Source organism: Saccopteryx bilineata, unplaced genomic scaffold (assembly GCF_036850765.1).
Source record: "Saccopteryx bilineata isolate mSacBil1 unplaced genomic scaffold, mSacBil1_pri_phased_curated manual_scaffold_71, whole genome shotgun sequence".
Lineage (NCBI taxonomy): Eukaryota > Metazoa > Chordata > Mammalia > Chiroptera > Emballonuridae > Saccopteryx > Saccopteryx bilineata.
This window is the reverse complement of record NW_027095493.1, coordinates 12,717-84,805: the sequence shown is the minus strand read 5'-3', so window position 1 is coordinate 84,805 and position 72,089 is coordinate 12,717. Positions and strand designations below refer to the sequence as shown.

Here is a 72,089-nt window from a genome sequence, read left to right as displayed (position 1 = left end):
TTCAGTAGTTTCTTCTTCTTCAAAGACCTGTACGTCAACATAGGGCTCCATGTTTTATAGGACATATGTGTGATCACTCCATGCTCCCTGGAGCACAAGGAAATGCCCTTGTTGATCAAGCTACCCAAAATAAAATTATTTGGAGCAACCATGACAGATCGATCGAGCAATTCAGTCTCATATATTCATCACAAGAACACTGCAGCCCTACGTAAACAGTTTCAGCTTTCTCGGAAAGCAGCACAGCAGATTGGTAAATCCTGTCCAAGGGGTCCTATACTACAATCTGTCCCTTCATTTGGAGTTAACCCTTAAGGACTATTACCAGGACAATTTTGGCAAATGGATGTTACTCATATACTTTCATTTGGCAAACAGTCCTATGTCGATATTACAGTGGATACTAATTCTGGATTTATGGTAGTCTCTGCTAGGACAGCAGAGGCTGTTAAGCATGTTATATATCTCACTGTATGCATTTTCTATTATTGAACTTCTTGATGTGATTAAAACTGACAATGTTCCTGCATATGTAGCAGAAACATTTATTCTATTTTGTGAAAACTTTCGAAGTACGGGTATTTCTTACAATCCTTAAATTCAAGGTATTATTAAAGTGTTCCCAGCAAATATTTAAGGTCAATTTTAAAAACATAAAAAGGGGAGTCATATCCTGGAATTCCTGCAAATCTACCTCACCTTTTTTAAAAAAAATTTCTTTTGAATGTTGATCAGGAGACACCAAATCCTTTTCTCCTGCAAACTTCTACTCTCTTTTATTTGATCCAGCTGTTTTTTCTTTTTCCAAATAGCTCCAGATATACAGAAAAGGTTTATATAGGCAGATGGGGATCCTCAAACCCCTCAGCGAGATCTTCTGAGCATGGCTTTTAAGGTACCAAGAGGCAGAAAAAGCCCAAAAGAGATCAGGTGAAATACTAGCTCTTGGGATACAACCTCAAAGGTTCCAATTCCCCAATGGCATCTCATAGGCCTCCATCAGGGCCATGCTTCAATAGTGAAAAGGATGGTCATTTAAGCCAAAGCCTGCCAGGCTTACATGCCTTTGCTGTGAGGAAGAAGGGACACTGGAAGGTAGGCTTCCCCCTCGCTCCTCTAAGGGAGGGTTCAGCCTCTTCCAGCCCTGTTCCAGCCACCTGTGACCTAACTTTTCCCAGAATGCTGGGCTTTGGCACTAATGGCTGAAGGTGCCCAGGGCCATTGGCCCCATCTATGACACTGTGAATGAGCCTAGGGTATTTCTTCCAAGTAGCCGGTAGACTGGTCTCATTTACACAAGGCCACTTAACTATTTCTTGCCTGAATATTCAGGTTTTTTCTTCTTCCCTCGAAGATCTCTGTTGTGGATGATGATAGCCCTATTTTCTGCTGCTTTGTTTAATATATAGTTTTCCTTTATTTCTCCTGCCTCAATGCCCCATTCATATTTTAGGTTGGGACCTACTCCTAATTTAGAGCTCCTTTTTTCCTTTTTTGCCAACTTACAAATTTACCTCTGCCACCCAGCTTAGTGTATTCCAAGGTTCTCCTCACCACCCCATGGCTGTAAATCTCCAGTATAAGGCCCCCTGTGTTCATCTTTCCAGTTTAAAGAAAATGGAAGCTCCGTCTTCATGTGTGCTATGGATGGTTTTTCCAGTCTACTTAGGTCATCACCAGCTAGAAGCAGCGGTCATTGGACTTTGATACTAGCTGCAGAGTGTAGAAGTGTGACAGCAATTCCAGTGCCATGTGGATTTCTCCTGTATGTGTTTCCTGGACTCTTGTTCCTGTGACAGCTTTTGATGGACTAAACTGGGGTTCGGTTGCATTTATGGAAATTTGGAATGGTGTTGGTGCTAACTTGGACTTGGTGAACATGTTAAGGACACTACTCTTTTATGCAGGCATCCCCAAACTATGGCCTGCGTGCCACAATGAGGCCCCCTGAGGCCATTTATCCAGCCCCCACTGCACTTCTGGAAGGGGCACCTATTTCATTGGTGGTCAGTGAGAGGACCACTGTGTTTGGCAGCCCTCCAATGGTCTGAGGGACAGTGAACTGGCCACCTGTGTAAAAAGTTTGGAGACCCCTGTGTTTTATGGATTTTTGTTGTATTGGCCAAGAGTTTGCTTAAAGGCTTTAATCACTGTAATATTTTAGAATATTTGGGTATCTTGTTAGTATTGGCTATACTAATTTTGTGTTTGTTCTGTATTTTTTCAGTCTGCTTCCAAATTATAATCTGGGAAACTAAAAAATCAGATGAGTGGAAATCTCAGCACACAAATTAAACATAAAAAAAAGGAGAATATGTTGTAAACTGTAAATGGCAAAAAGCCTTTGTAGATTCGAGGCTTAGCACAGGGCTGAGTTCTCCCCTCTCCATCTCCATATTTGGCTGTGATGCTGAGTATTTGCACTTATTCTACTTGCTTCCTTGGGTTGCTAGAAGCAATATACATGCCCTTCCTCTGACTTTTTGTTTGTTTCAGATGTTGGTAGATTTCACTAATATATCCTGTTTTTGCCTTGAGAGAATTCCTGTCTTAGCCTTGGATGTGCAACTTTGTATCAAGGTCCTTGATTTGCACATGGCTATATAATAAAGCAAACTGGGGATATGGGGCACTTGGATACTGCCAGGTATGTTGAAGAGTCCTCCTGGTCCCATTGTTTTTGTTTTGATAAGTGTGTTTCCTTAATTCCACACCATTATTAGGAGCCACACTGGTTCATGACATGTCTTTTTTAAAAATTTGCCTGACTTGCAGTGGCACAGTAGATAAAGCAGTGACCTGGACACTGAAGTCACCAGTTTGTAACCCCAGGCTTGCCTTGTCAAGGCACATCCAAAAAGCAACTACTATAAGTTGATGCTTCCTGCTCCTGTCTGCCTCCACCTTCTCTCTCTCTCTCTCTCTCCTCTCTCTAAAATCAATAAAAAGTTTATTAAATTTTTTATTAATTTTAGAGAGATAAGAGGGAAGATAGTGAGTGAGAAACATTGATTTGCTGTTCCATTCATTTATGCATTTAGTGGTTGATTTTTTTTTAATTTTTTTTTTAGCTAGAAAGGCAGACAGGAAGGGAAAGGGATGAGAAGTATCAACTTATAGCAGCAGCACCTTGGTTATTCATTGATTGCTTTCACATAGGTGCCTAGACCAGGGGAATCTAGCTCAGTCAGTGACCTCTTGCTCAAACCAGCAACCTTGGGCTCATGCCAGCCACCTTGTGCTTCAAGCCAGTGACTATGGGGTCACATCTATGATTTCACACTCAAGCCAGCGTCTCTGCACTCAAGCCTGTGAACCCCCTCAAGCCTGCATCCTTGGGGTTTGGAACCTGAGTCTTCATCATCCCAGGTTGATGCTCTATCCTCTGTGCTACCACCTGGACAGGCTTCAATGGTTGATTCTTATATGGGCCCTGACTGGACATCAAACGCACAACTTAGGTATATGGGGACGACTCTCTAATGAATTATGCATCTTGGCCAGGGCTCCTTTCTGTCTTCTTGTTTCACAGTAGCCTTTTCTAGTCTAATGGTACAGTGATCACCTTGCCTCCTTTTCTTCTTATCCTTTCACCTTTACACATTTAACTGTCCTTGCTCTTCCTTAATTATCAGAGTCTGGTCAGCATCAAACAGTCTTGGGAACAGAGCCTCAGGTCTGTGGACCACAGAAACCATTTGGTTCAAGTTAGATATCACATCTGTACTTCAGCTGTGTTTCAGTGCTAGACCCATGAAAGTGGAAGGACCTTGCTGACCACATCCTCATAAAACCAGACATACTGAAGAGATGGCTGACACAGGGCCTAATACAATGGTCCCTGCCCTGGCCCACAACCCCAGCTGCCTTAATTGTCGGGAGCCAATCAATGACTGCTGGCTGACAAGGTCACAGCAGAAGAAAATGAAAAACTGCTAATTGACAAAGTCACCGCAGTGAAGATCAATGGCTGCGGGTTGACAAAGTCACCGCAAAGGAAAGGCACAACGATACTTCCCCCTTTGACTTATTGAATTAATCTGGCCTTATATCCCCCCTTTTCAGGGTGTGTGGTATTATTTATGGCACAGGGATAATAGTACCGCACTTTCCCTGTAGATTCGTAATAATTTCTTTGGAAATAAGACAGAGGGTGTGAGTTCCACAGAAAAGCCTGTAAGCCCCTTGAACTGGGCTCATAAACATAAGAGGCTGGCTATAATATCCCTCGTAAAGGGTTAAGTTTGTAGGAAAATTTCTACTTATTAATCATGTTAGAAAGAATAAAGTTAGAACTTAACTAGTGTATCAATATAGTAAATAAATAAAATTTGACTAAATAAAATCTGAGGTAAGGTGTAGTTGAATAACCCACTACATGACTTTGGATGGGAACACAGCCAACAAAAAAGAATGTTTTGTTCAGAAACTTGTTTTGTGACTGAAGGAAGTTTCTGGACTTTTCTCAGTAAAACATTCTCATGACATTTTTGTATTTTCCAAAAATAAGGAGAGGAATGTGGTGGGATCCATAGCAGCCATAAGTAATTAATGCCTTCTGATATTATTTTGTTACTAAGCTATCTTGCAGGTGCACTGTATGTATCTTTAAGCAAAAGTTACTCTTGATGTTATGCCAATTTCTTAATAAGCAAGTCTTTTGAAGTCTTGTGAGAAAAATTAGGATGCAGCATGAACTCAAAGCCATTTGCCTGAGCAAGCGGTGGTCCTTTGCTAGTCCTTGATGATTTCGTCTGCTAATCTCTCTCTGCGCCCTTGACTCATAACAACAGTAAAGTAGAATTATTAATTAGTACTAATCTTTTAGAAGTTTGTACTGATATTGTTATTGCTATTCAAGTTATTGTATATCTGTACTTTGAATGACTTACCACCTGATTTGTAGCTTATAGATATAAATTAACTGTTATCTGGAAATATGTAACCATAGTGAAACAAAATACCATGTGATTGTAACTTAGTGTGTGTGCATAAAAAGAAAGCTATACCAGCATTTGGCAGAGATGCCTGGCAGTAAATGCTAATGAGAGAATAAAGAGAAAATAAAGAATTCGGCTCTCTCACTGGACTTGCTCCGACGCTGTCTCTTCCTGTGGGACCCCTGGATTCCCCCCGGGGCTGGACCCTGGCACTTAATCATGATTAATCCTTTCCTGTCTGCAATGAGGCCAAGGCTGCCAGACAGCACTGTCCTGGAGCACTGCTCACCCGCCAGACCTTCCTCCTCCTTTTGTGATGACAAGTGCTCTGAATGAGTTATTTCTTATGTGGTTTTATACTTCTATACCGTTCCTGCTCATTAACACATCTATAAATATGTGTAATTATTTACACATGGAAGCAGTGTATCAAATCGCCCCTTACTGCACATTGCACTGTTTGCATCTCACTTGTTTGCTAAATGCAAGCTCTGTCCCCAGTTAGCTATTTAGAGGCTGGGTACCTGACTCCAGGTGAGTTTCAAATGGGCAGAGCATGCCTGCGACCCCTCGCCTCGCTGCCTTCATGTCCATTCTTCATGTGAGTCCTCAGTGTCCTCCGCCGGGGGCCTGGTGGCCTGTTGGCAGTGAACCATGAAAGCGGGGCTCGGGGCTCTGAGGCCTGGGGAGAAATAAGATTGTGGTCCCCAACACGAAGCTCTTGAAAAAGTAGCTTCAACACTCGCTGCCCCCTGTGCCGCCCCATGGTCCCTGCCCGGTTCCCACACCTCCATCCCCGCCCCATCACCTTTGCGCAGCAGCGTGTCCTGGTTCCTCTCCACTTCAGGGCAGCGCGCCTTCTCCCCGTCACCCATGGCGGCCACCCCTCCCAAGAGAAGTAGGCATGGATGTCCCTGAAAACGTCTGGTGCCTGAGGAAAGACGCGGCCTCGTCACCTCTCACCAGCTGGCAATCCGCCCCTCACCCTGATGGGTCCGAGCTGCTCCCAGTCCAACCCCCCTCCCCGCCCCCCTCACCTGCGGCGCTGCCTCCGCTGCCCTGCAAGCTCACGTCCACATCTCTTCCTGCCACCCGTCATGCCCAGCCCCTATATGCCTGTGCGGGAGACAGTGCTGAGGCTGACTGCTTGGCCTTCTGAGCGCATTTTTGCACATGCGTGGGTGCTCATGGTGGGGTATTCCTGAGAGGGGACACAAGGGACCAGCCCCAGGGATGCAAAGACAGGCCAGGGCGGGGACTCCAGCCAAGCCTGAGGCCCCCTTGCTCAAAACAGCGACTTGTACTTTAATCCACCCGCCTTTGGGCTCAACTAGTGACCATGGGGTCTTGTCTATGATCCTGCGCTCAAGCCTGTGAGTCCGCACTGAAGCCGGATGAGCTTATTACATTTTCTCATTGTTCAAGCGCTCTCTTGAGATCCTTTATTCTACTCTCAAGTTTATTGAACGTTGTGATGACTGTTTGCCTTGAATTCTTTATCTGTCCAGTTACCCATGTTCATTTTATTAGAATATTTCTCTGGAGTTTTTTCTTGTTCCTTCATTTGGGGTATATTCTTCTGTTTCCCCATTTTCTTTGTTGGTTTTTGTTCCTTTGAATTGAATGGAATTATTCATCTCGCCCAGTCTTAAACATGTTGTCTTTGTTACATTGTGTGTTGAATAGTTTCAGCCTGAGGGTTGTCGGCTTGTCATTGGGGGGAGGTGCATGAAGTGCCTGTCCTGTCACCTGGCCTGAAGGAGTGGGTTCTGAATGGGCTGCCTGGGGTGTGTGAGCCTCCCTGCCCTTTCAATCTGGGCAAGGCTGCCTGGTGTAAAAGGGGCTGCGTGGTGTGTGCTTTGTTTGAGTGTCCTGTTTTAATTATCTGTTGTCAGAGCACGTTCTGCGCTGGGTTACCTGATTACTTTCTTGTATCTCACCCCCCATTACATCCACCCTTTGTCCTGGTGGGGTAGCCTGGGTGTACACACAGCCTTACCTCACATTTTTCACCTTCTCGGGACTTGGCAGCCCTGTGCACAGCACAGCATTGACCCCCTCCCTCCACACTGGGCCACAAGGTTTTGCTTGCTTTGTGCTTTCTTTGCCCATCCAGTACAAGCAGCATTGCCCCTCAATCTCTGCACTTTCTCTGATCAGGGAGTCCAGTGTGCAGACCATTAGTCCATTTGATGGCTCCCCATTTTCCAGGAGGGGTAATGCCAGTAGTGACCCACTTTCTCTGGGTCAAATAGTCCTGCAGCTAGTACTGGAATGTTTTCCTAGCTCTGCACTCTCTCTAGGTGGGGGAGCCTCACATGTACAGGCAGCTCAGTGGGTGACGTGTCACCCTGCCATACCTACCTGCTGGGTCAATATCTGGGAAGAGAAGCTCCCTTTATACAAGCTACGCTGCCCTCATAATTATGTTGTATTTATCTCCACGTGTTATATAGTAGCACACCCCAGATTCTGAAAGGCACTGTACCTCACTTCATTGAGTTCACATAGAAACACCCGGTCCATATAAATTTTGAAGAGTTTTGTTAAAGGCGGAAATTTATTAAATATGCCGGCTTCATATGGCTGACACAGAGCAGCAGACCCAAATCGTGCAGTCCCCAAAAATAGTTCAGGGGCTGCTTATATACCCATGATCACACAGGGATGGAGGAGAGCCTGACATCATGAAACAAGCAGACAATATTTGTTTAGGGGTTGTTGGGCAGATAAAATATATTATGCTCACTTTGTTAAAGTGGCACTGCCCACGTGGAGGTTGTTGCCCAGGTGATATTAATGTGTGTCTCTGTGGGCAGGTAGAATCCTTGTAGCCTGGTGATTGGTTTTGGGATTAAGCCTTTCTTTCCCACCCATTTTGATGTGGGGCGGTACAATCCAATCATGCCTCAGGGAAGTGTCTTTGTATTAGAGACTTCCCTGTTTTGTATATTGGATTAAAGGTTTGGATTTCTACGCTATAAAATGGGGGCAGAACGAGAGCTTGCACTCTTGGTTCTTGGGATGATTTAGCATGAGAGAGCAGAGGGGAGCAGAACAGAGAGCAGAAAGAGGCCATGTGGCCAAGAGATGCAGCCAAGATGGTGGAGTGCTGAGTGAGATGCCAGTTTGTGCAGTTTATGCAGGGATAAGGAAGGAGATGGGGAACTGAGGAGAATAAGGCTGGTGAGCTAGAAACCTTTGATTCTAGGAAACTCGGATAAGTCAGTGGCTTTGTGAGCACTGAATGTGAGTGGGTTTTGGAGCCCAGTGTGTGTTTTTACTTGCCCACTGGGTGCAAGCTAGAATTAAAGAAAATGGCCTATCAGTTTGTGCTTCCGTTGTTTCTTTACTGACTGTCCAAATCCAATGCGAACCTGCATGAGCTGGGCTGCTCTGATGGTGGCCCTGGCCTTGGCTCCTGGCTTTACAGGGGTAATACAGAACATTAAGACTTTCAAGGTAATACAATCAATGATATTTACAACCTTTTAGGGTTCATCTTGCCTCACTAGCCTAGGGGTATTTTATTCTCAAGATTCCAGAAAGGGGGAGAAACTACAGTCAAGGCAAGGTGGTATGTAAATTCTGCCTCCTATTGAAAAAGAAGAAGTTTCTCGGTAAACCTTTATTTTAGATTTAAAACTAGGCTGCTAGCTGTTTCTCAGCTATCAGTCACCGGCTGGCTAATAAAGGCTCTTTAAATTAAAAACAACAACAACAACAACAACTAAATGTCCCATTGTTCTTGCCAGCAAGAAACCTTTACATTCTTCTCCCTCCCCTCCCCACAGGAAGGAAGGGACAGGAAAGCCTGATAAGAAAGCCTGATCTTTTTTTCCAGAACATCACTATTAATTTTTAGCTTTTTGGTACCTTACAATGCAGAAGGGGTGGCTGGGGATGTGCTGCAGTGTCCAGTGGTTGGCCATTGTTGGGCAGATAAAATATATTATGTTCACTTTGTTAAAGATGGTGCTGCCCACATAGAAGCCATAGCCCAGGTGATGTTAATTTGTGTTGGGGGTGGGCTGTGGGCAGGCAGGGTCCTTGTAGCCTGGGGCTTTGTTTTGGGATTAAGCCTTTCGCAACCTTTTTGATGTGGGGTGGTATAATCCCATCATGCCTCAAAAAGGTGACTTTGTGTTAGAGACTTTCCTATTTTGTATATTGGATTAAAGGTTTTGATTTCTGCACTATAAAATGGGGACAGAATGGGAGCTTGCGCTCTTGGTTCCTGAGATTATCATTAAAGGAGAGAGCAGAGAGGAGAGGGGAGAAAGGACACATGGAGGAGGCCAGGAGAAGCAGCCAAGATGGTGGAGTGTTGAGTGAGAAGCCAGTTTGTGCAGAGTTTGTGCAGGGAGAAGGAAGGAGATGGGGAACAGAGGTGAATAAAATCCAGTGAGCTAGAAATCTTTGATTCTAGGAAACTTGGATAAGTCAGTAGCTTTGTGAGCACTCAATGTGGGTGGGTTTTGGAGCCCAGTGTGTGTTTTTACTTGCCCGCCGGGTGCAAGGTAGAATTAAAGATGATGGCTCACTAGTTTTGGGCTCCATTGTTTCTTTACCGACTGTCCGAATCCAATGCAAACCTGCATGGGCCAGGCTGCTGTGATGATGGTTGCAGCTACTGGCTTTACAGCCATAAAGCCTGGATGTAGCTTCAGTATTCTATCCACATGTCCAGGAGCTGTAAACAGTGGTGTTCACTGGTCTCTTTGGTCCTGAGCTGATCTTTTACCTCCTGCAGAGCTCTCATGGTTCCTCAGCCTTTTCTATGCTTGCGCTCTCTCTCTCTCTCTCTCTCTCTCTCTCTCTCTCGCTTGTGCAGAAGCTGTTTAATTGTTTCTCACTTGTCTTTCAGGAGTAATTGTTCTAAATAAAGGGGTACATTGGATGAGTTTTGGGGAGGGTGCAAGCTCAGCGTCCACATGTACCACCATCTTGAACCCAATGGAGAGTTCTTAAATAAAGTCTGATATTGGCTGCAGCAACAGGCTTCTGCTCTGATATGCTCTTATTCCTCATATTCAAATGTCTATACAATTTTTGAGACATTGGTTTTTCCTCTGACTTCAATTCTTTGTTGGATCCAGGAGGAGTATACTTTCACCTTGTTTAGTCTTTTTCTCCTGTAAGGATGGGCATGATAACTGCCAAGCTTCTTACTTGTAGGACCAGAAACCAGAAGTCTTGCATTAGTCACTTTTTATCTCTTGGCTTGTGTTCCCTATTTGTAAAGTAAAGGGATCAGATTACTCCATGGTGCCTAAATTCTCCTCTAGCTCCAGCATTCTGTTCATTCCATAACCTCTGACTTGGGTGAATGACAGTGCCAATCTGTGACATTTGCTACCATTCTACAGGTAGACCTGTAGGTGGACAAAGAGAGGCACATTTTTTTGAGTCCTCCCTTGATTACGTTTATCAAATTCAGGAAGTTCAGGTGTCCAAGAAATTCAACAGTTTGAAGCCAGTAAGTTTCATGTATTCTTTAATGCTCTAAAACTATTTTCCGAATAGTTTCAAAAACTATTCAGAAGTTCAGAAGCGGAGGACTTTTATCATAAACTTAGGATCTTGAAAAATGTGAATGTGTATAATTATGATGAATCTCTCTCTTTCCTTCCCCATTTTTTCTCTCTAGCTATGATTTGTTTTTCTTTTTATTTCTTCCTCTCTTCCTCTTCCCCTCCCTGGATTTCTCTATCACTATTCTTTTCATCTTGTTTTCCTTCATTCCTTCCTGCCATGCTTTCATAAATCCTTTGAAAGTGCCCATCATATACCAGGCACTGTGCTAGGAACTCATGTCCCTGCACTCAATGACTTCCCGTTCTACTATTTTTACTGCTGTTTTTTAACTTTTTAAATTTAAATCTACTTAATTTATTGTAAAATATGATATGCTTTGATTTGACAAGTATATTGAATTTTAACAGCTCTTTTATTATAAAAAATGTACTTATTGAAGAAATGCTAGAAAAAATTATAAGAAAAACAAAACAACAAATTTTCCATACAGAAATATTTACTGTTAATATTATGACATTTTCTTCCCATATTCTCTGTGTACCTATTATATTTCTCTATCTATATGTACCCAGGTAGATTGGGTGTGTGTACATCTATGTGCATAGATATGCATTGCACATGAGCATATCTCTCTGTGTCCATATGTGTCTGTTATTTGTATATATCTGTATATGTATACAAAGGAGTATTTATTCACTCATTTAATAAACACTTATTGTACTTCTGTTATGTGCCGGGCACTGTGCTCAACACTGGTTGTCTAAAGTGAATGAGACAGACTCACTTTCTGTCTTTATAAATACTACAGTGTCATAGGGTAGACAGAGGGAAATAAAAATATACATAAATAAAATAATTATAAGTTGTGACAAGCACTGGATTTGGCAGTGCAATGCCTTTGGTCCCAGTTTTGATTGATCATGGCGAGGTCCAATATCTCAGCTTCTTGGAAGGCAGAGCTGAGGCCTAAGTCTTGGTCCTTCAGCAATGCGTGTTCTCAGCTATAAAACTGAGAAAATTTACATGTGAGGAAACAAAGACCCTGGGAGGTGATCTGTGACCAAAGGAACCCAGCTTGTAAGTGGTGACCCAGGTTCAGGTAAATTCTGGATGCCCAGAGCTTAGGTAGTTTCTCAGTCTGGACTGCAGCCATGGCACAAGAAAAAGTGCATGTTAGGAAAGGGGACACTTTGTGCTAAACAATTAGAGATAGTGTTTATGCCCCTAACTCTCAAGAGCAAAGGAAAGACTTCTGGTCTTGTCACCACAGCAGACAGATTCTTATTTTATTTTTTAATTACCTCAGGTTTTCTCTAGTATATGTTTCCCCTAAAAGACAATGGCTTGCTCTCACCAGAGAGCTCAGTAGGTTAGAGCATCACACCCATACACTAATGTCATAGGTTTGGTCCTGGGTCAGGGCACATACAGGAACAGATTGATGTTTCTGACTATCTGTCTCCCTCCCTTCCTCTAACATTAATAATTAAAATTAAAAAAAAAAATGATGATGGCTTTTTGTTGTTGTTGCAGCTTAAATTGTACAGAGGAATAAATTATTTTTTTAAAGTCTCACCCCAAGGAAAAAAACTGATAAGGTTGTAAAGTACCATATTTCCCCATGTATAAGATGCCTATGTATAAGACGCACCTTAATTTGGGGGCCCAAAATTTGAAAAAAAGTTAACAAACGTGAATAAGCAGGAAATGCAAGAGTAAAAACTACAACCAATGTATAAGACGCACCCAGTTTTTTGGACCCGAAATTTTTCAAAAACTGACGAGTCTTATACATGGGGAAGTACGGTATACAGTGTCCAGATGTCTCTGGGAACATTTCTTTCTTTTACTTTCTCTGGATTTAATTTACTATCCTGGTTCTTAGTATGGGTGGAAAGGTGTGTACTTTAAGGTTTTTCCCTCTAAAATGTATTCGTCACTATATTATGCCATAGGTTTCCTTTTTTATTTTTTTTTGTACTTTTCTGAAGCTGGAAACAGGGAAAGACAGTCAGACAGACTCCCGCATGCGCCCTACTGTGATCCACCCCGCATGCCCACCAGGGGGTGACGCTCTGCCCATCAGGGAGCAATGCTTTGCCCCTCTGAGGCGTCGCTCTGCTGTGACCAGAGCCACTCTAGTGCCTGGAGCAGAGGCCAAGGAGCCATCCCCAGTGCCTGGGCCATCTTTGCTCCAGTGGAGCCTCGCTGCGGGAGGGGAAGAGAGAGACAGTGAGGAAGGAGAGGGGGAGGGGTGGAGAGGCAGATGGGCGCCTCTCCTGTGTGCCCTGGCCGGGAATCGAACCCAGGACCTCCGCACGCCAGGCTGACGCTCTACCACTGAGCAAACCGGCCAGGGCCAACCCATAGGTTTTCTTATGTAGTATTTATTTCCATTAATTTTAAAGTATTTTGTAACTTGAATTGTGATTTTTGAGGGAGGTTATTTAGGAGTGAATTTCTTTAAAATGTAAGGGTTTTCTAGTTAGTTTCTGTTACTGATTTCTAGATTAAGTGTAATGACAACAAGAAACATGCTTTATATCATTTCAAAGGTTTGAAGTTTGTTAAAACTTACTTCAAAGAACATACAGGACTATCTGTGGTAAATGTGTTCCAAGTACGCTTCTCTGCTGCCACCTCGTGTGCATCTTGAGAATCACAGCTAGGTAAGAGTTAGCAGAAAGTTGTGTCCTCTGCTGCTGTCTGGTGTACAATCTGAAATGAAAAGCTGAGTGCATGTAACCAAAACTGTCAACTTACTTCTGCACCACCGATGTGTCTGTTTCCATTTTTTCACTTTGAATTATTTTGCACACTTCTGTTTTAGGCATGGCCTGAGATGGAAACTATGAGAGGCCAGAGGCAGACGGCACGGGGCAGGGCGGGCGGCTCAGGGCAGGGATGGCGCGGTACAGTGATGGCCGGGGGCGGGGACTATGGGGGGGCAGCGAGGCGCGTGGAGGGCCTGAGGGGCAGACACCTTGAAGCTGCGTGCACAGCGTAGTTTGGCTCCCCGCAGGAAGCAAGGCGTGGGGCATGGCTGCGAGGGGCAGGGATGGCATGGGGCGGGGCGCGGGGTGGGACTTGCAGATCTATCATCAGGGCAGGGCACAGGATAACCACGCCCACTTTTCTCCACCCTCGTTCTTCCCTTGGAAAGTGCTCTTTTCTTTGTTTCTGTGAGCTTTGTCATTTGAAGAACGATCCTCTCAAAGTGGCTTTTTCACAGCATAATTCTTCCGTTATTCAAATTGTTGAAAGTATCAAGACTTTGTTCCTTTTTATTTCTGAGTAGAGTTCCAGAGCGTGGGTGGACCACTGCTGAACCCCTCACCAAATGAAAAATATCCGAGTTGCTTCTAGTGTTTGTCTGAGAAAAATAAAGGTGCTGTAACAGTTGTGTTTTGTTGTGTCCAAGTGTTAGTGCGGCTATAATGTTGCTATGGGGGGAATGCGTAAGCGTGCAATGCGTTAATCCCTGGGTGTGTGGTGGGTGCGTGTCTAGTTGTGTAATAGCTCCTGTGTAATAGCTCTCTACCTCTTTCATTGGATACATTGTCTCCTAGTCTGCAGCTGGTCTTTCCTCCTCTCACCAGGGTGTTCTCAGGAGAAGTTTTCAGTTTTGATGTGGTCCAGTTTCTTACCTTTCCTTGGATGGTTTGTGCTTTTGGTGTTAAGTCTGAGAACTCTTTGCTGAGCTCTGAGCCCCAAACAGCATCTCCTAGGTTTGTTCTAAATGATTTATAGTTTTACATTTTACAGTTATGTCCATGATCCATTTTGAGTTGATTTTGTATTATGTGTTAGGTTTGCATCAGGCTCAATTTTAGCCTGTGGATGTCCATCTGCTTCATACCATTTGTTGAAAATACAATTGTCCATTTTTTTCCTTTTCTTTTTTATTTATTTATTTTAGTGAGAGAGACAGACAGAGGGACAGACAGAAAGGAAGGAAGAGAAATTAGAAGCATCAATTCTTTGTTGCAGCACCTTAGCTGTTCATTGATTGCTTTCTCACATGTGCCTTGACAGGGGGAGGGAACTCCAGCAGAGCCAGTGAGCCCTTGCTCAAGCCAGTGACATTGGGCTCAATCTGGTAATTCCACAATCAAGCTGGCGACCTCGGGGTTTTGAAGTTGGGTCCTCTGTGTCCCAAAGCAATGCTTTATCCACTGCACCACCGCCTGGTCAGTCAAGGCCATTGTCCACTAAAATGCTTTTGAAACTTTGTGAAAAATACATTCAACATATTTGTGTGTCTGTTTCTGGGTTTTCTGTTCTGTTCTGTTGAGCAAGCGTGTCTCTCCTCCACCAGCACCATCTTCTCTGAATGGCTGTCACCATTTGGTAAGGCTCGGCATCAGGTACAGCCAATCCCTCACCACATTCTTCTTTTTTGAGATGACTTAGGTGTCTGACTGCTACGCCTTTCTAGCTAAATGTTAGAATAAGTTGTTGACTTTGGGATTTTGATAGAAATGACATGAAGCCTATACATCTCTTTGGGGAAAATTGACATCATCAGTGTGTTACGCCTGACCGTCCAGGATCCTATTTTAATTTGTTCTCGAGAACTCATCACGACTCATTCAAGCAGCTTCGTGAGAGCCGCTCCTCAGTTTCCTCCCGACCTTCCCCGCCACTGACCCCTCTCAGGGCTGATGTCCATCGATTATCTTCCCTCCGTCCAGCAAACATTTTCTTGTGTCTTGATTCTACTTGTATTCACTGATTTGGAGAGTCGCCTTGCTTGGTTTCCTGTACAGCTTCTGGCCTACTTCTGTGAGCTGTGGTTCAGTGACAAGTTTATGTTCTGAGCCATCATGTTCATCCCTGCTCAGATTGTCTGGTTCCCATCTGCGTCTCTCCTGCTGCTGCCCAGGGTTGGTGGCCTCGAGGGGGCACGGTCCTGTGCCATCTGGTGCTGCTCGGTGGGTCTTGGGGTTTTCTGGACCTGAAAGACAGCGTGTTTCCCTGCTCGGTAGGTCCTGGGGGTTTCCGGACCTGCAGGACAGCGTGTTTCCCTGCTCGGTGGGTCCTGGGGGTTTCGGGACCTGCAGGAGAGTGTATTTCCCTGCTCGGTGGGTTCTGGGGGTTTCTGGACCTGCAGGACAGCGTGTTTCCCTGCTCAGTGGGTCCTGGGGGTTTCTGGACCTGCAGAACAGTGTGTTTCCCTGCTCTGTTCTTTGGCGCCCGCTGCAGGTGGGCTCCTCTCTTCATCTGTGCTGGTGCCTCTGCTAACCCTCTGCAGCTGCAGGGCTGAGTCAGGGTGAAGAGTTGGGGCCTGGTCCCCCTGTGCTTCTGTGGGCACCTCCTGTGTGGGGTGCCTAGAAATGCCACCTGTTTGGGGTAGTCAGGGGTGGGCTGTGGGCTGGGGTGTGGTCCCACCCACCCAGGTTTGGAGTTGTTGGAGAGCTGAGGAGATGAGAAAGGGGCGTGCTGATGCGGAAGGCAGGTCAGGTCACCATTGTCCCTGGATAAGGCCGTCCTTCCAAGTCCCTGGGGACTTTGTCCAGAGTGGGACAGCTCGGTGTTGTGTTCTGGTCAGTGCCCGTTGCAGGTTCCAGGTTGCAGGCTCTCAGGAGCCCTGTCTGGACAGGTGGGAGACAGAATGAAAACCCAGGGTCTTTCCTGCCATTTCATTTCTCAGGCGCTGTGGTCCCTTCCTCTCACTACCTCTGCTGGTCATCTGCTAGATGGTGTCCAGGGCACTTTGCAGCACTGAGAAACATGTGTGGGGAAGAGGGAGTTTACACCACCTGTCTTCCCCCACCTGCGCTTAGTCTCTGCCCAGGTCCCAAGCGCTAGTGTCCCACCTCCCCACGCCAGGCACACAGCTGAGCCCAGGGTCAAAGAGAGGAGCAAGGTATCCTGACCGTGCGGGGCGGACACTGCTGAGAGACATACACAGAGTCTGAGCTTTGGGGATGAGGAACTAAGCCATCTTTTCTAACTACCTTGTTACCTTTTGAGTTAAATCTTTTTAGGGAGGTTGGTTTCTCTTGCTTGTAGGCAAAGCACCTCAGTGGTGATACTGGTCCATGTCCCACTGCTGGGGAAGAAGTGGGTTGGTCTGTGGGTTGTAAGTCTCATGGCATTGGGACCTGTCCCCCAGCTGTTGCTACATCCTCAGAAGGTCAGCGGAGTGGGTGTGACATCAGCCACCTGTGCTGGGAGGGGGGTTAGCATGATGCTACATCCTCAGAAGGTCAGCAGAGTGCGTGTGGTGTCATCCACCTGTGCTGGGAGGGGGGTCAGCACAATGCTATATCCTCAGAAGGTCAGTGGAGTGGGTGTGGTGTCAGCCAAATGTGCTGCGAGGGGGTGAGCACGATGCTACATCCTCAAAGGTCAGCAGAGTGGGTGTGGCATCATCCACCTGTGCTGGGAGGGGGGTCAGCACAATGCTACATCCTCAGAAGGTTAGTGGAGTGCGTGTGGTGTCATCCACCTGTGCTGGGAGGGGGGTCAGCACAATGCTATATCCTCAGAAGGTCAGTGGAGTGGGTGTGGTGTCAGCCAACTGTGCTGCGAGGGGGTGAGCACGATGCTACATCCTCAAAGGTCAGCAGAGTGGGTGTGGCATCATCCACCTGTGCTGGGAGGGGGGTCAGCACAATGCTACATCCTCAGAAGGTTAGTGGAGTGGGTGTGGTATCATCCACCTGTGCTGGGAGGGGGGTCAGCACGATGCTACATCCTCAGAATGTCTGCGGAGTGGGTGTGGTATCATCCACCTGTGCTGGGAGGGGTCAGCACGATGCAGTTTGTCTTCCCCGTAGGTCTCACCCCTGGTGTCTCTGAGCCTGAACTTGGAGCCAGAAGCCCCACATGGCCACGTTTCAATGACCAGAAACAGGGATTCTGGTGTGTTTTCCGCTTTACTGTGTATCGCAGCTGAGGGAGCTGCAGATAAGCCTGAACCTTCTGTTATGACAGCGCCACAGCCCCCGGGCACCCGTGCTGAGATGCCGATAGAAGCTGGTGAATCTGAGAAGCCTGCTGGCACACATGAAGCTCTCTGGCTCTTAGATCACTGGACCCAGAACACAGAAGGTTATAGAACTCGATATGACTGCTCAGGACCCCAGACGTGTATGTCACAGCTCTGTGGGAAATCACAACGAAGGAAGATGAGAGAGACGGACACCATTTTCTCCTGCACATGTGACCCCCCTGAAAGAGGCTGTGCCTGCCAGTCGGGCCCACGGCTACGGAATGTTTGCCGCGTCGTGGGGCCCAACACAGAGAGGCACTGGGTGTGTCTTCTATTATCTTTTTAAACTTTCACAGTAATGAAGGTGATATTGATATGAGTGCTAATAACCATAACCAACATTTATTTATACATTCGTGCAGCAAATATTTATATAAACTGAGGTCTTAATAACAACCTCAGAAGCAAGCGCTATGATGATTTCCACTTTACAGATGAGTAAACTGAGGCACAGAGCATTCATATAACTTGAACTCCATCTCCTGGCTAGCGAGGACTAGAGAGAAGTGCTCTCCTGGTACTCTGTGACTGCACACAGCCGTCCTCGGGAAGGAGAGGAGGACAGGCGACAGGGACGCACCCACCGCGTCCTCAGAAAGGAGAGGAGGACAGGCGACAGGGACGCGCCCACCGCGTCCTCGGGAAGGAGAGGAAGACAGGCGACAGGGACACACCCACTGCGCTCACGTTTTCAGGAAGGAGAGGAGGACAGGCGACAGGGACGTGCCCACCACGCTCACGTCCTCAGGAAGGAGAGGAGGACAGGCGACAGGGATGCGCCCACCGTGCTCACGTCCTCTGAAGGAGAGGAGGACAGGCGACAGGGACACGCCCACCGCGTCACGTCCTCAGGAAGAAGAGGAAGACAGGCGACAGGGACGCGCCCACCGCGCTCACGTCCTTTGGAAGGAGAGGAGGACAGGCGACAGGGACGCACCCACCGCGCTCACGGTGTCTCCCCAGCTGTTTCCCAGGCGGCTGTGATGTGTAAATAAGTCAAGTCCCAGAGGAGTCTATATTGTGGTTTGGCTCAACAGATCTTCCAAGTCGGGACTCCAGTAGGTCTCGGAGGAGCGGAGCCCCCCACCAGGTAAGTTCTGAATGCAGCCACCCTCAAAACCTGCAGGAAGCCCTGCTTTGAAAACCACGGGTCCATCTCTCACTAAATCCAATGTGCTAAGGTCTCCTGACTGGCGCTCCCAGGGGCTGCCTCAGCTGAAAGCCAGTTACGGCTCAGAGCCACGGGAGACCAGGAAGTCCGGTTCAGGTTCAGTCCCTGCAGGACCCCTGCCATGCTCCTCCCATGGCTGATGAGGGGGGGATGCAGGCACAGCGGCACAGCCATCTATCTGCCTGTGCTGTGGCACCTCCCATTAACACAAACAGCCCTCACCTGCCTTCTTTGCTGTCTCTACAACCTGAAACCCACCCTTCTCCTCCCCTTCCTGCAGTCAGGTAGGAGAGCCACTCCTAGCGGCCTTCGGTGGCTCTGACCCCCCCTCCCCAGGGCTACTGGTCTACCATTTCCCTCCTAACTTTTCCATTTTCTGCTTTAATGAGCTTCGCTCTCTTTTGGCTGGCTTCTTCCCAACGCTGCCCATAATTGAGATGCAAATAGTAAAATAGACATAAACAGCCATCTACCAAGTCACCACTTACGAATGCAGCTCAATTAATTTGTTTGGTCAGATGTAGAGGGCAGTAAAAAGTGATTGACTACAAGCAATAAAAAGAGTAAAAGTAAATTGTTTGTGTCCATTAAAACCTGCTGAGGCTGTCAGTTGAAAATTGGGGGCCTCAATGGGAAAATTAAAACTATTCATTCCCCCCCCATATGTATGTGAATATCAGTTGTAGTTTGTTTTGTTGTTACTGGCTGGAAGTGCTTGAAGTCAGAATAAAGGTAGGTCTTCAATAAGCTCTCTTGGTGGACTTAATAGAGATATGGAAAGACAAATAAGATTAGAAATGGCTGAGATGTTTTTGGAGAGATTTACTGTCTGATCGGCACTGTGCTGCATGCTAATACTTTGCAATATATTGCATTTGGGGCTGTAAATGGAAAATCTATTGAAGAATTTATGATATTCAGAGGTTAACATTTTAGGGCTTTGCCTTAATTTATGTGAGTGTGGAATATTATTTTATTAATGTCATTTTATTTTTTTATGTGCCACACTAAATCTTGTATTCCAGAATTTTCTGGGCAATCTTAAACTTTGGCATTTTAGATACTCCCATGATCTTAGAAAGACCTCCTCCCTTGGGCACAAAAGCTGTGTGGAGGTTTGTGTACACACCATGCCCCCACGTGAGGACAGGGCACCTGCAGCTGTGGTTCTGGTGGAAGCTGCGGAACGGGCGTTCGCAGCTAAGAGCCCAAGCTAGGTCGTGTGTCAGGGCAGCCGTGTTCTTCAAATGTGGTGCGGGCCATGCTCACGGGCACCATCCTCAAAGCGGGAGCTGATGCCGGCTCAGGTTTAGGAAGAAGAAGGCTCTGCTTCTCCACGAACCAGGCTGGCTGGGGGTGTGTCTGGCAAAGGAGGTGGGGCTTGCATACTTTTCCAGCCCTATTTGTTCACTTGTTAATTGAAAAGTTAGAAACCTGTGACTACCTGAAAAATGAATATATAAACCTCAGGTCATGAGGGGAGCCAATACACTGGGCATCATGGAAGCCATTGTGGGCTGCTTGTGTTTCTGTAGGTGAAATAACACTAGAAAAAACTGCATGCAAACATTTCTAGAACAGCAACAAGCTCTCTCCAAGACTTGAAAGAATGCTTGGCTGGAGTTTTCTCCCAGGAAGCTCTGGGCTTAGCACCCAGGACAGACCCACCCAGTCTGACACCAGCCCCTCTTGGGAAGTGCTCACAGCACACGTGTCCCGGTCCTGTTCTCACTTGGATTTTTTTAAACTGCAGTTTTGATTAATGACAAACATTGTTGATAGGTTCTGAGGTGTGGGTGCTTCCCTGTTTTTAGTGAAGTCTGGACCAAGGTGAAAAACAAAACCTAATTAGTCCTTTTGAAGTCTCAAACCCATTCTTCCGAGCACCCCCTTTCCCAACCTGCCATGAAGTTTGTGTGCTCTTGGGTGTGTGGAAGTTTTCATGCTTTATCTGCTCAAAAGCAGCTTGCATGCTATGCATGTGGAAATACTTAAGGGGAAGTACATTCATGTCTTTGATTTCTACACTATAATATGGGGGCAGACCGGGAGCTTGTTCTCTTGGTTCCTGAGGTTAACATTAGAGAAGAGAGCAGATAGGAGAGCAGAAAAAAGCCATGTGGAGGAGGCCAAGAGAGACAGCCAAGATGGCAGAGTGTTGAGTGAGAAGCCAGTTAGTGCAGAGTTTGTGCAGGGAGAAGAAAGGAGATGGGGAACAGAGGTGAATAAGTCTGGTGAGCTAGAAGCCTTTGATTCTAGGAAACTCAGATAAGTCATTAGCTTTGTAAGCACTGAATGTGAGTGGGTTTTGGGAACCAGAGTGTGTTTTTACTTGCCCGCTGGGTGCAAGCTAGGATTAAAGATGATGGCCCATCAGTTCTTGGCTCTGTTGTTTCTTTACTGACTATCCTAATCCAATGCAAACCTGCATGGGCCAGGCAGCTGTGACAGTAGCCCTGGCTACTGGCTTTACACATCTAGACACAGAAATGCTCCTCACACTAGAAGCCACCCTTTCTCCACACTGACAAAAGATTCCTTTGAGATTTACACAATTCCTTCCAAAGGGTACCTCCAGGAACACAAAAGCTTTGCCACACACCTCACAGCAGCCCCCAGACATGCATGACATATACATGTCTAATACTAACTGGAAAGAACCACAGTAACATTGCACTAGGACATGGCCACACCACTATATATGATAAAACTCATGGAAATATCAAAGTCTATGTATGTCTATCAGTCCTGACTTTTCCCAAGAAACATTTAACACACCTCCGTGACATTTTGGGGTTATCATAAGGCTAACTTTAAGGGAGGAGACAGGAGTAAGGGATGATGATCACTGAATACAGTGCAAACAATGACACCTGAATGACAGCACCTTCTGGGTGAAGAACAGCTGGAATGGAGTCCTTCAGAATACAAAGGAGGCATCATCACACACTCTGGATCAGAAACAGTACCTCCCCCTACAACAAATACCCTGCGTGCTGAGACCTCAGAAACAAGATCTAGACTACCCTGAAAATGATAAGGACTCCTTTTCTGGGCTGATGACCCACCTGATAGACTGGATGATATTGGATACACACAGCCACTTGGGACACTATGTAACACAATGGCAAACCACAGGACATATTGGAAAATCACCACCTCTTTTTGAACCTAACATATGGCTCTGTGACAGCTTTTCCACTATACACCTTTCCATTGGACCATTTCTGTTGTAAACCTCATTGACTAAAGGGTTGCTCCTCCAAAGCTAAAACCTTAACCATGTGGCCCACCCTTTAAGATTGTCCCCATGGGCTACATCCTCTGGAAATAAGCTTGCCATGACTTATGAAACACCACACAACCAATTTCTACCTCTCTTTGCATTGCAAGAAGGACACCACATTTTAACTTAGGCATGAAAGGACTCACAATAGCAACTTTCATTCTCAAGTCACCTCACTTCTTCCTGTTTCATTTAGACACTCTAACCTTCTTAAATCTCCCACAGTCAATAGAATGCTCTTCACTTCACCCGACCTTACTCCACAATGAGAGATACTCCTGTCCATGTCAGCAGCAGGAAATGAAGAGACTCATTATCGAGAAAGCATGAAAACCTACTTCACAACACCAGGTTTACGTTTGCCAGTAAAAACGGGAACACCTAGTACAGCCTCCTCTGCACTTCCTCACAAATGCTGGCAGCTAAAGATGGGCACTCAAGACCAAGGAAAACGAACCCTCACTATGGAATCACAGAGACCCTCACCATGACTGTACCTCACCATGCACTGTGACCTGTACATTAGAAATCTACCCCATGTCTTCTTGAAAAATTTCTCCCTCAACTCTTCTCCTGTACAGTCCCTGTCCTTCTTTCCCCTAATTGACTCACCAAGCACAAACAGAAAGAACGATAGGAAGATACTCTCAATTTTTTTTCCTAGCAGCGTATATGGCTAACCCAACGCTCCTTAGACTGCCTACAACTTCTCCTTCCCTCCCTACCTCACCAAACTGGAATACAAAAACTGCATAAAAAGAATGGGCAAGAGATCTAACTCAGGAGACATGCTGTTCTATCCTGAAATGTCTGCCTCCAGGTCCCACCACATTCACCCTACAGGAATCACGTGGTTGGAAGCACACACTCTGGCTCAGGGTCCCCAAACTTCAGATAGCTCCACTCTTGGCCTACTTTATCTGAGTCATCCATTATCCATTCAACTCAAAATCCTATGTGAACAAGCAAACGACTGAACACTTCAGTAAATTTCTATTTTAACTCTTGAAATCTTCCACCTACATTCATCCATAACAACAAGCTCAAAATCGCAATGCAAAGGCAAAAACACTGAACTCTTCAAGCCTTATTGAGTCACACACATCTCTATGTACCCTCCCTGCTCTCAGCACCACCTTCTGATGGTTGACAGGGGCAATCGCCCACACACTTCTGTCCTACAGAATCCAGTCTCCACAAAGTAGGGAAAGCCCACAGTCAGACACTCAATGGGGGTGATTATAAGTGGAGAGTACAGGAATGATACAAACATGGAGCTTGGGGTGAGGGTGTATTTATTCAATACACACAATGGGCTCTGACAGCAACTGCAGGACTCAAACATAAATATTGAAAACACAGAAATTCCTGTGTCACCACACTCCACAAGCTTTGCAGCACCAAACACTATGATCAAAAAGAGGAGGGGAGGGTGACACCAGGTGAGGACACACTGACAAATACCAAAAAAAAAGGCCCACAAAGGGGGCACAAATCATGGCTTTATTGTCTTCTCACATACACCTTGCCTCACGACAGGCCCCCTAACGCACACACATGGCAACAGAGATGTCAAAAGTAAATACATTACTACTCTGTGCTGCCTAAACACAAATCTTGAGAAAGCATAAACTTGCCTACAGCCAACCACGGTCACTTGAACAAAGACCATCCTGAAAGAAATGAAGTACCACAGGCAGGTGCCAGCAATGCTCCGCTGTGCACAAAGAAACAGTCTCAACAGCAAATAGTCTCTCATTCATGGGATGCCGACCTTCAAAATGTGTCAACAGATGTGGGTAGTAATGACCCAGACATACAATTTCCTAACTGAATTAACTATCCTCCCCCTAACTGATACCTGTCATCTCTGATGGGAATGCAGTAGAACACACCTTAGAGAATCCACCTCGTGGTCCCCAGCAATCCTCACTGCTGTGCACTCCACTTCAACACCTGCTCTCTCCCAGCCCCTTACAATCTCCTCCTTCCTTCATCCTCCATTCACACGACCTGAAATAACCTACATGGAAGACAATCTCTCACTTTGGAGATATAAATCCCAAATGGCCTACCCTCACCTTGGCTCCCAGGATCCATTTTAGACCTTGGGTGCAGCCTTCCCAAGTTCTCCCTTCTATGTGACTTACTAGGACACTCACTGCCATTAACAGTGACCCAGGAATCATGTCGTCATCTCAGCATCAGACATGGAGGCACCACTGCACAGCGAATAGAGCTGCAAACCTACTAAGAGTCACTATGTGGATATGGCCACGGAGCCAAAAACTGAAGATCCTGTCTTGACACGCAAACTGGGGAAACTTTGTGTAAGAGTTAAAAAAGGGAAAACCCGCAGTGGACACCGAGACGCACAATGCCCTATCCCGAAAGACAGTATCTAAGTCACTATTTCATAATCCCACCAAACAACCAGCTGAGAACAGCCTCCCGGTGTTACCTCATTTCAACATTCTATGAGGCTCCACCCTAGGAGCCTGCCCCCTGACCCAGGACCTTAATAACTCTCCCCACAGCGACAGCCCACTGCTGCCTCCCAGGAACACTGACTGACTGCACAGGCGCTTCTCCTCTCCTCCCCCCCACAGGACCCGCACCCAGGCCAGCAGCGGGCACGGGCACCATGCTCCGGACTCCCCCTGACCCAATCTCTGGGCTCCCCCTGACCCCTTCTCTGAGCTCCCTTCCCTGCGACTCCCCCACTTGGCCACGGCGGCCCCCACAGACTCCCCGGGACCTCCCCCGACCTGTCCAAAACCTTCCTTGGCTCTTTCTCCCCACAGGGACGCCCTGGGCACCCCCCTGACTCCACCACGAAGTTTCCACGACGGGTCTATGACGCCAGCTGGAACCGCAGGCCCCACTCAGAGGGACCTGCAAAAAAGCATCCCCCGTAGGCTAATGACTGAGGACACCCCGAAAAAGCGCCATTCCCCCCAAACAAAAATGAACGACCTCCCTGAACACTCCATAGCTTCATAATGGAAAGTAAGAGCCCCTATTTATGTATAAGGTTTTTTCAGAGCCCAATACACTCTCATCCTCATTCCCACAGAGCTATTTACCTCAATTTAGACTAAGAACCGGTTCTAAGAACACCAACTGGCACCTCCTGGGACATGACAAATCTCTGTCTTCATATGCACTGTGTGCGCCCTCACAGACAGGGGGCCATGGAAAGCGTCCACCTGGTGGGCTCCAACCAAACACAGACCAGAGCTGACAGAAAACATCAAACCCAAAACAGAAAAATAATGGAAATTAAATGACGCGATGCTTCTCTCCCCTCACAACCTACTCATCCAAATCCAGGGCATGTTTGTTGTTGTTTTTTAAAATAAGCTGTCTTTGCCACTGAAGGATTCTCTATTTCTACATTCCAATTTCACTGAGGGCAGAAACTCTACTTCTTCTTCACAACGGCCATGAGACATGAAATACATTTTCTGTCACAGAAAGGCCCGAAAAAGCTGTTCTCAAAACACTTCTTTCTAACATACCAAGCAGCCAGTCCACACACAACAAGAAATCTGTAAAAAGGAACCCTCGGCTCTGTCTCCAATCACTATTCCCTCTCCTTCACCTGATTACTTTCCTAACATCACCCTCACCTCCCTTCACTCCACTCTCTCTCCTCCTATCACCCAAGAAAATAAGGCTCCAAGACAGAGGCCACCCATCAGGAACTACATCACCTCCACTTAGACCTCCTCACAGCCAACCGTGCACCCAGAAGAATACACTCCGGAACTCTACAGACTGGCATCAGGTCAGTGTGGACCCAATGGCCCCTTCACTTCAAGATGACTCTGACCCTCTCCCTTCTTTGATGCTGATGCAGCCCAGCTCCCTGTTCGAGTGACCTCAGCTGCCCCATGTGCTGCTCTGTCCTCATCTCTCCAGAGATAACCACACTCAGCACACAAGCCAATAACCACCTTCCTTGCATTCGGGAAACCTGGTGCCTTGCTAGGCCAATGCAGCCCTACCTCCTGACCCTGTCTGGACAAAGCTGTGGGTCACCTCACTCCTCCCCATTTACAATGCCATTGCCATTGCAGGGCTCCTCTTCAGAGGCTCAGCCTCTCGGCCTGGGCATTATGCCTCCCCATGTCCCAAGCCTTCCCTCAGTGTTCACTCCTACATGGAATGAACACTGTCTCTGAATCTCTGGGATCCACACTACTAAGTATCTCCCACATGAACTCCACCAGACTCAGACACACCACACACCCGGAGCAGACCTAAACGGACAGGAAACCTAAATGTTAACACTTCCTGACACCACATGAAGATACTATTTTTTTAAGGGAGGCGACCAGGTGACTCACTAGCCATGAATTCCAATGGAGGAGGCCACGTGACACTCCTGAGCGGGCCGCACCTGGAAGTACTCAGCTTGAGTCTGTTCGCCCTGCACTGGCACAGAATCCTCACTACCCTTGCAATGGGGACCAGTGAAGTACCTTTCAGTTCCTGACTGACCTCCCTTCTGAAGGGTGAGATCATGCACCTTTCTCATGCCACACCTTAAAAGAAGTCACACATGGCCATGTCACTGAAATCTAGGACCTAAGCCCTCCTCCACCCCTCTTTTTCCCAAAACACCTACAGAAAAAACAAAATACTGTTCATAAGTACATCTGATTCCGTCCCCCTCACGCTTATTGACCTACGCTGGGGAAATGGTGAAGTACAAGTGCTCTTTGGCCCCTCCACACACGTGGGCTCACGCAGGACTCGACTTTGGGTGTGATGGGCAGGACATCGGGGAGCGCACGCCTCAACACAACTGAGTAAGAAGGAAAAGCTCTGGGATCTCTGCTCCCCTTCCTCTCACCGACCCCCCAGGCTAAATTCCAGCTGGAATTCCGGCTGCGACTAGGGGAGGTTGGTCCGCCACGGGGGAGGCCGAGGGAAAGGAAGTGCAGCCTCCAGCATGCTCGCTCGGGGACAGGCGTGCACGAGAGTGAGGGTCGTGGAGAGCACCTTTCCTGGGAGAGGCCATCTCTGCTCTGTACTTTCTGCACCCGCCATCCCGCTCCTGGGGAAACACACCCAAAGGTGAGCTGTCTCCTGGGCATCTGGTGGGCACCGGGCTGGCACCGGGGAGGGCGAGCTGGGACCGCAGGCGACTGAGACTTTCCCTGGTAGCCGGCCAGGACGCGGCTATGGTGACCTCAGCCCACACATGCTTCCGAAAGAAAGAAAACATCTCACCCTTTTTGCAGCACCCCCTCTACCGACAGTTCTGTCCACACGAATCTACAGCTGGTAAAATCTTCCACAAACGTTTTCAGCAAAACCACCTCGGTCCTTCCCACTCCCGGCCCCCCTTTCGCAGCTTGCAGTCCTCCCGCTGCATTCCCCAATGACTGTCCACACCCCCCATGGCTTTCGCTGGACTTCAACTTCTGGAAATGGGGGACCCATCCTTGTCACCAGGTCAGTGGCAGAGACGCCGTTCTTTCACAAGGACCTCGCAGACAAGGAGGCGGGACTCCAATGGGACCTCCTAACAAATGCTCTTTTGCCCACGGTGCTGCACAATCCCTCCCAAAATATGAGATGAAATTTGCGGTTCCTTTTTCTACACTTCTCTACTTAAGACCCTGGTAGGAATGTGGCCAGCTCCCTTCTGTTTCTGTACTGGAAGCCATAAAAACTGGACCTAGCCTGACCCGGTGGTGGTGCAGTGGATAGAGTGTCCCACTGGGATGTGGAAGACCCAGGTTCGAGGCCCCAAGGTTGCCAGCTTGAGCAAGGGATCATCTGGTTTGAACAAAATCTCACCAGCTTGAGCCCAAGGTCACTGGCTCGAGCAAGGGTTTGCTCAGTCTGCTGAAGGCCCGCGGTCAAGGCACATATGAGAAAGCAATCAATGAACAACTAAGGTGTTGCAATGCGCAACAAAAAACTAATGATTGATGCTTCTCATCTTTCCATGCCTGTCTGTCTCTCTGTGTCTGTAAGGTCGGTGGATGAAGGATGGTCACGTGGGTAACTCAGACCCGCCCACTTTGGCTAGGACCACCCACAATCAAGCCCGCCAAAGAAAGCTTCCCAGGAGCCATTTGGAAAGAAGTGATCATCTGCCAGCCAGTGAAATTTCACCACGTCATAGTAGCTCCACTTCCCTAGAGGGACCCTTTAAATATCTCCAATGTGGTTTAATCCGTGCAACTTCCCTAGGCTCCAACTTTCACCTACATCTCTCCTCCATCTTTCTTTCCTCGGGGCCAGGGAATCTTGCCGGGCGGGATATGTGCTCTGTACTCAATAAAGCCGTTTATTATTTCACACTTTGCAGCTCCGGCCCCGTTCCTTTCTTCTTGGTGGGGAAAATACCTTACATTTTTGGTGCCGAAAACCTGGAAGGAGTTAGAAGTCTGCAAGGACTACTCCTTTCTCCTCCCCTCTGAGAAAGAACCAGGAGAAAGAACCAGGATCTCCGATCTCCAACCCACTTCGGCGCACGGTAAGGTAAGTCCCCTGCCTCCGCCTTCCTCTCAGTTCTTTCTGATACTCCCTGTCCGAAACTGTAGCTATGTCAGGGAAGTCTTTTCTTTCTTTTTTTTTTAAATCTTTTATTCTCTGAAGCTGGAAACGGGGAGAGACAGCCAGTCAGACTCCCGCATGCGCCCGACTGGGATCCACCCAGCATGCCCACCAGGGGCAATGCTCTGCCCACCAGGGGCCGATGCTCTGCCCCTCCGGGGCATCGCTCTGCTGTGACCAGAGCCACTCCAGTGCCTGGGGCAGAGGCCAAGGAGCCCCAGCGCCCGGGCCATCTTTGCTCCAATGGAGCCTTGGCTGTGGGAGGGGAAGAGAGAGACAGAGAAAAAGGAGGGGGGGTGGAGAAGCAAATGGGCACTTCTCCTATGTGCCCTGGCCGGGAATTGAGCCTGGGTCCTCCGCACGCCAGGCCGATGCTCTACCACTGAGCCAACCGGCCAGGGCCCAGGGAAGTATTTTCCATCTGTCTGAGTGAGTGTGTGCTTGAGGTGACCTCCGCAAGCACATCCACTTTCATCCGTGGCTGGACATTGAGTTTTTAGGACGCTAATGCTCAGGTCTGACCACTACAAGAACTGAGTGTGGCTGTGAGGGCACAGGATTTTCTCTCCCTAAGGAAGAAGAAACTGTTCTTATCCACTGTAGCCAGGCCACAGAACCCATTCAATTAGCCTCCTGAAGGGACTTTCAGTGTTAACACCCTCACCAATTTAACTATCACCAAAAAAGCTGGGAACTGATTAGAGATCTCTTACATTCATGGCTTGTAATTATTTGTGCACCTGTTCTTAATCTCTGTGCTGCCTGTTCCACCGCGCAGGCCTTTTTCTGGCCAGAGAAACCTCACCTAAAACCTCTACTCCTAATCTTTCCTTCTCCATGGACCCCAAGCTCTCTTTTCCTCCTGCCTGACCCCGAGGGGCACCTCTCTCCCTCACTCTTTCTCTCTCTTTCTCCCTCTCTCAAGACTTTTCTCTGGTCCCTCTGCAGACATCTTTTGTGCTCGCATCTCTCTTTCCTCTGAGAGCCCCGTCCCCTCCCTTTGCAAAAACCTGTTCCTTATTTGCCATCTACTACCATCACTTTCTCCTCCCCTGCTGGCCAGGGGCCCCTCCCTTCACTGTGTTATCTAGTCCCACCTCCGTCAGGCCTTTCTCAGCCTGGCATTGAGAACCTGGCTCTTACACTGGTTTTCAGGAAGTCCAACCCCAATTTTCTTACAGGAAGTTCCTGCCCTGTCTTGCCTGTGGCTACAGCGTTTTTCCTGCAGGATCTGGATGCCAGGCTTCACATGAGCTCCCTCCTCTTATTCCCAAACCCTCAAACCCCTATTCGGAACCTGTGAACATGGCATTTAAAGTTTTTAACGGTCCCAACTAGTAGAAACAGGCCTGTTCGCCAGGCCCCCATGCAGCAGAAGGTAACGCTCCAAACCCCAGATCTTGTGGCAACCCTGAGACCAGCAGAGCCACCAGCATCTTGCTTTAAGTATGGCAAGCAGGACCACTGGCCCCGGCAGGGCCCCTGCCAGTGGCTGCCTACTGAGACTTGTCCTGACTGCAAGCAGCCCGGTCACTGGCAGAATGATTGCCCCTTTGGGCAACAGGTTTTTTCCTCAGTGCCTCTACATGGAGGACAAGCCGCCCAAATGAAAGGCCAATCCAGCCAGGTGGGTGCATCGCTCAAACTCCTAGGACATGGCCTGGACTCGGAGAACCCAGGGTTCTGCAACAAGTGGGTAGTCAGTCCATCTCGTTTCTTGTGGACCTGGGGGCTGTCTTCTTTGTTTTTGCCTTCATACTCTGAACCTCTAGTTCCCTCACAGGTTTCGGTTATGGGAATGGATGGGACCCTCTTCCTTTCCTCTAAATTCATCAGGGTTATTGGCCTATAATTTTCTTTCTTTGTTTTGTCTTTGCCTGGTTTTGGAATCAGAATTATGCTCACCTCATAAGAGAAACTTAGAAGTGTTTCTTCCTCCTGAATTTTTTTTAATAGCTTGAGGAGGATAGGAATTAGTTTTTCTTTGAATATTTGGTATAATTCACCAGTGAAGCCACCAGGCCCAGGAGTTTTGTTTTTTCAGAGCTGTTTGATAATTATTTTGATCTCTTTTGTTGTAATCAGTGTTTTTAGGTTTTCTGATTCTTCTAGAATAATTTTTGGAAGATTATATGTTTCAAGGAATTTGTCCATTTTACCTAGGTGGTTTAATATTTTGGTATACAGTTCTTCATAGTGGTCCCTTACAATATTTTATATTTCTGTTGTGTCAGTTGTTATTTCTCCACTCTCATTTCTAATTTTATTTATTTGAGTTTTGTCTCTTCCTTTCTTGTTGAGTCTTGTTAAAGGTTCATTGATCTTGTTTATCCTTTCAAAGAACCAGCTCTTGGTTTTATTGATCCTCTATATTGTTTCTGTAGATTCTATGTCATTTATTTCTGCTCTGATCTTTATTATTTTCTTCCTTTTACTACCTCTGGGCCTTATTTGCTGTTCTTTTTTTAGTTCTTTTAGATGAAGGGTAAGGGGGTTTATTTAAGCTTTTGCAAGCTTCTTAAGGAATGCCTGTAGTGCTGTGAACTTCCCTCTTAGGACTGCTTTGGCCGTGTCCCATAAATTTTGAGTTGTTGTTTGCTTATCATCATTTGTTCTAGGAATTATTTTATTTGTTCTTTGATTTCATTGTTAACCCATTCATTACTTAATAAAATGCTATTTAGTTTCTATGTGTTTGAGTATTTTTCAGTTTTTCTGTTGTGGTTGATTTCTAGATTCATGCCATTGTGATCAGAAAAAATGCTTGATATGATTTCAATGTTCTTAAATTTTGTTGAGACTGTTTTTGTTTCCTGACATGTGGTCTATCTTAGAGAATGTACCATGAGCACTTGAAAAGAATGTATATTTTGCTGCCTTAGGGTGAAAGGTTCTAAAGATATTTATTAAATCAAGTTGATCTAGTGTTTCATTTAAGTCTGCTGTTTCTTTGTTCATTTTCTTTCTTGATGATCTATCTAGTGATGTTAGTGGGTTATTGAAATCTCCTACTATTGTAGCATTGCTGTTCATCTTGCACTTTATATCCATCAAAGTCTGCTTTATATACTTAGGTGCTCCTATTTAGATGCATATATATTTATTATGGTTATATCTTTCTGTTGGATTGTTCCCTTTATCATTATGTAGTCACTTTCTTCATCTATTACTATAGTCTTTGTTTTAAAGTCCATTTTGTCTGATATTAGTATTGCTACCCCAGTGTTTTCTTTCATTTCCATTTGCATGAAATATTTTTTTTATCCTTTTACCTTCAGTCTATATGCATCTTTTGTTTTAAGGTGTGGCTCTTGTAGATAGCATATGTACAGGTCCTGTTTTCTTATCCATGCAGCTATCCTATGTCTTTTGATTGAATCCTTTAATCCTTCTTCATTTAAGGTTACTATTGCTATGTAGTTGTTTATTGCCATTTTATTCTTTAAAGCTGTATTTTTCTTTTGCTCTTTTCTTTTCCCACTTTGATCTGTTTACAACAGACCCCTTCACATTTCCTGCAGCACAGGTTTGGTTGTAATGAATTCCTAATTTTTTGTTTGTTTGTTTGTTTTCTTTTTTGGTCTGGGAAGCTTTTTATTTCTTCTTCAATTTTAAATGATAGTCTTGTTTGATAAAGTAGTCTTGTTTGTAGTCTCTTGTTCTGCATTACTTTGACTATTTCTTGCCATTCCCTTCTGGCATTAAATAGTTTTGTTGAGAAGTTGGATTTTATTCTTATGGGGGCTCCTTTGTAGGTTATATTCTTTTTCTCTAGCAAATTTTTAATATTTTTCCCATTATCGCTTAGCTTTGGTATTTTAATTATGATGTGTCTTGGTGTAGGTCTTTTTGGGTTTCTCTTTAATGCAGTTCTCTGTGATTTTTGAACTTGTGAAATTTTTCTTGCATCAATTTAGGACGATTTTTAGCTATGACTTTGTTGAATACAGTTTCTACCCTTGTTCTTTCTCTTCTTCTTTATGAACCCCTATAATGTGGATGTTATTTCTCTTCATGTTATCACAGAGCTCTCTTAGAGTTACCTCAGACTTTTTGTGTCTCTTTTTTCTGCTCTGCTTCCATGCCTTTATTTATCATGTTTTCTAACTTGCTGATTCAATCTTTAGCGTCATCAATTCTGCTTTTAATTTCTTTTATTGTGGTATTTATTTCTGATATTGTATTTGTCACCTTTAACTGATTTTTAAAAAATATTTCAGTGTCCCTATCTCTTTCTTTAGGTGTTTGTAATGACCATTCATTGTTGTTCTAAGATTCTTAGCATCCTTACAATCATTATTCTAAACTCTGTATCCAGAAGTTTGGTTATTTCCATATCACACAATTTTTTTTCTGGAGATTTCTCTTGTGGTTTTATTTGGATTGCACTTTTCTGTCTTCTCATTATGTCTGTGTGTTTGGGTGTGTTGTTTGTAGGCTTGTCTGAGGCTAGGTTTGGTGTTGTCAGCCTCGAACTTTTATTTGTGTTATTCCTAAATCTTCTTAGGTTGTTATCAGCTGTCGTTTGTAATCCACTGTCAGGTTTGGCTTTTCTAGTCAAGCCATTTTTTTTGTATTTTTATGAAGCTGGAAACGGGGAGACAGTCAAACAGACTCCCGCATGTGCCTGACCGGGATCTACCTGGCACGCCCACCAGGGGCGACACTCTGCCCACCATGGGGTGATACTCTGCCCCTTTGGGGCGTCGCTCTGCCATGACCAGAGCCACTCTTGTGCCTGGGGCAGTGGACAAGGAGCCATCCCCAGCGCCCAGGCCATCTTTGCTCCAATGGAGCCTTGGCTGTGGGAGGGGAAGAGAGAGACAGAGAGGAAGGAGGGGGGTGGAAAAGCAAATGGGTGATTCTCCTATGTGCCCTGGCCGGGAATCAAACCCGGGTACCCCGCATGCCAGGCCGATGCTCTACTGCTGAGCCAACCAGCCAAGGCCTCGAGCCATTTTGAAGTCTTGATTTGTTTGTTTTCTTCTGAGTTATCTCAGTGGTAGTCTTGTTTACTGATCTCAGCAGTGGGCTTATTTGAAACTATCCAGGAATGTGGTGGATGTAACCTGAGATTCTGAAGGCCTTATCTGCCAGTTACTCTTTCTGGGGTCAGGGTGTTTTCTCAGGTTCAGTAGGGGAGGTGTATCTCAGATCTCTATGGAGATATGGGTTACTGCCCCTCCTCTCCACTTCTTGTTTTCAGCTTTGTCTTCTTGCGTTGATTGGAGCTGGAGAGATATCTTGAAATAGGTGACCCAGAACCACTTCTTTTGTGTTATGTGGAAGGATAAACCTCTCCCCAAGCTACGGCCTACTCCAACACTGGATGAGTCAGCTTCTCAGGTCCTCCCATGCACTTCTCTGCAAGTCTCTGTCTGTCACTCTTTCCCCTTTCATTTTGAAAGGTAAGCCAGCCCTTTCAACACACCTCGGTATGAGGGAAGTGGCTGTGAGCCACTACTCTTTTCCTTGGAATGAAAACCCTTCTGTGCTCTCAGCCTCACAATCCCTTTGTTCCCTTAAGCAGGGAAGACTCACCATTTCTTGGTACTCCCTACCAGGCACAGTGTGGCTTGTTCTGTGCTCCTTAGTTTTTAGAGCTGTTCTTGTAGTCCAGATTTGGTTTTTTACACTGATCTTAAATTAATTTGTAATCCAGTTTGGTGGTGTGAGCTGGGAGTCTTTGCATTTGCCTACTTTGCTGCCATCTTCAGGTCTCTCTAGGACAAATATTTCTTGATAAGCCAAACATTTTCTAAGCCCTTTTTATTCTGTTTGTTCACTTCTCCTGTCATTACTCAGGCACCAGGTGAAATAAAAAACTGCCATTAAACAATAAGCAAGGAACATGATAGCCTATTAACACCACACTAACCTTAATTTATTATGATGATTAAAAAAATTTTTAAATTTTACTTCTTTTAAGTAAGAGTAAGGGAGATAGATTCCTTAATGTGCCCCAACCAGGATCCACCCAGCAACCCAATTCTGAGGTTTATGCTCAGACTAGCTGAGTTATCCTCAGTGCTTCAGTTCAACACTTGAACCAACTAAACTATCGAGCTGGTGATCAAACCAATCAAGCCACTGGCTGTGGGAGGGGAAGAGAGAGAGAAGGGAAAGAGAAGCAGATAGTTACTTTTCATTTGTGCCCTGACCAAATTTTGAACCTGGGATGTCCTCATGCCGGGCCAATGCTTTATCCACTGGGAAAACTAGCATGGGCCTGTTTTCTGAGAGCCACCTCTGTCTAGCATATAGGGTAAGAGCAGAGGTCCAATAGATGCCCAGAAGCCTGGAATGCAGTGTTGTGATCTGAGCTGAGATACTGGAAACCTTCCTGAGTGAGGTGGAATGATTCTGCTGTTATTGGCTATATGGTGGCTTATTCTTTAAGTTTTGCTTTGTTGATTTTTGGAGAATACAGTTCAGTGGGAATCCTCTCAGAGATTAATTAATCTCCAAGTGAGAATGGATTATGGATTAGCTGGAGAGGGACGAAAGTTGAGCATGTAAGAAGTATGACTGGGGGACCTGGCTCGTTAGCTCAGTTGGTTAGAGCTCCAACCTATAATACCAAGGTTGAGCCTGGGTCAGGGCACATACAAGAAATGACCAATGGATGCATGTCTAGGTAGAATAATGAATAAATGCCTCTCTTTTTATTTTTTTGGTCTTTTTTTTCTTCTTCTTCTCTCCCTCTTATTCTTCTTCTTCCTCCTCATTTTTTCCTCAAAGAGAAATAATTTTTTAAAAAGTATGACTAGAAAAATATTTTGAAAAACTTTTCATTGCATATAATATGGGCTGACACTGAATAAAATCAAGTATGAATATTTGATGTGAAGCTTGAGGAAAAACATTGTCAGTTTATCATCTTTCAGAAACTCTGATAGAAGCAATTTCTAGTTGGGGTCAGTGGTCTCTATAAAGAACTGTGTTAAAAGCTATATATATAAAGGAAAGGTCAGCAATGTTCCACCCATAGAAGGGGTGAAACAGCCCCTGATGCTACTTGACAGTCTCTCATCTGGCAATGCATATAAAGGACCCTTGATATTGGCTTTTGGAATTTCTAAAGAAGATATAGAACATAAACATGAAAAGAGAAAACAGACTGTAAAAAAACACTTTGTGGGAGACAGAGATAAGATTGTCAACTTCATAATAATGACTCGTGGGACAGGTTTAAACAAAACATATGACCCAGGCAGCCTTATAAACATCTGTCCTGACCAAAATTTTCTCTTTCAGCAGAACCACAGGCAGAGATACACCCATGTTCTTCCTTCTCTCTGGCCTTCTCCAGTCAGAAATTCCTCAGTCAACGTGTGGAATGCAATCACCCCTCTGATATTCTCCCAGGAACATCTACAAGAAAACCCCTCCAATCAAAGGATCCCTACCCAGAGGATGCAAATCAGCAGCAGCAAAATACTGATACACACAACTAGGATGGCAATGCTGAAGGTCAAAAGGTCAAAGAGAAGTACAAAAATTTTATTTAAAAAAACAGGCCAAGAAGAATTTCAAGAGTCTTTTTCAAACCTACCAAAGGACACATGGGAAGCTCTAGTGAGCAAGAGAGAATGATACAGAAAGCACTGATCAGAGGCCAAAACAGGAATTCAGTGGACACAGAAAAACTGTCTGTAAGAGTAGTAATGTCAACAAATGTAGCTATCAAGCGTGGAGATTTTAAGCAAAGCTTTGATAATGGGTCACATTTCCTCAAAAACCAGAGAACACACTCAGGGGAGAAGAACTACGTTTGCACAGAGTGTGAGCGAGGCTTTACAAAAGAGACAGACCTCCTTAGACACCAGAGGACACACTCATGGAAGAAGCCCAATGTTTGCAGGGAGTGTGAACAACTCTTTTCCCTGAAGTCACATCTCACACTGCAGAGAACACACTCAGGGGAGAAGCCCTATGTGTGCAGGGAGTGTGAACGATGCTTTTCACAGAAGTCAAGTCTCTTCAGACACCAGAGGATTCACTCAGGGGAGAAGCCCTATGTTTGCAGGAAGTGTGAGCGACGCTTTACAGAAAAGTCAGATCTCATCACACACCAGAGAACACACTCAGGGGAGAAGCCCTATGTTTGCAGGGAGTGTGAACGAGGCTTTAAACAAAAGTCAGTTCTCCTAATACACCAGAGGAAACACTCAGGGGAGAAGCTCTATGTTTGCAGGGAGTGTGAGCGAAGCTTTTCATGGAAGATACATCTCCTCTCACACCAGAGAACACACTCAGGGGAGAAGCCCTATGTTTGCAGGGAGTGTTAGCAAGGATTTTCAAAAAAGTCAACTCTCCTGAGGCACCAGAGAATACACTCAAGGGGAGAAGTCTTATGTCTGCAGGGAGTGTGAGTGAGGCTTTTCACTAAAATCAACTCTCTTCTCACACCAGAGGACACACTCAAGGGAGAAGCCCTTTGTTTGCAAGGAGAGTGAGTGAATCATTAGCAGTAAATTGTGTCTCCATATTCATAGCTCTTCCCATGCATAAGACTGATCCTTTTTTGAAAAATTTGGGATCTAAAAACTGGGTGCCTCTTATACAGTGCCTGCAAGTTTTTTACTTGCATTTCCTGCTTATTCATATTTTTATCTTTTTCTCAAATTTTGGGCCCTAAAATTAAGGTGTGTCTTATACATAGAGGCATTTTATACATGGGGAAATATGCTACTTTATGACCTTACCAGTTTTTTTTCCACTTTGGATAAGATTTTGAAAAAAAATAATTCATTCCTCCATACAATTTAAGCTGCAACAACAACAACAAAAAACCTTGTCATTTTTTATATTTTTAAAAATATTTTAATTATTAATCTTAGAGAGAGAAAGGCAGTGGGGGGGGGACAGACAGACAGTCAGAAACACCAATCTGTTTTTATATGTACCCTGACCCAGAATCAAACCTATGACATTATTGTATGGGTGTGATGCTCTAAAATATTAAGCTCTCTGGTGAGAGAAAGCCATTGTCTTTTGGGGAAAATAAAAGTATGTGAAAAAACCTAAGGTAATTTTTAAAATAATAATCCAGTCTGCTGTTGTGACAACACCAAAAGTCTTTTCTTTGCTCCTGACAGTCAGGGGCATAAACACTATTTCTAATAGTTTAGCACAAAGTTGCCTCTTTTCCAATGTGCACTTTTTCTCTCAGTCTGGACATGTTATCAGTCCAGACTGAGAGACCCTCTAAGCTGGGGGCTTTCAGAAGTTATTCGAGTCAGGGTCACCACTTACAAGCTAGGTTCTTTTGGTCACAGAACACCTCCCAGGGTATTTGCTTTGTCATTTGTAAATTTTTTCAGTTTTATAGCTAGATGAGAACATGCATTGTCAAAGGACTGAGATTTTGGCCTCAGTTCAACCTTCCAAGAAGCTGAGATATTGGACCTCATCACCATCCATCAAAACTGAAACCAAAGACATTGCACTGCCAAATCGTTTTTGTCACAACTGATAATTATATTATTTATGTATATTTTTATTCCTTCTCTCTACCTTATGACAGCATAGTATTCATAAAAACAGAAAGTGTGTCTGTCTCATTCACTATAGAAAACCAGTGTCGAGCACAGTGTCCAGCACATAACAAAAGTACAATAAGTATTTATTAGATAAATGAATAAATAGTCATTTGTATATGTAAGAATGAGACAGCACTCGAACACCAGATGTGCAGGCTTTATTAGAGGAAAAAGACCTGCCAGGGCACTTCTCCAGGAAGAAGGGCCCCTGAAACAGACTGAAGTAAAACTTTCTAGGTTTAGGGATAACCTCGAGCAAGGGTGTGCTGGTATGTTGGGCTTTCTGGAATACTCCTTTTTGGGGTGATTGAGCAGCTTCCAGGAATTCTTTTGTCCCAGAGGCAACTGTCCAGTAATTAAGTGTGGGGTCAGGAAGCCAAGTGGAACAGCAAGAGAGCAGTTGTAATTCATGTATCTATAAGTATACACATACAGATATACACAAATAACAGACACACATTGACACAGAGTGATATGCTCATGTGCAATGCACATCTATGCACACAGATATACACACACCCATTCTACCTCAGTACATATACATAGAGAAATAGTATAGGTATACAGAGACTATGAGATGAAAATGTAGTATTAACAGTAATTATCTATATTTGAGAAATGTTTTTTCTTATAATTTTTCTAGAATTTCTGCAAAAAAATACATTTTTATAATAAAAAAGTTGTTAAAATTTAATATAGTGGTCAAATCAAAGCAAATTATATTTTATAATAAATTAAATAAATTTAAATTAAAAAAGTTAAGACAGAAGTAAAAATAATAGAATGGGAAGTCATTGAGTGCAGGAATATGAGTTCCTAGCACAGTGCCTGGTATATGATGGGCACTTTCAAAGGCTTTATAAAAGCATGGAAGGACGGAAAGAAAAAAAACAAGATTAAAAGAAGGGTGATAGAGAGATCAAGGGAGGGAAAGAGAAAGAGAGAAAAAAATAAAGAGAAAAACAAATAGCTAGAGAGAAAAAAATGGGGGAGGAAAGAGAGAGATACATTACAATTATGCACATTCACATACTTTGAGATCCTAGGTTTACAATCAAAGTTCTCCACATTTACCAAGCATTTGGAAAATATTTTTCGAGCATTAAAGAATACATGGATTTTACTAGCTCCACAATGTTGAATTTCTTGGACTCCTGAAATTTTTGTATTTAATAAATGTAATCAAGGGAAGACTGAAAAAGACTGTGCCTCTCTTTTTCCACCTGCAGGTCTACCTGTAGAATGATAGCAAATGTCATAAATTGGCACTGTCATTCATGCAAATCTGTGCTTATGGAATGAACAGAATGCTGGAGCTAGAGGAGAATTTTGGCACCACAAACTGATCTGATCCTTTTATTTTACAAATAAGAAACAAGAAGCCAAGAGATAAAAGGCGACTAATTCAAGACTTCTGGTTTCTGGTCTTACAAGTAAAAAGCTTGACAGTTATCATGCCTCACAGAAGAAAATGTTGTAAGGTACCAAAAGCTACAGAATTAATATTAATACTTTAGGAAGCTTAAAGAACATTTTATTAATTTGAGCCAAGCATTCAGAGGTTTTGTAAATAATCTTTGTACTTGTGTGATTAGCATCATACCAGGATGGCCAATAACACTGTATTGTAAATGCAGAGTGGAGGAGATTTGGACTCTCTGACATTCCTGCACACCTATAATGAAGCAAGTGAATAGCTAGCCAATTGTAGAAAGAGAAAAATTAATTTAAACTTTTTCTTATATTAATGAGACATTTGCAGGCATTTTTCCCCATGGAAATGACCTCTCCCCTCCTAAAGTGTGTAGTTAATGTATGTATCTTTGGACAAAGAAATAGCAAATGAACACTAGAAAATATAGGGATGCTTTTAATATGTAAAGTGACATTTTCACCATTGTGTTGCCTTGTAAGTTTTAATGTATAGAGGCTTATTTTCATGAATCCTATAGACAGATGTTATAAACTTACTAATGAATTTTGTCCCATTCCCTCCCTCATCCTTTTCCCAAACGTGTGTAGGAGAAAACAAAGGTTATAAGATTATGCTGAAATGTCAGGCTTTTCCCCTGCCCATGTATAATTAAGGGTATATAACCAGCTCCTATAATATTATAGATGCACACAATTTGGGACTGCTGCCCCATGTAAGCTATATGCAGCTGACATATTTAAGAAATTTCCTCCTTTAATAAAACTCCTCAAAATTTATCTGGATTTGATGTCTCTATGAAAACCCGCAGAATTGTGCATTGTGTACTTTATAACATTTGGCTTCCACACAAGGCCAATGCTGTTTCACATTACCTGGTAGAGGTACCTTGAATCAGCTGGTCTCTCCAGGAGCCTGCCCGGTCCTGCTGGAATCTCAAAGAGAGGTGCCACCTGAAGTGTTTTCAGGGCTCCCCGTCTTCCTGTGGGGTCTGGATAGTACTGTAGATGCCTCTCAGTTCACAAATTCAACAATTTGGATAATTTGGCAGAGAACTTGAGGAAGTAGGGAAAGAAACTCTTTTTGCATTACTGAATTTTCTGGTTTTCTTATGAACTCTTGCTTTCACTTTTCTGTTTTGGACTAGAAGTAAGTAGAGTGGATTTGAGGCTTTGCTGAATTGTGACTTCAAAGATGTAGAACTCCAGTGGAGAAGGTAGGGTCTTCAAAGTTACTTTGCTGTTTGTAACTAGTCTATATTCTTTCTGATTTGAGGTATGAGAAAATCGATTAGACATGGTCATATGTTTGCAGTACACTCTCCAATTGCAAGACGTCAGTGGGGAGTTTTAGTAGTCCTGCTTTTGGTTTTGCTGGGGAACATCTAGTTATAATTCAAAAGGATGATTGTTGGGGACTGCTTCCTGCTTCAGGCTCTCAGGAATATCTGCTGGTACCTTAGATGGACATTAATAAAAACCGAGTGTATAGTTCTGCAGCAAGTCTTCAGAGACATCAGTTTCTCTAAAAGAGGTATTAGCAGGAACTTCATCTGGCCCAAAACTTCCGGAGGTATCTAGTAGGGCTCTCAGTTAAATGCCAGAAGTGCGGACAATTGTTTCTATCTCTGTAAGGACATGGTAGAAGTTGAGTACATCTGGGATTAGTCAGTCTCGCATTGCACTGAATAAGAGGAGGCAGAGCTAACCTGGATTAATCTCACCCCTAACTTCCAGAGACTTCTCTATATTTGTTGAGATCTCAGTATTTCTTTTTCTTACTTTTGTCTAAAATTCCTGAGTTTAAGTCTATAGTCCTTGCAAGGATGCAGCATGTGTACACGTGATAGGCCATGAGGGGGAGCCCTTTCCTCGTTTACAAAGGTGCTCATGTGAGCGTGTGTGTGTGTGTAAGTCTTTTGTTTAATGTCTAAATGTATCTGTTATAAGGCCTGGCTTAGGTCTTTTGTGTCAAAATTGGAAGCTTCTGACAAAAAAAAGCAATCTTAAGTGGCAAATCATTGTTCTCTTTTTGTTCTCAAATGAGCTTCAGAGCACCCTGTTAGCTCTCTCCTCTGAAGGAAATAATTCTCTTCTGTTGGCTTTTTCCCCTTGTCTTGTATAATACTTAATACCTCTATAGTCAAACACACTTTATTCTGGGTGCTTGTTAATTATCTGTCTTACCTTTCTTGCTTTACTGGTGCACTGATTTCTGGATTCTTCTGAACTAGTTTTAATTCTGTAATAGGTGGCCTTGGTCACCACTTAAATAAGGGAGGAGGAACCACTTTACAAAAGACCCTGTTAGATTGTCTTTGAAATCACTTTCAAGAAGCTTATGAAGACAACCATGAATATAAAATTAAATGATCCAAAACAAGGCTTTTCACTCTCTGTGAATCAGAATGGCCTAATTTCAAGGTTGAGTGGCTACTAATTGGAACCTTGAATCCCCAGATAGTATGAGCAGTCTGGAATATAGTAACTGGGAATCCAGGCTGTCTTGATTAGTTTCCATATATTGATCAATGGCTAAATTTAAAAATAAATCCACTCAATGGCTAAAAGCTTGCTCCATACAAAGAGGGTGCCACATCTTCCTAGTCAGGCTAGATTTGAGTTTGAAACAGGATAAAAGAATAACTAATAAGTAGCAGCACTTCAACAGGCAAATTTTTTAAGAGTGAGGGATCACCAAAGAAGCAAAATAGAGAAGAAAGAAAATTGAGAAAAAAATAGGACTCAGCAAGAAAAGAATCAATGTGCTTATTGTAAGGAAGAGGGCCATTGGAAAAATAAATGTCCCATATTACGTATGAGCAGCCACAGGGGAGAAAGAAAAGAGAATCCCACAAATTGAAAGTGTTTATTCAGACTCTAGAGCCGAAAGACTAGCAAATAGGCAGTTTGAGGAATAGAAAACCCAAGCAGGGACGTGCGGTGTGCAGAACGATGGAGTTGGGGTGAGGTTGTGGGGAGGCGAACGTGGACATGCCTTTTCCTAGCTGCACTCCTGCCCTCACCATCACAGGTCACCCAGGCAGAAGGCAAGCCCCACTGCTGCCTCCAAACGCATGGTTAGGCTAGGGTTCAGCTTGCTCTGTACAGAGTGATGGGGAAAGGCAATAAAGTAAGGGTAAGGTGACTAAAAATATAGAATGGAGACTAGTTTCAAATATCAACCTACAGACCAAAAGCAATTTTTCCCATTTGAAAAAAACAGGGTAGGAATAGTATTAAAAATTAAAACTTTGCTTTAGAAAATGTTAAAGGAGAGAAATAGCATTTAGAAGTTAAATTATAGGTGTGAACCTTGCTAGTTAATTGGCAGTTTCTTAAATTAAATTGCATCTCCAAAAGGAGTAATACAATCATGAGTAATACAATTATAGAAAATTAAATTATTAGAAATAACCCTTCCATAGGTTTGGATAGTAGCTTGTTGCCCTCCACTGGGGTAAAAAATTAGAGAAAAATTCCAACACTCTCCCGCAGGGCCAAGGAGATATTAAAGTCTCTCCAAGTCTCTCAGCTATGTAGAAGGCATGCAGTTCATAATGGAGACCCTTTGCATTAGCCAAAATAGTAAAAATTATAAAAAAAAATTTTAGGGAATTGAGGAAAAAATTAGAAAACTCATATAGGCAAAAGCAGCCCACTGTTAAAAAAATAAATTTATAAAAAATGTATTTTTATTTGCTGCTTTTTTTGGTAAGAAAAGCAATAAAGGTAAACCACTGCCCTGGGGGAGAAAATGAAAGTTCGCTTGGTTTTTGGAAATGCTGGTTCCAAATGCCCGCCCATCCACACCCCTCTCGCATGGAAATCATTTCCCTAATCTTGCAGTGAAAGAGAAGAGAATGGGAGGCCTGAGAAGGATGGGTGCCAATTTGGAAATGAGCCCAGAGCCTCGCTGCTGCTGCCATCCTGTGCTTGGCCAGGCTAGGGTTCAGTCAGCCCTTGGGATGTGCAAATTGGAACAGGCTTGTTGGATGCATCTTACTTTCCTCCTCTCTTAAAAACCCAGGTTGGCAAACTGCCATTTGCAAAGAGCTCACAGGTCAAATAGGACTTTTAGTCCTCTTAGGAATAGCTCTCAAATGAAGAGCCAATTGTGGGCACTGCCTCAATAGGAAAGATGCCTACCTATATAATTGTAATTTAAAATTTTGGTCTTAAAGAAAATTTAGTTCTTGTACTGTTAGTAATTGGCACTATTAACTAATAGGTTTTCCAACCACTAGGTTAGGAGTGGTGACTTATTGTTCCCCCACTATTTTTTTTAAAAGTATTTCCATGTTAAAACTATATATTTCAAATGCCATTTGTAAATTTTTATTTGTTTTATAGCCTAGTGATACTGAAATATTAGTTTAAATATTAGAAGTTGTTAATAATGTCTTTTTATGTAATATTTAGTTTATTATCATTTGGCAACAATATTGTTCATTGTAAAGTAATATAAGGAAAGGAGCCATATAGTGGAACTTCTTTGAATCTATTTTATCATGCTTTTTGTTTGAAAATTCTTTTGAATGCTAATGAACTGAGTTATTCAGCAGCAAAAAGACTTTGGAATCCTAAAGGAGACACCAAAACCTGATTCTCCTGATTTCATCCAGCTAATAAGCCTGCTTTTGTCTTTTTTCAAGAGTTTATATAGACAGGAAAGGGCCCTGAAGTCTCTCAGTGAGATCTTCTGAGCGTGGCTTTTAAGGTCTATAATGACCAATAAAGGAGACAGAAAAGGCAAGTGAAGCCCAAAAGAGATCAGGAAAATAACAGCTTCTGGAATATACGCTTAAAGGCTCCAATGTCTCAAAGGGGCTTCATAAGATTTTGTCAGGGCCCTGCTTCAAAAGTGGAAAGAAAGGTCATTGAGCTGAGGTCTGCCAGGTCCCAGCCCCACCAGGATACATACCTCTGCTGAGAGAAAAAGGGACATGAGAAGGTAAGCTGCCCCCTTGCTCCATGGAGGGAGGGTTCAGTCTCTTCCAACCCTAATCCAGCTACCTGTGACCTGATCTTGCCCAGCCTACTCGGACTTACCATTGAAGGCTAAAAGGTGCCGCAGGCTACAAGTCCCATATCACATCACCGTTTACAAGCCTAAGGTATTTCTTCCAAGTAGCAGGTAAAACTGATCTCATTTCTTGTAAACACGAGGGACATTTACTATGCCTTGCCTGAATAGTTAAGTTTTATTTATCTCTCAACAATCTCTACTGTGGGTATTAACAGTCTAATTTCTGTCACTTTGTTTAATGTATAGTATCTCCTTTATTTCTCTTTTCTCAATGCACCTTGCCTACTGTAGGCTGGGACCTGCTCCTAATTCCAGCTAGAAACATTAATTATTAGGACTTATACTCTAGCTGCAAAGTGTAGAAATGTGACTATAGTTCCAGTGCCTTGTATAATTTTCCTGAATATGAATGACTCATGCTATTTAGGACATTTCTCAGACTAAAATAGAAATTAGGTTCATTTGTAAAAAATATAAAGCAACAATGGTGTCAACAGATTCAATGAAATTACATTAACATGTTAAGAACATTTTTTATTGTAACAATTTTATTTTGGATCCTGTTAGTTAAAACTTTGCTTTGTTTAATAATCTAATAGGCTTTAGTCATTTTTTTGTATTAAGATGCTTGTTATAGTATTTATTAACATTACCTATTTGAACTTTATTGTTTATTTTATATTTTTCCAGTCTGCCTCAAAATCTGGACATAGGAATTCAAATAGATAGAAAGATGCCACCCAAAACCAGTAGGGTCTTGGGATCCTTATTGCCAAAGGTTTATTTAAAACCAATTAGAAAATGATTTTACCAAGAAAAATAAATTTTCCAAAGTAAACATTTAGAAATACACTTTAATAAAATAATTGACAATTGTTAGGAAATTGCTGTATATGGTTCTTTTCAGATTTAGCTTTCCCTTTCTAATATTGGACCTGAATTCGTGTCTACAGTCTCAAAGCTAGTAGAAAAGTAACTGAATATAAATTAAAAACTAATTTGAACTTACATTGTGCCCACAGGTACCCAAAGGTTCAGGGCAAATAAAATGCATGAATCAAGTAGTAAAAGAAATATAACCACTCTTTCCTTAACTACTTGCAAGATTTACAGGTTACTCAGCAAACTGTTCAAAAGACTCCTCAAGAGGTGCTTCCAGAATTACCAGGAGATCAAGTACATCATTCAAAAACTGACTCTTATGATGATGGGTCCAGACACCATGATCCTGACCACTCCAACTGCTGCTAAGATACAAAGATGGCATGCTCTACTTCAACCACAAACCAAATGCTGGTTGGTTTACATATGGTGAATGCATGAAGAAACTTACTAAGGACTTTATTTTAATTAGACTTTGGGAAAAGGAAAACTAGGGTAAAAAAATCAACTTAATTGTCACTAAAGGTTAAAAAGTTCTGACGAAAAGTAAATTGTTATAAAAGCCAATTAATTTTATGTAAGTTGCAAAAGATTTGTACAATTTTTAGAAAATCAATCAGTAATATTTGTTTCTTTAGTGAACTGTATTGCTATTAGTACTGTTTCTTAAATATCTATTACATGCTATAAGTTAATATCTTCTACTCAACAGCTTCATGCTCTTCAGTAAATTAAGTAAATAATTCGATTTAGAAAATAAAAACAGTAGGGACAGTTGTAAGGTACCAAAAGCTACAGAATTAATATTAATATTTTAAGGAGTTTAAAGAATATTTTATTAATTTGTAAATAATCTTTGTACTTGTATGATTAGCATCATACCGGGATGACCAATAGCATTGTATTGTAAATGCAGAGGGAAGGAAACTTGGATTTTCTGACCTCCCCTCATATTTATAAGTAAGCAAGTGAGACCTGTGGTGGCGCAGTGGATAAAGCGTCGGCCTGGAAATGCTGAGGTCGCCAGTTCGAAACCCTGGGCTTGCCTGGTCAAGGCACATATGGGAGTTGATGCTTCCAGCCTCTATCTCTCCCTCTCCTCTCTAAAATGAATAAATAAAAAAATTAAAAAAAAAATTTGGCCTGACCTGTGGTGGCGCAGTGGATAAAGCGTCGACCTGGAAATGCTGAGTTCGCTGGTTCAAAACCCTGGGCTTGCCTGGTCAAGGCACATATGGGAGTTGATGCTTCCAGCTCCTCCCCCTTCTCTCTCTCTGTCTCTCTCTCTGTCTCTCTCTCTCTGTCTGTCTCTCCCTCTCCTCTCTAAAATGAATAAATAAAAATAAATAAAAAATTAAAAAAAAAAAAGTAAGCAAGTGAATAGCTATCCATGTGTAGTAAGAAAAAAATTAAAATAAACTTTATATTAATGTTTTTGTCCCTATGGAAACTACCTCTCCCCTCCTGAAAAGTGTGTAGTTAATGCATGTATCTTTAGACAAAGGAAAAACAAATGAACACTAGAAAATATAGGAATGTCTTTTAATATGTAATGTGACATTTTGTCTTGTAAGTTTTAATGTATAGAAGCGTCCTTTTATAAATCCTATAGACAGATGTTATAAACTTTTTAATGAATTGTGTCCCATTCTCTTTCTCATCCTTTTTCCAAACCTGTATAGGAGAAAACAAAGGTTATAAGCTTATGCCGTGATGTCAGAATTTTTCCCCACCCACATATAATTAAGTGTATATAACCAGCACCTATAATATTATAGATGCACAGGATTTGGGTCTGCTGCCCTCTGTAAGCTATATGTTGGTGACATATTTAATAAATTTCTCCTTTAATAAAACTCCTCAAAATTTATCTAGATTTGATGTCTCTGAAAACACGGAGAATTATGGATTGAGTACTGTACAACAAATAAGCTAAATAAGGTGAAAATAAACTCCTTCTCCTGAATCCAACAACTAATTAAAGTCAGAGAAAAACCAATGTCTCAAAAACTATATAGACATTTGAATATGGAAAATAAGAGTGTATCAAAGCAGAAACCTGTTGCTGCAGCCAATAGCACACTTTATTTAAGAACTTTCCAGTGGGTTCAAGATGGTGGCATTTATAGACACTGAGCTTCCACCTGTTGTCCAAAAGCTTCAACCAAAAGCTAAAAAATTAATATTAATATTTTTGGAAGCTTAAAAGACATTTTATTAATTTGGGCTGGGCATACAGAGAGATTTTGTAAATAATCTTTGTACTTATGTGATTAGCATAAAACAAAGATGGCCGATGGCATTGTGTTGTAAATGGAAAGGGGAAGGAGACTTGCATTATCTGACCTTTTCACACACTTATAGGAAAATGAGTAAATAGCTAGCCAGGTGCAGAAAGAAATAATTTAAAAAAAAACCTTTTCTTATATTAATGCACCATTTACAGTCATTTGTCCCCATGGAAACTGCCTCTCCCCTCCTGAAAGCATGTAGTTAATATACATATCTCTAAACAAAGGAATAATAAATGATCACTAAAATTATAAAAATGTCTTTTAGTATGTAAAGTAACTGTTACCTTGTAAATTTTAATATGCAAAAATATTTTTGTAAACCTTATAGACGAATGTTATAAACTTGCTAATGAATTGTGTCCCATCCCCCCTTCATTTTTTTTTAAACCTGTGTAGGTGATAACAAAGCTTATACCATAATGTCAGGCTTTTTCCCCACCATATATACTTAAGGGTATATAACCAGCCCCTAAAATATTATAGACACACACGATTTGAGACTGCTGCCCCATATAAGCTATATGCAGCCAACATATATAAGAAATTTCCTCTTTTAATAAAACTCTTCAAAATTAATCTGGACTTGGTGTCTCTACAAAAACACACGGAATTGTGGATTGGGTACTTTATTACATTTGGTGTTTAACGTGAGGCCTATGGTATTTCGCATCACTGAGCAGAGGCACTTCGAGTCGGCTGGTCTCTCCACAAGGCTGCCAAGGTCCGCTTGAATCTCAAGGAGAGGCATGCCACCTGACTTGTTTTCAGGGCTCCTGGTCTTCCTGTGGGTCTGAACGGTCTGTGACTGGTACTGGTCATATTTGTTTGGGACTAGAATGTAGGTACTTTGGGGCTTCACTGAGGTGTGACTCTGGAGATGTGCCTCTGGTGATGTAAGTAGGGCCTTCAAAGCAGCTTTGGTGAGCTGAAACTCTGAAAAATTGTAGGTGAAATACATTTCTTTTGCTGAGTTGTAACTCCAGAGATGTGTAGGTAAAACAAATCATCTGCATTGCCGAGTTGTAACTTTGGAAGTCTGTTGGTAAAGCCACTTTCACGGCATTACTGAGTTGAAACTAACCCTGTTGTGGACCCTCCAGAGAACGAGACATCAGTAGAAGATCCATTCGTCTTAATTAGGATTCTCTGGATGCATTTAATTGTACTATAAAAAAATAACTAAAAAGGACTGAGTAAAGACCTCAAACTTCCATAGGCAACTAGTAATGGTATGCTCTCAAAGAAAAACCTCAGTTCAGACACCTTTGATTTTTTGAAATATCATTGTTTTTTGTTCTCCTTACTTTTGTATAAAAATTTTCTAGTTTTATTTTTAAATTCCTTGCAGGGTCACGGCCTGTGAACACCTAAATGGCCACGATGGGGAACCCATCTCTTGTCTATGAAAGTATGCTTGTGTATATGTGTATAAGTCCTTTGTTTATTGTCTAAATGTGTCTGTTTTAAAGCATAGATTAAGTCTTCTGTGTCAAAATTGGAAGCTTCTGACTAAAATACAATCTTAAGTGGTGAACTATTATTCTGGTGGCCTTTCAGTATCGCAGGCAGATTTTCTACTGAACCTGCTGGGTCATCATGCCAAACTGTGAGCTGCTGGTCTTGTGTGGTGATGAGTATGGCAAGAAGGTGGGAATAAAGTGGGGCAGCAAGTGGAAGACTGAGCTCGCAGCAGCTAGAGGTGGGCACAACTGTTAATCAAAATGAAAAGAAAAGAGAGAACTCATCTTAGAAATATTCATGGTACACTGTAAAGTCAGTAAGATTTCAAATCCGATGCTTCAGAATTAAGGATTTATTTCATATGCCTTTGGTGTTTAAAAACATCTTTATATTTTTTACTTTTGATTTAAATTTTTTAAGTGAGAGGAGGGGAGATAGACAGATTTCTTTTTTTTAAAATAATTTCCGGTCTTTTTAAAAAAAAAATTTTTTTATTTTATTTATTCATTTTAGAGAGGAGAGAGAGAAAGAAAGATAGATAGAGAGAGAGGGGGGGAGGAGCTGAAAGCATCAACTTTCATATGTGCCTTGACCAGACAAGCCCAGGATTTCGAATCAGTGACCTCAGCATTTCCAAGTCGATGCTTTATCTACTGCGCCACCACAGATCAGGATAGACAGATTTCTTCATGTGCCCCGACAAGGATCAACAAGCAACTCTAGTCTGATGTTCACGCTCAGAGTATCCTAGCTTTCCTCAGCCCCTGAGGTCAACACTTGAACCAACTGAGCTATCGGGCTGAATGCTCAAACCAATGGAGCCACTGGCTGTGGAAGGTAAACAGAGAGAGAAAAAGGAGGTGGAGAAAAAAAGTAGCAGACAGTTGTTTTTCATGTGTGCCCTGACTGGGGATTGAACCTGGGACATTCAAATGCCAGAAGAACACTCTGTTCACTAAGCAAACCAGCCAGTGCCTGTTTTCTGAGGGACTCTCCTGTCTAGCATACAGGGTAAGAGCAGAGTTTGGATAGATGCCCAGCAACCTGGAAATGCAGTGCTGTGATCAAACATGAGATGCTGGAGACCTTCCTGAGTGAGGTGGGACAATGGTGCTGTTCTCAGTTACAGGGTGGCTTATTCTCTAAGATTTGCTTTGTTCATTTTTGAAAAATACACTTTAGTGTGAAATCCTCTCAGAGATTACTTCATCTCCAAATGAGAGAGGTTGGTGGATTAGTTGGAGAGAGATGGAAATGAGGCATGTAAGAAGTATGGTTGGGGGCCCTAGCTGGTTAACTCAGTCACTTAGAGCACCATCCTGTAATACCAAGGTTGAGCCCAAGTCAGGGCACATATGAGAAATTACCAATGCCTGCATGTCTAGGTAGAACAATGAATAATGCTTCTCTCTATATATTTATCTCTTTCTTATTTTTCTTTCTCCTCTTCCTCCTCCTCATTCATTTTCTTCTCCTCTCTTTCTCTTTCTAAAATCAATCAATTTCTAAAAAGTATGGTGGGGGAAATATTTTGAAAAGGACTTCCCATTGTATATGAAATGGGGTGAAACTGAATAAAATCAAACATGAATATTTGATTTGAAGTTTGAGAAAGGACATTATTTTTCAGTTTATTATCTGTCAAAACTATGAGGGAAACAATTCATAGTTGGGGCCAGTGGTCTTTCTAAACAACTGTGTTAAAAGCTAGATGTATATAGAAAAGGTCAGCATTGTTCCACCTATACAAAAGGTGAAACAGCCCCTGCTGCTACTCACAGTCCCTTATCTGGCAATGAGTAGACAGGACCCTTGATATGGGCTTTCTGGATTTCTAAAGAAGATATAGTACATAAAACTGAAAAGAGCCTGACCAGGCAGTGGAGCAGTGAATAGAGCATTGGACTGGGATGCAGAGGACCCAGGTTTGACACATGGAGGTCAGTAGCTTGAGCGCAGGCTCATCTGGTTTGAGCAAAAAAAAAGCCCACCAGTTTGAACCCAAGGTCACTGGCTCCAGCAAGGGGTTACTTGGTCTGCTGAAGGCCCGCGGTCAAGTCACATATGAGAAAGCAACCAATGAACAACTAAGGTGTTGCAATGCACAATGAAAAACTAATGATTGATGCTTCTCATCTCTCTCCGTTTCTGTCTGTCCCTGTCTATCCCTCTCTCTGACTCACTCTCTGTCTTTGTAAAAAACTAAATAAAAATTAAAAAAAAACTGAAAAGAAAAAACAGACTGTAAAAAAAAACACTTTGTGTGAGGCAAAAACTACAATGTGAACCCCATAAGAATGACAAGGTGGAAAAGGTCTTAACCATATGTCCAAGGCAGCATGATCAACATCTGTACTGACCAAAATTTTCTCTTTCATCAGAACCACATCCAGAGATACACCCATGTTCCTCCTGCTCTCTGGCCTTCTCCAGTCAGAAATTCCTCAGCCAACATGTAGGATGTAATCATGCCTCTTATATTCTCCCAGAAACTTTTACAAGAAAACACCACAAATCAGAGGATAGCTTCCCAGAGAACACAAATCATCAGGAGCAACATACTGATACACAAAGCAGGGAGGACAAAGCTGAAGGTCAAAAGATCAAAGAACAGTCCAAACATTTGCTTAGAAGGACCAGGAAGAAGAAGATTTCAAGGGCCATTTTCAAACCTTTCAAAGGACACATGGGGTGCTTTAGTGAGCAAGAGAGAATGATGCAGGAAGTGCCCAGCAGAAGCCAGAAAGTAAATTTAGTGGACACAGAAAAACTGTCTATGAGAGTAGTAATGTCGAGCATTGTAGCTGTCAAGTATAGAGAGTGTGTGCAAGGCTTTGATGATTGGTCACATATCCTCAAACATGAGAGGACACACTAACCAGAGAAGCCCTATGTTTGCAGGGAGTGTAAGAGAGGCTTTACAAAAAAGTCACATCTCCTTAGATACCAGAGGACACACTCGTGAAAGAAGCCCTCTGTTTGCAATAAGGGTGACTGTGTCATTAGCATTAATTTGCATCTTCACAGCCATAGCTGTTACACAGGTCATTTCCCAACTCTGCGGGAACTTTAGAAAAAGTCTGCTGACCCCTTAGCCTCCTAAGACTGTAATTAGTACAAAAGTAACCTGTTGAACAAGTTCTCCACTTCGATGACAAGAGATGAGCTATCCAAAAAGTTCCTTAAGTGGTATGGGAATGTCAACACCAATCTCCTCCACGGTCTCTTGGCATCCTGTTCTAATAAGTCTTAACTCCATAAAACTATGAAGCCCACATAACTCATTACCCCCCCTCCCAATCACTGAAAGCACAGAGTTCCCAGAGGGCCACAGAGAACTTACACTGTCAGGCACAGAAACTCAACCCCTGGAAAAATGGAAGTCTGGAGTCAATCTACTTAGGTTACTGCCCAGGGAGAGGGATTTGAGACAGACTCACCAGGGAAAGGGATTTCCTTGACTCCTGTGAAGTTAAGATTTCTCTCCTAGTTGGCTCACCACATTCCTCCCTTGGCTTCTCATGGCTCCAGTCCCAATTTTATCCGACCTCTCTAAAATCAGAGGTGAAAGCTAGGGAGAAATGTGTGTGTGAGCATGTCCATGTGCCGGGTTTAGTCTGGGCACCTGGTCTCCCTCACTCTCTCCTCACTGCCCCTTCAGGGTGAGAATCTCATGGTGTACACCACATGGACTAAAGGTAATTCACAGTGGGTTTGAATCTCAGCTCTGTCCTCACAAGCTTTGTGACCTGACGCAAGATGCTCCACTTCTATGTGCCTGTTTTTTAAGTTGTTTTTTTGGTTGTTTGGTATTTTTTTAATTTTTATTTATTCATTTTAGAGAGGAGAGAGACAGAGGGAAAGGAGAGAGAGACAGGGGGGAGGAGCTGGAAGCATCAACTCCCATATGTGCCTTGACCAGGCAAGCACAGGGTTTCAAACCGGGGACCTCTCAGCATTTCCATGTCAATGCTTTATCCACTGCACCACCACAGGTCAGGCTATCGGGTGTTGTTTTGTTTATGAGCGCCATTCTGACTGCTGTGAAGTGGTATCTCATTGTGGTTTTAATTTGCATTTCTTTAATGATTAGTGATGTTGAACATTTCTTTTATTTGTCTATTGGCCATCTGTATGTCCTCTTTTGAAAAGTGTATATTTATTTCTTGTGCCCATTTTTTGATTAGATAATGTTTGTCTTTCTGGTGTTGAGTTTTACAAGTTGTTTATAAATTTTGGTTATTAATCCCTTGTCAGATGAATTGTTGAATATGTTCTCCCATTGTGTGGTTTGTCTTTTTATTCTGTTCATATTGTCTTTAGCTGTGCAAAAGTGTTTTAGTTTGATATAGTCCTATTTGTTCATCCTGTCTTTTAATTTATTTGCCTGTGGAGATAAATCAGCAAAGATATTGCTACGATAGATGTCGGTGAGCTCACTGCCCAAGTTTTCTTCTAGGATACTTATGGTTTCACAATTTACATTTAAATCCTTTATTCATTTTGAGTTTATTTTTGTGAATGGTGTAAGTTGGTGGTCTAGTTTCATTTTTTTACAGGTAGCTGTCCAGTTTTCCCAATACCATTTGTTAAAGGGACTGTCTTTACTCCACTTTATGCTCTTACCTCCTTTGTCAAATATCAATTGTCCATAAAAACGTGGGTTTATTTTTGAGTTCTCTGTTCACTTCCATTGATCTATATGGCTGTTCTTCTGCCAGTATCAAGCTGTTTTGGGTACAATGGCCTTGTAGTATAACATGATATCAGAAAGTGTGATGCCTCCCACTTTATTCTTCTTTTTCAAGATTGCTGAGGCTATTTGTGTTCTTTTCTGGTCCCATATAAATTTTTGGAATATGTGTTCTATATCTTTGAAGTATGTCAATGGTATTTTAATTGGTATTGCATTAAATTTATAAATTGCTTTGGGTAATATAGACATTTTAATTATATTTATTCTTCCTAACCATGAGCACAATATATGCTTCCACTTGTTTGTGTCTTTCTTGATTTCTTTTATCAATGTTTTATAATTTTCTGAGTACAACTATTTAACCTCCTTGGTTAAATTTACTCCTAGGTCCTTTAGTTTTTTGGTTATGATAGTGAAGGGGATAGTTTCCTTACTTTCTCTTTATGAAAGTTTATTGTTCATGTATAGAAATGCCTCTGATTTCTGAGTATTAATTTTATATCCTGCCACCTTGCTGAATTTATTTATTAGGTCCAGTCGTTTTTTGACTGAGACATTAGGATTTTCTATATACAATATTATGTCATCTGCCAATAATGATAGTGTTACTTATTTTCCAATTTGGATGCCTTTTATTTCTTCGTCTTGTCTGATTGCTGTAGCTAGGACTTCCAGTGCTGTGTTGAATAAGAGTGGTGAAAGGGGGCAAACCTGCCTTGTTCCTGCTTTTTGGGGAATTGATTTTAATTTTTGTCCATTAATTATAATGTTTTCTGTGGGTTTGTCAGAAATGGCCTTTATCATATTGAGGTATGTTTCCTGTATTCCCACTTTGCTAAGAGCTTTGATCATAAATGGGTGCTGGATTTTATTAAATGCTTTTTCTGCATTGATTGAAATTATCATGTGGTTTTTCTCTTTCCTTTTTTTAGTATGGTGAATCACATTAATTTATTTAAGAATGTTGTACCATTCTTGCCTCCCCACAATAAATTCCACTTGATCATGATGTATGATTTTTTCCAGTATTGCTGGATCTAGTATGCTAATATTTTGTTGAGAATTTTAGCATCTAAATTCATCAGGGTTATTGGCATATAATTTTCTTTCTTTGTGTTGTGCTTGCCTGGTTTTGGAATCAGAATTATGCTCACCTCATAAAAGAAACTTAGAAGTGTTTCTTCCTTTTGAATTTTTTGAAATGGCTTGAGAAGGATAGGAGTAAGTTTTTTTTTTAAATATTTGGTATAATTAGCAATTGAAGCCATCGGGCCCAGGAGTTTTGTTTTTTCAGATTTGTTTGATAACTATTTTGATCTCTTTTGTTGTAATCAGTGTTTTTAGGTTTTCTGATTCTTCTAGAATGCTTTTTGGAAGATTATATGTTTCAAGGAATTTGTCCATTTTACCTAGATGGTTTAATATTTTGGCGTACAGTTCTTCAGTGTTTCCTTACAATATTTTATATTTCTGTTGTGTCAGTTGTTATTTCTCCACTCTCATTTCTAATTTTGTTTATTTGAGTTTTCTCTCTTCCTTTCTTGGTGAGTCTTGTTAAAGGTTCATTGATCTTGTTTATCCTTTCAAAGAACCAGCTCTTAGTTTCCTTGATCCTCTATATTGTTTCTGTAGCTTCTATGTCATTTATTTCTGCTCTGATCTTTATTATTTTCTACCTTTTACTACCTCTGGGCCTTACTTACTGTTCTTTTTCTAGTTCTTTTAGATGAAAGGTAAGGTTGTTTATTTGAGCTTTTGCAAGCTTCTTAAGGAATGTCTGTAGTGCTGTGAACTTCCCTTTCAGGAATTCTTTTGCTGTGTCCCATAAATTTTGAGTTGTTTTTTGCTCATTATTGTTTGTTTCTAGGATTTTTTTTAATTTCTTCTTTGATTTCATTGTTAACCCATTCATTACCTAATAACATGCTATTTAGTTTCCATGTGTTTGAATATTTTTCAGTTTTTCTGTTGTTGCTGATTTCTAGTTTCATGCCATTGTGATCAAAGAAAATGCTTGATATGATTTCAATCTTCTTAAATTTGTTGAGACTGCTTTTGTGTCTTAACATATGATCTATCTTAGAGAATGCACCATGAGCACTTGAAAGGAATGTATTTTCTGCTGCCTTATGGTGAAAGGTTCTAAAGATATCTATTAAATTAAGTTGATCTAGTGTGTTCTTTAAGTCTGCTGTTTCTTTGTTAATTTTCTTTATTAAAGATCTACCTAGTGATTTTATTGGGTTATTGAAATCTCATACTATTATAGCATTGCTGTTGATCTCGCCTTTTATGTCCATGAAAGTCTGCTTTATATACTTAGGTGCTCCTATGTTAGATGCATAGATATTTATGATGGTTATATCTTTCTGTTTGATTGCTCTCTTTATCATTATGTAGTGACTTTCTTCATCTCTTACTATAGTATTTGTTTTAAAGTCCATTTTGTCTAAAATTAGTATTGCTACCCCATTTTTTTTTCATTTCCATTTGCATGAAATATTTTTTTTTATTTTTTTTTACCTTCAGTCTATGTATCTTTTGTTTTAAGGTGTGTCTTTTATAGACAGCTTATGTACGGGTCCTGTTTTCTTATCCATGCAGCTATCCCATGTCTTTTGATTGAATCATTTAAGGTTATTATTGCTATGTAGTTGTTTATTGCCGTTTTATTTTTTAAAGCTGTATTCCACTTTTGCTATATTCTTTTCCCAATTTGATCTGTTTACAACAGACCCCTTAACATTTCTTGCAGGACTGATTTGGTTGTAATAAATTCCTTGAGGTTTTTTGTTTGTTTGCTTTCTTTTTTGGTCTGGAAAGCTTTTTATTTCTTCTTCCATTTTCAATGATAGTCTTGTTGGATAAAGTAGTCTTGGTTGTAGTCTCTTGTTCTGCATTACTTTGAATATTTCTTGCCATTCCCTTCTGGCCTCAAATATTTCTGTTGAGAAGTTGCATGTCATTCTTATGGGGGCTCCTTTGTAGGTTATAGTCTTTTTTCTCTAGCAGCTTTTAATAGTTTCTCTTTATCACTTAGCTTTGGTATTTTAATTATGATGTGTCTTGGTGTAGGTCTTTTTGGGTATTTCTATAATGGAGTTCTCTGCTTCTTGAACTTGTGAAATTTTATCTTGCATCAATTTAGGAAGGTTTTCAGTTATGACTTTGTGGAATACAGTTTCTATCCCTTGTTTTTTCTCTTCTTCTTTTTGAACCACTATAATGCAGATATTATTTCTCTTCATGTTATCACAGAGCTCTCTTAGAGTTACCTCAGACTTTTTGGGTCTTTTTTTTCTGCTCTGCTTCCATGACTTTATTTATCATGTTTTCTAACTTGCTGATTTGATCCTCAGCTTTATCAATTCTGCTTTTAATTCCTTTTATTTTGGTCTTTATTTCTGATATTGTATTTGTCACCTCCAACTGATTTTTAAAAAATATTTTAATGTTCTTTTTTATACTTGCTATCTCTTTATTTAGGTGTTTGTAATGACCATCTATTGTTGTTCTACGATTCCTAGCATCCTAACAATTACTATTCTAAACTATGTATCCAGCAGTTTGGTTATTTCCATATCACACAGTGTCTTTTCTGGAAATTTCTTTTGTGATTTTATTTGGATTGCACTTTTCTGTCTTCTCATTATGTCTGTGTATTTGGGTGTGTTGTTGTTTTTTTAATATTAATATTTTTTTATTAAATTTAATGCAGTGACATTGATAAATCAGGGAACATATGTTGAGAGAAAATATCTCTAGATTATTTTGACATTTGATTGTGCTGTATACCCCTCCCGCAAAGTTAAATTGTCTTCTGTCACCTTCTATCTGGTTTTCTTTGTGCCCCTCCCCTCCCCTAACCCCTCTCTCCTTCTTCACCCCCTCCCCCCTCCCGCAACCCCCCTGCCCCTGTTGCCATTACATTCTTGTTCATGTCTCTGAGTCTCATATTTATGTCCCTTCTATGTATGGATTCATCTCAGTTTTTTTTTCTGATTTACTTATTTCACTCCGTATAATGTTGTCAAGGTCCATCCATGTTATTGTAAATGATCCGATGTCATCATTTCTTATGGCTGATTAGTATTCCATAGTATATATGTACCAAAGCTTTTTAATCCACTCGTCCTCTGACGGACACTTGGGCTGTTTCCAGATCTTCGCTATTGTGAACAATGCTGCCACAAACATGCGGGTGCATTTCTCCTTTTCGAGCCGTTCTATGGTGTCCTTGGGGTATATTCCTAAAAGTGGGATAGCTGGGTCAAAAGGCGGTTCGATTTTCAGTTTTTTGAGGAATCTCCATACTGTTTTCCACAGTGGCTGCACCAGTCTGCATTCCCACCAGCAGTGCAGGAGGGTCCCCTTTTCTCCACATCCTCGCCAGCACTTATTCTGTGTTGTTTTGTTGATAAGCGCCATTCTGACTGGTGTAAGGTGATATCTCATTGTGGTTTTAATTTCCATTTCTCTAATGATTAGTGATGTTGAGCATTTTTTCATATGCCTATTGGCCATCTGTATGTCCTCTTTGGAGAAGTGTCTATTCATCTCTTTTGCCCATTTTTGGATTGGGTTGTTTGTCTTCCTGGTGTTGAGTTTTACAAGTTCTTTATAAATTTTGGTTATTAACCCCTTATCAGACGTATTGTCAAATATGTTCTCCCATTGTGTAGTTTGTCTTTTTATTCTGTTCTTGTTGTCTTTAGCTGTGCAAAAGCTTTTTAGTTTGATATAGTCCCATTTGTTTATCCTGTCTTTTATTTCACTTCCCCGTGGAGATAAATCAGCAAATATATTGCTCCGAGAGATGTCGGAGAGCTTACTGCCTATGTTTTCTTCTAAGATGCTTATGGTTTCAGGGCCTACATTCAAGTCTTTTATCCATTTTGAGTTTATTTTTGTGAGTGGTGTAAGCTGGTAATCTAGTTTAATTTTTTTCAGGTAGCTGTCCAATTTTCCCAACACCATTTGTTAAAGAGGCTGTCTTTACTCCATTGTATTTCCTTACCTCCTTTGTCAAATATCAGTTGTCCATAGAACTGTGGGTTTATTTCTGGGTTCTCTGTTCTATTCCATTGATCTATATGCCCGTTCTTATGCCAGTACCAGGCTGTTTTGAGTACAATGGCCTTGTAGTATAACTTGATATCAGGAAGTGTGATACCTCCCACTTTATTCTTCTTTTTTAAGATTGCTGAGGATATTCGTGTCCTTTTTTGGTTCCATATAAATTTTTGGAATATGTGTTCTATATCTTTGAAGTATGTCATTGGTATTTTAATTGGTATTGCATTGAATTTATAAATTGCTTTGGGTAATATAGACATTTTAATGATGTTTATTTTTCCTAACCATGAGCACGGTATATGCTTCCACTTGTTAGTATCTTCCTTGATTTCTTTTATCAATGTTTTGTAATTTTCCGAGTACAAGTCTTTAGTCTCCTTGGTTAAGTTTACTCCTAGGTACTTTATTTTTTTGGTTGTAATTGTGAAGGGGATTGTTTCCTTAATTTCTCTTTCTGACTGTTCATTGTTGGTGTATAAAAATGCTTCTGATTTCTGAGTATTGATTTTATATCCTGCCACTTTGCTGAATTTATTTATCAGGTCCAGTAGTTTTTTGACTGAGACTTTAGGGTTTTCTATATACAATATCATATCATCTGCAAATAATGATAGTTTTAATTCTTCTTTTCCAACTTGAATGCCTTTTATTTCTTCTTCTTGTCTGATTGCTGTGGCTAGGACTTCCAGGACTATGTTAAATAAGAGTGGTGAAAGGGGGCACCCCTGCCTTGTTCCTGATCTTAAGGGTATTGCTTTTAATTTTTTCCCATTGAGTATGATGTTGGCTGTGGGTTTCTCATAGATGGCTTTTATCATGTTGAGGTATGTTCCCTGTATTCCCACTTTTCTGAGAGTTTTGATCATGAATGGGTGCTGGATTTTATCAAATGCTTTTTCTGCATCTATTGAAATTATCATATGGTTTTTCTCCTTCTTTTTGTTTATGTGATGAATTACATTGATTGATTTACGAATATTGTACCAGCCTTGCCTCCCCAGAATAAATCCCACTTGATCATGGTGTATGATTTTTTCCATATATTGTTGGATCCGGTTTGCTAATATTTTGTTGAGGATTTTACCATCTATATTCATCAGAGATATTGGCCTATAATTTTCTTTCTTTGTGTGGTCTTTGCCTGGTTTTGGAATCAGAATTATGCTCGCCTCATAAAAGGAGTTTGGAAGTCTTCCTTCCTCTTGAATTTTTTGAAATAGTTTGAGAAGGATAGGAGTTAGTTCTTCTTTGAATATTTGGTAGAATTCCATTGTGAAGCCATCGGGTCCCGGACTTTTCTTTGTTGGGAGTTTTTTGATAACTGTTTCGATCTCCTTTGGTGTAATTGGTCTGTTTAAGTTTTCTGATTCTTCCAGATTGATTTTTGGAAGATTGTACGTTTCAAGGAATTTGTCCATTTCATCTAGGTTGTCTAGTTTTTTGGCATACAGTTCTTCATAGTATTTTCTTACAATATTTTGTATTTCTGTTGTGTCAGTTGTTATATCTCCTCTCTCATTTCTAATTTTATTTATTTGAGTCCTCTCTCTCTTTTTTTGGTGAGTCTACTTAAAGGTGCATCAATCTTGTTTACCTTTTCAAAGAACCAGCTCCCAGTTTCATTGATCCTCTATATTGTTTCTTTAGCCTCTATGTCATTTATTTCTGCTCTGATCTTTATTATTTCCTTCCTTCTACTACATTTTGGCTTTACTTGCTGTTCTTTTTCTAATTCTTTTAGATGCAGGGTTAAGTTGTTTATTTGAGCTTTTTCTAGCTTCTGAAAGTGTGCCTGTAGTGCTATGAACTTCCCTCTCAGCACTGCTTTCGCTGTGTCCCATAAATTTTGAGTTGTTGTATGCTCATTGTCATTCGTTTCTAGGAATTTCTTTATTTCTTCTTTGATCTCATTCTTAATCCATTCATTATTTAACACCCTGCTATTTAGTTTCCATGTGTTTGAGAATTTTTGAGCTTTTCTGCTGTGATTCATTTCTAGTTTCATGCCGTTGTGATCGGAGAAAGTGCTTGATATGATTTCAGTCTTCTTAAATTTGTTGAGAGCACTTTTGTGCCCTAACATGTGGTCTATCCTAGAGAATGTACCATGAGCACTTGAAAAGAATGTATATTCTGCTGCTTTAGGGTGAAAGGTTCTGAAGATATCTATTAAATCGAGTTGATCTAGTGTTTCCAATAAGTCTGCTGTTTCTTTGTTAGTTTTCTTTCTTGAGGATCTATCTAGTGATGTTAGTGGGGTATTGAAATCCCCTACTATTATAGTATTGCTGTTGATCTCGCCCTTTAAATCCATCAAAGTCTGTTTTATATATTTGGGTGCTCCTATATTAGGTGCATAGATATTTATAATAGTTATATCTTCCTGTTGGATTACTCCCTTTATCATTATGTAGTGGCCTTCTTTATCTCTTACTATATCCTTTGTTTTAAAGTCCAATTTGTCTCATATAAGTATTGCTACCCCAGCTTTTTTTTCATTTCCATTTGCATGAAACATTTTTTTCCATCCTTTTACCTTCAATCTGTGTGTGTCTTTTGTTCTAAGGTGTGTCTCTTGTAGACAACATATGTATGGGTCCTGTTTTCTTATCCATGCAGCTACCCTATGTATTTTGATTGGATCATTTAATCCATTTACATTTAAGGTTATTATTGATATGTAGTTGTTTATTGCCATTTTCTTCTTTAAAGGTGTATTCCTTTTTCTTTTTTTTTTTTTATGTATTCTTTTCCCACTTTATCTGTTTACACCAGGCCCCTTAATATTTCCTGCAGCATTGGTTTGGTTGTAATGAATTCCTTGAGTTGTTTTTTGTCTGGGAAGCTTTTTATTTCTCCTTCAATTTTAAACGATAGCCTTGCTGGATAAAGTGGTCTTGGTTGTAGGTTCTTGTCTTGCATTACTTTGAATATTTCTTGCCATTCCCTTCTGGCCTCAAGTGTTTCTTTTGAGAAGTCAGATGTCATGCTTATGGGGGCTCCTTTGTAGGTGATAACTTTTTTTTCTCTTGCAGCTTTTAATATTTTCTCTTTATCGCTTAGCTTTGGTATTTTAATTATGATGTGTCTTGGTGTAGGTTTCTTTGGGTTTCTCTTTAATGGAGTCCTCTGTGCTTCTTGGATTTGTGAGAGTTTCTCTTGCATTAATTTAGGGAAGTTTTCAGCTATGATATGATTGAACAAAGTCTCTATCCCTTGTTCTTTTTCTTCTTCTTCAGGAACCCCTATGATGCGGATGTTATTTCTCTTCATGTTGTCACAGAGCTCTCTAAGAGTTTCCTCTGACTTTTTGAGTCTTTTTTTCTCTTTTCTTCTCTGCTTTCATGCCTTCATTCCAGTTGTCTTCTAACTCGCTGATTCGATCCTCTGCTCTATCTATCCTGTTTTTAATTCCTTCCATTGTGGTCTTTATTTCTGATATTGTATTTGTCGTCTCCAACTGATTCTTTTTTATACTTGCTATTTCTTTATTTAGGTTTTCAAACTTTCCCTCCATTGTTTTTCTAAGATCTCTAAGCATCCTTACAATCATTATTTTGAACTCCGCATCTGGAAGTTTGATTATTTCCATATCACTCAGTTCATCTCTTGAAAGTGTCTCTTGTGGTTTCATTTGGATTGCACTCCTTTGTTTTCTCATCTTCTTTTTTTTTATTTGTAGAGTTGATTGAGTCTAGGCTTGGTTTTGTCTGCCTCCAGTTTTCATTTGTGTTATTTTTAGGTCTTTGTGGGTTGGTATCAGCTATTATTTGTAATCCACTTTCAGATTTGGGCAGCTTTGAAGTCTTGATTTGTTTGTTTTCTTAACAGGTGATAGTCTTGTTAACTGATCTCAGCAGGGGGCTTCCTTAAAACTGTATCCAGGAATGCTGTGGGTGTAACCTGAGACGCTGAAGGTCTCTTCCTCCAACTAATCTCACTGGGGGCAGGGTTTTTTCTCTCAGCTTCAGTAGGGGGAGGTGTATCTCAGATCTCCATGGAGACCTGAGTTACTGCCCCTCCTCCCCACTTCTTGTTTTCAGCTGTGTCTTGTTTCGCTGATTGGAGCTGGATAGATGTCCGGAGATCTCTGATCCGGAAGCAATTCAGCTCTGTTTTGTCAAAGGTTCAGTCCCTCCCCCAGCTATGGTCGCCTCCAGCACAAATGAGTCAGCTTTTTTATTTCGTTTCTTGCATACCTTAGCCCCTCACAGTCTGTCCCTCTCCCTGTCTTTTCCACTTGGGAGATAAGCTGGTCTTTTCAACCCACCTTGCTCCCTGGTCGCCAGGTAAGTGGCTGTGAGCAGTAGTTTCTGCTCTTTTTCCTCTGTGAAATCCTCTCTGGGCTCTCAGCCTCACCCCCCCTCCTTCCCTTCCTGTAAGCAGAGGAGATTCAGGCACTCCTTACCAGGATTATTGTGGCTTCCTCTTTGCTCCTTGGTTTTTGAGAGCTGTTCTTGCAGTTCAGTGTTGGTTTTTCATGCTGATTTTTTCTAAATTGATTTGTATTCCAGTATGGTGTTGAGAGCTGGGTGTCTGTGCATCCGCCTACTCCGCTGCCATCTTCTCTCTCGGGTGTGTTGTTTTTAGGGGGCTGTTTGAGTCTAGGTTTGGTGTTGTCTGCCTCCAACTTTTATTTGTGTTATTCCTAGGTCTTCTTGGGTTGTTATCAGCTGTCATTTGTAATCCACTGTCAGGTTTGACTTTTCTAGTCAAATGATTTTAAAGTTTTGATTTGTTTGTTTTCTTCTGAATTATCTCACTGGTTGTCTTGTTTACTGACCTCAGCAGGGGGCTTATTTGAAACTGTATCCAGGAATTCAGTGGGTGTAACCTGAGACTCTGAAGGCCTGATCTGCCAGTTACTCTCTCTCTCTGGGGTCAGGGTGTTTTCTCAGGTTCAGTAGGCGAGGTGTATCTCAGATCTCCATGGAGATCTGGGTTACTGCCCCTCCTCCCCACTTCTTGTTTTTAGCTTTGTCTTCTTGCGTTGATTGGAGCTGGAGAGATATCTTGAGATGGGTGAACTGGAACCACTTGTTTTGTGTTATGTGGAAGGATAAACCCCTCCCCCAGCTACAGCCCTCTCCAGCACTGGATGAGTCAGCTTCTCAGGTCTTCCCATGCATTCCTCTGCCAGTCACTGTCTGTCACTCTTTCCCCTTTCCTTTTGGAAGATAAGCCAGCCCTTTCAACACACCTCATCCCCAGGTCCCAGTCAAGTGGCTGTGAGCAATATTTACTACTCTTTTCCTTGGAATGAGAACCCTTCTGTGCTCTCAGCCCCACAATTTCTTTGTTCCTTTTAGAAAGGGAGACTCACCTCTCCCCGGCTTTCCCTACCAGGCTCAGTGTGGCTTCTCCTTTGCTCCTTAGTTTTTATTTTTAGAGCTGTTCTTGTAGTTTAGATTTGGTTTTTCACACTGATCTTATATTAATTTGTAATCCACTTTGGTAGTATGAGCTGGGAGTCTGTGCAGTTGCCTACTTGCTGCCATCTTCAGGTCTCTCTAGGACAAATATTCCTTGACAAGCCAAACATTTCCTAAGCCCTTTTGATTCTGTTTGTTCACTGCTCCTGCCATTCCCCAGGCACCATGTGAAATAAAAATATGCCATTAACTAATAAGCAAGGAACATGATAGCCTTTTAAAACCGCACTAAACTTAATTTTCTATGATAATGATACAAATTTAAAAATTTTAATTCTTTTAAGTGAGAGGAAGGGAGATAGATTTCTTTATGTGCCCCAACCAGGATTCACCAAGCAACCCCAGTCTGAGGTCCTTGCTCAGACTACCGAGTTATCCTCAGTTCTTGCAGTCAACACTTGAACTGACTGAATTATCGAGCTGATGATGAAACCAATCAAGCCATTTACTGTGGGAGGGGAAGAAAGAGAGAAGGAGGAGATGGAGGAATAGAGAAGCAGATAGTCGCTTTTTGTGTGTGCCCTGACCAGAGTTTGAACCTGGGATGTCCACATGCTGGGCCAATACTCTATCTACTGGGAAAAGTAGCATGGGCCTGTTTTCTGAGGGCCACCTCTGTCTAGCATATAGGGTAAGAGCAGAGGTTCAATCGATGCCCAGAAGCCTGGAATGCTGTGCTGTGGTCTGAGCTGAGGTGCTGGAACCTTTGCTGAGTGAGGTGGGATGATGGTGCTGTTCTTTTCTATAGGGTGGCTTATTATTTTAAGTTTTGCTTTGTTAATTTTTAAAGAATACAGTTCAGTGGGAATTTTCTCAGAGATTACTTTATCTCCAAGTGAGAGAGGATTATGGATTAGCTGGAGAAGGATGGAAGTCAGGCATGTAAGAAGTATGATTGGGGGACATGTCTGGTTAGCTCAGTTGGTTAGAGCTCCAACCTGTAATTCCAAGGTTGATCCCAGGTCAGGGCACATACAAGAAATGACCAATGACTGCATGTCTAGGTAGAACAATGAATAAATGCCTGTCTTTATCTTTTTTTTTGGTCTTTTCTTCTCCTCTTCCTCTTTTTTTTAATTTTCCTGAAGCTGGAAACAGAAAGAGACAGTCAGACATACTCCCGCATGCACCCGACCAGGATCCACCCAGCAGGCCGACCATGGGCCGACGCTCTGCCCATCCTGGGTGTTGCCATGTTGCAACCAGAGCCACTCTAGTGCCTGAGGCAGAGGCCACAGAGCCATCCCCAGTGCCCAGGCCATCTTTGCTCCAATGGAGCCTCGGCTGCAGGAGGGGAAGAGAGAGAGAGAGAGAGAGAGAGAGGAAAGTGCGGCGGAGGGTTGGAGAAGCAAATCGGTGCTTCTCCTGTGTGCCCTGGCCGGGAATCAAACCTGGGTCCTCCGCACACTAGGCCGATGCTCTACCGCTGAAGCAACCAGCCAGGGATCCTCTTCCTCTTATTTTTCTTTTTCCTCCTCTGCTTTTTGTCCTCAAAAAGCAATCAATTTGTAAAAAGTATGGCTAGGAAAATATTTTGAAAAAAAATTTCATTGTATATAAAATGGGCTGACTGAATAAAATCAAGTATGAATATTTGATGTGAAGCTTGAATAAAAACATATTGTCAGTTTGTCATCTGTTGGAAACTATGATGGAGCAATTTCTAGTTGGGGTCAGTGGTGTGTATAAAGAACTGTGCTAAAAGCTACATGTATATATGAAATGTCAGCACTGGTCTACCCATAGAAGGGGTAAAACAGCCCCTGATGCTATTTGATAGTCCCTCATCTGGCAATGCAAAGAAGGGACCCTTGATATTGGCTTTTTGAATTTCTAAAGAAGATATAGTACATAAACATGAAAAGAGAAAACAGACTGTAAAAATCGCTTTGTGGGAGACAGAGATTACATTGTTAACTTCATAATAATGACTCGTGGGACAGGTCTAAACAAAACATATGACCCAGGCGGCCTTATAAACATCTGTCCTGACCAAAATTTTCTCTTTCAGCAGAACCACAGCCAGACATGCACCCATGTTCTTCCTTCTCTCTGGCTTTCTCCAGTCAGAAATTCCTCAGTCAACATGTGGGATGCAATCACCCCTCTGATATTCTCTCAGGAACATCTACAAGAAAGCACCTACAATCAAAGGATCCCTACCCAGAGGATGAAAATCAGCAGCAGCAACATACTGATACACACAATGAGGATGGCAAAGCTGAAGGTCAAAAGGTCAAAGAGAAGTACAAATATCTGATTAAAAGAAACAGGCTGAGGAGGATTTCAAGGGCCTTTTTCAAACCTTCCAAAGGACACATGGGAAGGTCTAGTGAGCAAGAGAGAATGATACAGAAAGCACTAAGCAGAGGCCAGAACGGAAATTCAGTGGACATAGAAAAACTCTCTATGAGAGTAGTAATGTCAACAAATGAAGCTATCAAGCATGGAGATTGTCAGCAAGGCTTGGATAATGGGTCAAATTTCCTCAAAAACCAGAGAAAACACACAGAGGAGAAGAACTATGTTTGCAGGGAGTGTGAAAGAGGTTTTACACAAAAGTAAGATCTCCTAATAAACCAGAGGACACACTCAGGGGAGAAACCCTTTGTTTGCAGGGAGTGTGAGCAAGGCTTTACAAAAAGGTCACAACTCTTTACACATCAGAGAACACATTCAGGGGAGAAGCCCTATGTTTGCAGCATGTGTTAATGACGTTTTTCTCAGAAGTCAAGTCTCTTCAGACAGCAGAGGATACACTCAGGGCAGAAGCCCTATATTTGCAGGGAGTGTGAGCGACGCTTTACAGAAAAGTCATATCTCATCACACACCAGAGAACACACTCAGGGGAGAAGCCCTATGTTTGCAGGGAGTGTGAGTGAGGATTTTCAAAGAAGTCAACTCTCCTAAGGCACCAGAGAATACTCTCAGGGGAGAAGCCCTATGTTTGCAAGGAGTGTGAACGAGGCTTTACACAAAAATCAGTTCTTGTAATGCACCAGAGAACACACTCAAGAGAGAATCTCTATGTTTGCAGGGAGTGTGAGCGAGGCTTTTCACTAAAATCAACTCTCCTTTCACACCAGAGAACACACTCAGGGAAGAAGCCCTATGTTTGCAGGGAGTGAAAGCAAGGTTTTTTACAGAAGTCAACTCTCCTCAGACAACAGAGGATACACTCAAGGGAGAAGCCCTTTGTTTGCAAGGAGAGTGAGTGAATCATTAGCAATAAATTGTGTCTCCATATTCATAGCTCTTACACAGGTCATACCCCAGCTCTGAGGGGACTTCATAGGAAGTACACTGACCCCTTACCATCATTAGATTGTAATTAGTATAGAAGTAACTAGTTAAACAACTTCTTCACTTTCATGACAAAAGATGAGCTGGACAAATAGTTCCTCAAGTGATATGGAAATGTCAACACCCATATTCTCCTGGTCTCTTGCCTCCTGTTCTAATAAATCTTATCTTCATAAAACTATGATGCCCATATACCTCATTCTTTCCCTCCCCATCACTGTAAGCAAAGAGTTCTCAGAGGGCCATGGAGAACTCACACTGTCAAGCACAGAAACTCAACCCCTAAAAAACATAGAAATCTGAAGTCAATTTACATAGGTTACTTCGCAGGGAGAGGGATTTGAGACAGACTCACCAGGGAAAGTCCTTTTCTTCACTCCAGGGAAGTGGAGGCTTCTCTCCTAGTAGGCTCACCACCCTCTTCTCTTGGGTTTCTTGGCACTTGTCCTGGTTTTCTCTGAGCTCTGTAGTCTTTGGTGAAAACCAGAAAGAAATATGTGCATGTCCATGTCTGTGTCCCTGGCTCAGGCTGGGCAGCTAGTCTCCCTCACTCTCTCCTCACAGTTTCTTTAGGGTGAGAATCTTATGGTATACACCATATGGACTCTAGATCATTCCATAGTGGGTTTCAATCTTGGCTCTGCCTTCACCAGCTTTGCAACATAAGGCAAGATTCTCAAATTCTCTGTGCCTCTTTTTTAATCTACAAAATGGGAATGGTGCCTAACCAAGCAGTGGTGCAGTGCATAGAGCATTGGAATGGGATGAGAATGACCCAGGTCTAAAACACCAAGTTTGCTGGCATGAGCACAGACTCACCAGCTTGAGTGCTGGGTTGCATACTTAAGCATGGAATCATAGACATGACATTATGGTCACTGTCTTGAAATTCAGTGTTGCTGTCATGAGCAAAAAGTTACTTGTTCTGCTTTAGTCTCCTGTACAAGGCACATAATAGAGAGCAATCAATGAACAACTAAGATGCTCTAACAAAGAATTAATGCTTCTTATCTCATTTTCTTTCTGTTTGTCACTATCTGTCCCTTTCTCCATCTCTCTTAAATAAAAATTGCTTTTCTGTCTCCACACTCTAACATAGATAAAATAAATAAATAAAATGACTATGACTAAACTCTCCAGATCAAGGATATATGAAAGTTGATGCTTTCTGCTCTTCCCCCTTCTCTCTCTCTCTCTCTTTCTCTCTCTCTCTCTCCAATCTCTAGAATAAATGTTAATAAATAAATAAAATAGAAATTGCTACACAATCAGTCTGCAGGATTGGAGATCTTCCTTCCAAACATTTGGAGTAATTTTGGCTCAGAAAAACTTTAAAACTTTCAGGTTTCATGTTTCATATTTCAACAAGACCAAGTACCTAACCTTGTAAAAATAAGCTCTGACTGATATATGATTAGAAAATGGCAAATTCAGACTACTATATTATGGCACTCACATCTGTTAGGACGGCTAAAGTTTAAATATGACAGTACCAATGTTCTCATGCATTCATTAATTCTTAGATGTCCCCTGACTAAGGATTCAGCCTATAACTTTGGTGTATCAGAATGATGCTTTAACTAACTAAGCTTCCTGGCCAAGGCAAAACCATGGATTTTATCCAACTCTCATTTAAAGATAGAAAACACCTCTTTCAGAACCAATAGATTACCACACACAAAAAAAACCAGTAGAGAGAAAACTTACTTAACATAAGCATGTAAGTGCATCAACTGAGGAAGGAATGGCAGGCCCCCTCTTCACTGAGCAGAAAAAACAAAAAAAATGCAAGAGAAGGGAGCCTGCATGAGTAATGAGTCAGACAGTTCTAGATTAACTACTTTCTATAATTCTCTGAAAAGGTGCCTGGGACCACTTGCTACAGAGAGCAAGGAAGATAAAGGTATCTGAAAACCCCTTTTTTTCTTCTCAAAAGCATTTAAGAAACCATGTTTACATACATTAATTAAATTTTTCAACACTTGTCTTCTAATTACACCTGAATTTACCCTCCCATCCTAGAGTCATGAGAGTGACATGTACCTCTAGACAATGGGGTCACAAGCTCCTTGCATGAATATTTGTATTCTGTAAAAGTTATATTAGATGTAAGGAATCTAACTTTAAGGAGCACACATTTGGTTTCCTCTTTGGGGATCATGCTGCTCCACAAGCTAAATAAATTCTACTTCCTTCATCAAGTTGCCTGGGTGGTTTTTCATGCCTTGATTCCTACAATGCAACCAATGACAGATAATCCACTGTACCCATCCCTGTAACTCCTTACTGCCACAAAGGTGTTATTTCAAAAATGCACTCGGCCTAACAGTAGTGACACAGACTGAGGACACATTTAAAAGAAACCATATTGCAGTATAAAGCAAGTGACAACACACTTTAAAGATTTGAAATTATATAACCTATTTCCACCTCATGAGAGCTGACCTTGAAATCCTTATTAGCAGATAAACCAGGAAGTCCTTTTACTTACACTTATAAAATACAATTTTAAATAACCTGTAACATACATGGTAATTAGAATTCTAAAATAATTTATCTACTGAAAGAGAATAATTAAAAAAAAACCTGTGGTGCCCTAAACAGATGGCTCAGTGCGTGGAGTGTCCCCCTTGTGTGCTAAGGTTTTGGGTTTTGTCACAGGTCTCAGCACCTAAGAGAAGTTACCAAGAAATAATTTTATATTTCTCTCTCTTTCTCAAATCAATGTAAAAAATTAAAAATATAATGAAAAAATCTGTGATAGAGCTGCAACATGCCTAGTGCATTTCTCTCCACAGAAAGGCAGAAAACAAAAGAGAAACTAAAAAATGAAGATATCTCTTCAGACTATATTTCTATTTTCACCTAGAAAATACTTTTTTTCCCATCAACAATCTAATTCTGCACCTCACAGTGTTTTCTTCCCGTTTCTGCCTCACATAGTGCCTCTCCAAGACAGGAACAATTTTTCTCTCACTTTCCCAAAACACATGACCTGAAGATCCTGTAGTGAAGACAGGTGAGCAAGAGGGGGCATCCCCACTTTTTGTCACTGTCCCAAGAGAAGAAAATCTCCATGCGGGGAGTCTTCCCTAATAGAGGTTGTCACCACCTGTCAGGGAGCTCCAAGAGAGCGAGAGTGGAGAAGTTTGGCTAGGCGCCTAGTCTTTCTGAGCAGTCTACTGAGACTGAAAGTCCAACCCCTCAAAAGTTGAGGCATGTCAGAGAAAACCATCTGACCAGAGCAAATTTTTGTGCAAAAGAGAAGCCGACTGGGGATGGGGAAGGAAGAAAACTCCTTACCTTCTTGTCCGGCAAGGGTTCGGAACATGGTCAGATTGCCAGCCAAGCAACCTACAATTACATGTCCAAACAGAATCACAGAGTAAGCCTGAGATGAGCTGCCGCTGCCCACTGCTTCTCTGAGAGCCCCCTCCCCTCCCTTCACAAAAACCTGTTTCTTATCCACCACTGCCATCTCTTTCTTCTCCCCTGCTGGCCAGGGGCCCCTCCCTTTACTGTGTTCTTAAGTCCCTCCTCTGTCAGGACTTTCTCAGCCTGGCATTGTTTCTTACACTGGTTTTCAGGACGTCCAACCCCAATTTTCTTGCAGGAAGTTCTGGCCCTCTCCTGCATTTGGCTCCAGCGTTTCCCTGCGGGGTCTGGGTGCCATGCTCCACATAAGCCCTCTTCCTTTTATTCTCAATCCCCTAAACCCCTATCCAGAACCTGTTAACATGGCATTTAAAGTTTTTAACAGTCCCAACTAGTAGAAACAGGCCAAGGCTGTTCGCCAGACCTGCATTCAGCAGAAGGTAATGCCCCAAACCCTGACTTTTGTGGTGATTCTGAGACCAGAAAAGCCAACAGCAGCTAACATTAATTGTGGCAAGCAGGATCATTGGTCCCATCAGGGCCCCTGCTGTGGCTGCCCACTGAGCCCTGCCCTGACTGCAAGCAGCCCAGTCACTGGTGAAGTGATTGCCCCTTTGGGCAACAGGTTTTTACTGAGCACCTCTATGTGGAGGACAAGCTGCCCAAATGGGAAGGCCAATCCAGCCAGGTGGGTGCATCGCTCAAACTCCTAGGACACAGCCTGGACTCAGAGAACCCAGGGTATGCTGCAACTAGTGGGTAAGTCCATCTCATTTCTTGTGGACATGGGGGCTACCTTCTCTGTTTTGCCATCACACTCTGGACCTCTAGTTCCCTCAAAGCTCTCGGTTATGGGAATGAATGGGACCCTCTTCCTTTCTCCTTTTATGCCACTCCTGACATGCAGTTTTGCTTCAAGGTTTCATTTTTACAGGACCACTGGCAGTCAGAAACACTGGACTCCATACAGCTCCAGCTCACCAAAAAATTGAACCCTACAAATCCCCCTATTTACTCCTCTGTTTTTAAATACTTACAGGATCGCATTCA

The 72,089-nt window shown here is 42.2% G+C and overlaps 1 pseudogene; it reads left to right on the top strand.

Moving 5' to 3' along the window:
* Positions 1-36,181: 36,181 nt before the first annotated feature.
* Positions 36,182-52,146, top strand: LOC136318364 (histone-lysine N-methyltransferase PRDM9-like; annotated as a pseudogene).
* The last annotated feature ends 19,943 nt before the right edge of the window (positions 52,147-72,089 follow it).